At 40.7% G+C, this 72,089-nt stretch overlaps 4 protein-coding genes across 7 annotated transcripts in view; 1 reads left to right on the top strand and 3 right to left on the bottom strand.

The window, feature by feature from the left end:
• Positions 1-5,488: 5,488 nt before the first annotated feature.
• Positions 5,489-6,216, bottom strand: kcne4 (potassium voltage-gated channel, Isk-related family, member 4). The gene has a single exon (XM_062419619.1). The coding sequence runs from the start codon at positions 6,214-6,216 to the stop codon at positions 5,668-5,670; it is 549 nt and encodes a 182-aa protein (XP_062275603.1). The 3' UTR covers positions 5,489-5,667.
• A 2,440-nt stretch (positions 6,217-8,656) lies between these two features.
• acsl3a (acyl-CoA synthetase long chain family member 3a) lies at positions 8,657-44,464 on the bottom strand. 2 transcript variants are annotated; one of them, XM_062419093.1, is made up of 16 exons: positions 44,348-44,464; positions 42,277-42,391; positions 38,273-38,845; positions 35,468-35,645; positions 29,050-29,159; positions 28,395-28,533; positions 24,277-24,427; positions 22,482-22,605; positions 21,820-21,891; positions 16,117-16,256; positions 15,852-16,024; positions 13,529-13,603; positions 12,771-12,962; positions 12,239-12,353; positions 10,476-10,633; positions 8,657-10,380 (listed from the first exon to the last, which is right to left on the bottom strand). In XM_062419093.1, the coding sequence occupies exons 3-16, from the start codon at positions 38,645-38,647 to the stop codon at positions 10,223-10,225; spliced, it is 2,160 nt and encodes a 719-aa protein (XP_062275077.1). In that variant the 5' UTR covers positions 38,648-38,845; positions 42,277-42,391; positions 44,348-44,464; the 3' UTR covers positions 8,657-10,222. The 2 variants fall into 2 exon arrangements, with proteins under 2 accessions (XP_062275077.1, XP_062275076.1); XM_062419092.1 differs by lacking the exons at positions 42,277-42,391; positions 44,348-44,464 and adding an exon at positions 41,047-41,401.
• Positions 44,465-48,143: 3,679 nt separating this feature from the next.
• Positions 48,144-64,957, top strand: farsb (phenylalanyl-tRNA synthetase subunit beta). The gene is made up of 18 exons (XM_062419227.1): positions 48,144-48,242; positions 48,660-48,715; positions 49,276-49,430; positions 49,569-49,641; positions 49,768-49,883; positions 51,222-51,372; positions 51,469-51,577; positions 52,297-52,367; positions 52,450-52,511; positions 53,129-53,180; positions 53,281-53,342; positions 53,885-54,092; positions 54,189-54,269; positions 54,376-54,468; positions 55,001-55,118; positions 55,596-55,748; positions 63,472-63,619; positions 63,989-64,957. Exons 1-18 carry the CDS (start codon positions 48,185-48,187, stop codon positions 64,764-64,766), a joined length of 2,544 nt encoding a protein of 847 aa, XP_062275211.1. The 5' UTR covers positions 48,144-48,184; the 3' UTR covers positions 64,767-64,957.
• A 663-nt stretch (positions 64,958-65,620) lies between these two features.
• Positions 65,621-72,089, bottom strand: part of sgpp2 (sphingosine-1-phosphate phosphatase 2) — a 12,908-nt gene continuing 6,439 nt past the window's right edge. For all 3 annotated transcript variants that reach the window (XM_062419228.1, XM_062419230.1, XM_062419229.1), the window contains 3 exons: positions 70,433-70,612; positions 67,602-67,691; positions 65,621-66,166 (listed from right to left, as the gene is read on the bottom strand). In XM_062419228.1, coding sequence (XP_062275212.1) covers positions 65,621-66,166; positions 67,602-67,691; positions 70,433-70,612 — 816 coding nt within the window. The remainder of the gene's footprint in view (positions 66,167-67,601; positions 67,692-70,432; positions 70,613-72,089) is intronic.

Raw genomic sequence — 72,089 nt, forward strand, 5'->3', positions numbered from 1 at the left:
AAAAGTCCATAAATCTCCATTTTTTTCCCTTTGATGGAAATTGGTAGTATACAAAGAGTAAAATGGGAAACGTTAAAAGTGCTATCTCCATTTTCCCCTTTAACTCCAACATCTATCAACAACATTAACATCATTCAACAATAATATGAAGAGAAAATAATACAAAATACAAACCCGCACAATAATCATCTAAAAAAAAACATATATGCTGGATGCCTTTGTATAGTGAATGTGAATGCTTGAGAGCATTATCATATGTACCACACACTCTCAAAAACAGTGTGGAAAGCTAGGGTAAGTTGAGTGGACTCTGTCTCCAATTATTTTAAGTTCTCAAAGTAGTTAATGATAGGCTGCCATCTCTGGTAGAAATTCTTCATTGACCCTCTCAATGTAAATTTCATTTTTTCTTGTTTGAGAAAAAGCATGACATCCTCTAGCCAACGGGCAAGCCATGGGGGTGTGGTGGATTTCCACATGAGGAGAATTCTACAGCGGGCAAGAAGCGAGGTGAATGCAATAACATCAGATTGAGCTTTAGTGACTGTGTCTGTGGGAACACCAAATATTGCAATTAAGGGGTTTGGTTCAATGGTTATGTTGAGAGCCTCAGATAACGTTTTGAGCACCCCAGACCAATACGTTTCATGAGAAGGGCAGGATCAAAAAGTGTGAGTAAGATTTGCAGGGGAGAAAGAACACCTGCTACAGCTTGCATCAGCCCCTGGATGTATTACTATATTACTATAATATGCTCTATGTAGCCCTTTACACTGAATGAGTGCCAGGCGGGCACAGGATGATGATGAATTAACTCTTTCCAGTGCACAGTCCCAATATTCTCCCAATTCCATTCCTAACTCCTCCTCCCAACCAGACCGAACCCTGGCCAACACAACGTAGAATTATGTCTTTACCCTGCTAGTTTCACTTGTCACCAGCTAGTTGCTAACTTTATCTGTCTGTTGTGGTGCTGGGTGGGTAGCGCTGGAGCCCTTCTACAGACAGCCTGTTCACTTCCTATTAATGCCATTGTATCAAAATTGGCTGCAATCACCCAGATGGCTCTCACGAGGTAATGCTCAATGAACATGAGTGGTGTGGCTAAAATAATTATTTATGTGTGTAGAAGTTTTGAATGCAGTCGAATGAACATGTTAAGGACCAGAAGGATCTTTGTGTTTAACAGCCAAATGTATATCTGGCTAATGTGATAGCTGCTAACTAGTCATGGTGTCCTTAATAACTCCACACTCACACAAGTTTGAATACCGTAAAGTGGCATAAAGTGTATTTCACAAAAGAAAGTCACAAAAATCTAATGTAATGGAACTATATCTATTGTCTCTACCGCTTATATTGAAAACATCATGAAAATTGGCAGACTTTTTTTTTTTAACCACATAAAAGTGACATTTTGGGGGCCCTATTCATTCTGGACTACCTCACGAGCGCCCCCTACACTTAAACGGAAGTTGTGAGAGTAGGAGTTCTCCTCCTATTAAAAAAAATCTCTGGCATCGCAGAGCTTATTTTTGCTCAAACAGCTTCCTTCTGCTGTTGGAACCGAGTATTTAACATTACATTTGCAGGCTATAACAGCAAAACACTATGCTAAAACAGGATGCAAAGCTTCAGAGAGCTGGCTGGGATTGCAGTGTCGGGTGATCATTCTCTGTGGGTTTATCACCATGTGTGTCCCCTTTCACATTACATATAGTAAATTTGACCGATTGCTCATATAGAAAATTGACTAGTGCAGCTTTAAATTGAAATGTGATAAATCTTTATGCCAAATCATGAAACAAAAACTGCCAATATTGATACTACTGGTACTTTTACAGAATCCGATCTAAAAAAAAGTATTCCCACTGGCAACCAGTGCAGTGTACATATATAGATCAATTATGTATACTCACATTACAAAACCTCTTTTTTCCGGTAAAATCTCAACTTAATGAAAATGAGTTTAATGAGGAGACAGAAGAGAGGATGAGAAGAGGGGGGGGGGGGGGGGGTATGAATGGAAAAAGGGAGAGAGATGCTTGGGTTTCAAAGTGACTCATTTCCAGACTCATTAATGGTGTGTATGTATGAAGCCTGAGGCAGGACACAGGCCCCACCATCGACTCCCACAGGGGGACATTAATGACAAACATCCTGCTTCACGGTGCAGGAGGCGCTCCGTGCATCACATCTGCTTTTTATTCTCACCCTGCTTACTCTTACTCACTGTTTCTCCTGAGAAAAACTCCCTTGCTTTCTGTCTCATGCTTTCTCTCTCTATTTCACACACACACACACACACACACACACACACACACACACACACACACACACACACACACACACACACACACACACACACACACACACACACACACACACACACACACACACACACACACACACACACACACACACACACACAGACACACACACACACACACACACACACACACACAATCATACACACTCACAGCTGTTGTTGTACCATAAGAGAGTACACAACAGCTTGCACATATTTTTCCTGCTACAGAAGCAGCAGTGCATCACCCTCAAACTTCCTTGTTGATAATAAATGAATGGTTCACTGTGTGGTTGTGTGTGTGTTTGTTGAACATGATTTATTCAGTCGTGTTTATGTTGTGTACGAAATAACATTTCGAATGCTTCACCAAGTCTGTATCTGTGATAAGCTGTCCGGAAGATAGTAAGACGGATGGAGAGATACAGAAATCCTTCTGTTGCCCTTCTGTTGTTTTTTTTGTTTGTTTTTTTCCAGCAATTCCCATTGGTGTGATCTCTCTGCACGCACAGCAATACACTCTGACCCTATGCACTTGTATTTTTTGGTATCAGAATCAATGGGATTTAATATGGCTTTTTCCACACTGATTAAAAGTATATTTAAACATGATTTAAATGAAGTGCAAATATAAAAAACTTACAGACTTGTTTTTATAAGTATTTACCCCATTCAATATACCACTTAAATCCTCACTGGTGCAGGCAGTTGGTTTTAGAAATCACCTGATTACTTATATGGAGATCACCTGTGTGTAGCCCAGGCGTTTAAGTTGATTGTGGTATAAATACACCTGTATCTGAAAAGTCCAGCTCCTGTGGTGAGTCATTAGTGAGGCAAAACCTCAACAATGAGGACAAAAGAACACTCCGAGCAACTGTGTGAAAAGCACGAGGTCAGGGGACGATTGAAAAACATTTCCAAGTTGCTGAATATCCTTTGGATTCCACTTAAACCACTCATTATTATATTGTAAGAGAATGGTACAGACTGTGGAGAGAACAAAAGTTGGGCATTTGCTTATCCAGTCAAAATTTTATTGAAGAGCAGCAGAGAAAGAGACACAAACTAATGAAAAACTCACGTTGCATCTTAACTATAGTTTGGCAGAAGGCACATGGGAGACTGTGAAGTCAGCTGGAGGAAGATTTTACAGTCTAATTAGACCAAAACCAAGCTTTTTGGTCATTAGACTTTAGACCACAAGCTACACAGAAACATCAATCACAAACAATGTCAATGTCCAAGTGGCCAAATCATCATGAAAAGAGCCCTCTACACTGACTCAAGGTTCTTACTGCTCCCAAAGGTGCATCTACTAAACACTGACTTGCATGCATTTTGTATTTTATAGTATAAAAAAGTCAGTATAAGAAGCTCCTCTTGGAAGAAGCTGAATATCTCAAATCCAGGGATAAAGATTAAGTCCTCTAAAGCTCATCTTTTAAAATGTGAAATTCAGAGTGTGACTCACGGAGAGAAGCTTCAAGCTATGCAAAGTCACGCAAGGATAACCCATAAACACTATTTTTTAACAAACTGATTGTTTTTCGGGGCAGCTGCCGCATCTAATGATGCTCAGGGCTCATTCACACAAGATTTATTTTAAGATGCCTTTGGGCCTATCTGGGCAATTACACTGTCGATACATGTACGTCATAAATTTGTGTGTACTCCCGCTGGACTTTATTGTTGCTCGTGATGGCGTGGTGAGCTGTCAATTGTCAGGCAGGCTGTGAGTTGTGAGGGTGAAGGTCTGCAGGGATGCTGATAGCCTGTGTGTGGGTGTGTGTGTGTGATGCAGGGTTGAGTGACGCAGCGCAGAGAAAAACACAAAAGAGTGTCGCCTCAGACAAACAGAAAACCTGAAGCTGGAAGAAACTTATTGACAGAAGACAGGAAACTCTCATTCAGTGATGTCATTCAACATGTGATAATCCAGTCTGATTGGTCTTTAAATGGAGTTCAGGATCCTCCCACACCAAAAAAATATAAACTATCTTTCAGACTCCTTAGATTGCCACCAAAAGTGTTAAGTGTAAGATTTAAAAGTGTCGCTGGTAACAAAAAATGTTGGAACATTACTGGGAGAATTGGGAGATAATCTGCTGTGTCACTGTGTGAGAAATAGAGAGTTGGAGCCAGATTTAACTGTGGATATGAGCTATAAAAAAAAAGAAGAAAAGAGTTACAGTGCATTGGTGCAACTGATTTAGTGAGTATATGTCCTATTCTGCATTATTCTAATGATCTACTGCTATCTAAATATAACATGATAATAATAGTCCCTCATTTCCTCACCAAGCACTCTGTAAACCACTACAATACTGCCCTCCACTGGTGAAACATCATATCGCAACAAAAAAAGAAGAAAATACAGCTTGAATCTGAACATTTATTTCCTTTTTCTTTCTGAGACACTACAAAGATTCCATCTTAAATTAAGCCGTACAGAGTGACAAATACAAACAGTATGTACAGTGCATCGCTTTCATCAAGTAAACCTACACTGTCGCCTGCATGTCGACAGTGTCTCTCGATCATGAAGCTGCAACAAATAACTTTTGAGTTGCAGACAAACGAGCCTATCATCTTTCAAGTGGGTTCCAGGTGCATTTCAATACTCCAGACAGAGAGGCAAGAGGGAAAAAAAGTCTAGTTCAGTCCAAACAGCTTCCACTCAGGTCCCCCTGCAGGGTGAGTCATCAACCCACATCAGAGGGAGGCTCTCAGTGTGGCTCCAGCAGGGAGGGGTCACCACCAAAATGAGGCATGAATATAATACATCTAGTACATAACAGTATAAAAGTCTGTTTTATTTCTATTGGGTTTAGCCAAGTGTCATTTTTAATATAAGAGTCACTACTGATGAGTAATCCCAGGTGCTGAATGTATTTTTTTTTAAAGCACAGTTTTCATGTGTTTTCATTTTCACTATAATCTCCAGTCTACAGTATTCAACATGTTTCCATATGAGGGTCCATATCAGCAGCTATATGGAAAGGTTTGACACTTTGTGCTTAAATTTGTGTTTGTTTTCATTTCATGTGGAGCAGTGATCACACAAAAGAGCTTGAAATAAAAATGACAGTGGCCAAAGTTTCCTCTAAGCAGCTCTTTTTCACACAAATGTCTCCATCACAGCAGAAGGATGATATATGTTCATTATTTGACCCTTTTTTTATTGATGTAGTGCATTGGCTATTTAGGTTTATGTTTTTATGGCAAATAGATGTTAAGCCATTGCTGATGTTTGGGCCTCTGTGATATGAAGACGACTGAGAACCTGCTGGTCTTTTCCTCCAGGTCACGTTCCATCTCTTTTGAACGCTTTGTCACACAGTATTTCTGGGTGGAGTTCAGCCTGAATCATCTCCGCTGTTTTCGGATCCTCCCTTCAGGTTCTCCTCCGGTCCCTCCGCAGTGCCGCTGTCCGACTCCTCCTCCTCAATGGCGAAGCGCGTGTCCGCGGAGGAGCACAGGGAGCTGATGCTGCTTTGCTCCGGGCACAGCGTGCACGCCAGCGGAGAGTGCAGCACACCCTCGTAGTGGAGATGTCCATAGTGGTTGTCTTGGTGACCGCAGAAAGGCATGGGCACCTGCACCGAGCTCAGTCCCGACACAGTGGGAGGAAAGGTGAGACTGTGCTTTTTGGGAAGCGCGCCCCAAGCCCGCTGCTCCTCCTCGTGCACCAGGCGCGTGAAGATGTTGACCCTACGCTTCTCCCTCCTCTTGGAGCGGAAGTAGCCCAGCATTATACCAAAGAGGAAGATTCCGTAGAAAGACATGACTATTAATATGTACAGGTACGCGTTCCCGTCGCCTTTGTCCGCCTGGGAGTCCGCTGCGCTCTTTGTGTGCAGGAAGAGGTGTTTGGAGGATTCTGTGGAGTTTTCCAGGTGCTCCATTTCTTCAGTGTAGTCTACTTAGAAGACCTATAGGATGCGCTGAAATAAGATAAAGAAGTATATCCATAAATATGACGTTTCCTCACGATTACGCACACTTAAGCACAGGGTTCAAGTTACCAGTTAGTTGAGTATTGCTATACAAGTGTTAACAGATTATTGAAAAACTAATAAAAAATGTGTATAGTCATCATACATTTACAACCATGTCATTATAGACTAAACATGTTTGCAGCCTCTTCATGTGTAACTGATGAAGTGTCATCACGAGCGTCATTTGGAAAAGGTAAAACGTAAATGGAAAGCAATAAATCAATAAACAGGCAAATTAAAAAAAGTCACATCTATAACAATATGCCTTTTATTTGTGACAGTTTGGTGGCATCAATGAAACCTCAAGTATTTCTTACTTTGCGTGAATGCGCACACAGTTTAGAATTTATTGCAAGAATATTCAATATAAGTTTCCACCAGGTTACTTGACTTAACAACCTTTATTTATCTGACATTTACAAACACATAATCTCAACTTTTCTTTACATTTTATATCATAATTCAGTTTCATGTGTAGGAGCAAGGACTTTTTAAAAACTTTTTGTGTTAAAAAAAACACTTTCCAGTCGTTGATAAAAAGTGACTAAATATCTGCACAAAGTGGTTTAGTGCATATAAATCAATAATCTATAAACAGTAATTATTAACTGTGTCATGAATGATCAACTCACCAAACTGACGAGATAAGTCTCTTGTGAAGCTTTTATCTTCTCCTGGCTCTTCTGGAGTTTGGCAAAACTTCTAAATGGCTGAAGATATTTATATAAGGACACAGGAGCGTCATGAGTCACGTGACGGGGCCTGACCGTAAGATGAGCCCCTATGGAAGCCCTGAAGGCAAAGAAACTTTGAGCATCTTTTGACATTTATCGCAATATATTCTCATGAGTATATTGGATTCATTACATTTCCAAAGGAATAGTTTTTTTGTGTTTAGTTGTCCCAAAGGGGATGTGATGGAAAAATACTACTGTTGAAAAATGAAACTGTTGCAGACCTTCAGATTTCTACCCAAGCCTTCATCTTCCAGAGTTCTGTGGGATTCTGGTTTTGACAGACATCAAGTAAGAAACAGCCCATCTGTTATTTTGATTTTCCAATTAAAATTGTTTAAATTGAACAACATCTGGAGCTGCAGCAGTAAATTTACACCAGCTAATATTGTCATATTTTTTCTTGAGCCTGAGGTCTTCTAGTTTGCGAGATGTTTTGGAAAATCAAAATAACAGACTGGCTATTTGTAACTTAGGGCTCAGCAAAACCAGAATCCCCCAGAACTCTGGCTTGGGTAGACATCAGGAGGTCTGCAACAGTTTAATTTCTCTAGGACCAGCTCCTAAACAGTTGTATTTTTCCATCACGTCCCCTGAGGACATAGTTCTGTTGAACATGGTACAAAAACACTAATTCTTTGAAAATGGAATGAATCCAATATACTCATGAGAGTGTTAAAAGTGTCTTTGCCTTTAGGGCTTCCATACAAACAGGGCTCATCTTCCTGCAAAGATCCAGATTATTACAAGTTTCCATTGGAATTATTTCAGCCTTCCACACAAAAACAAACAAAATCTCATGATTCCTTTCAGTGAATGCATCAATTATATGCCATCAGTGTAAGATGGACACACATACACAATGAGTCCATGAAGGAAAAACTACATCCTCCTGGCAAATATTATGCTCATTTTGTTTAGTCTGTATTAAATCTAAGGGGTTTAGAAACACACCCCCCCCTCCCAAATAAATAAATAAAATACAATAAAATCCTCCAGCTGCTTAGTTCATAGAACGCTAACTTTGTGATGCCTGTTTCTCTGGGATTACAGAGAACAAAGCTAATAAAGATGTAAAAGCTCCAACAGAGCCAAAAGCTCTAACCAAGCATCTAATTCACATGCAGATGTCTTTATGTTCTTTCATTAACATTTGATTTATCTGCTCACACGTTTTCCTGCCACTCGAAAAGGGCGGCTGTTTTTCTTTTTCCAAAAATATGATCTCCGAAAGACTGATTTAATAAAATGATTGAGTCTGACTGAACTCCTCCCTTTTCCACCAGCCGAGGAGCAGTCGATCAGCACTGGGAATTCGCACCTCATCACAGATCTGTAACGAATGGTGAGCGCTGACGATTGAATGGGATTAAATTCCAGTCAGTGGTGATTATTATTGAATCAGCGAGGGATGATTTCACTCATTTCCTTTTTGCTTTAGCTGAGAAGTTCAGACATAAATAAACATCATCATCTGTCCGTCTTCTCTTTCAGTCACGTCAGTTTCACGCCCAATGAGGTACTGATATCCTGAATACAAAATAATTATGAGTAGAGGTGAATGTGCGGCAAGAATCAGAAATACAGTCTTCTAAAATCAATAATATACTCAGACCAAACATAATCTTTATTTACTTCATTTGAGTATTTTCCAAAAGCAAATTACAAATAAATAGTCGGATATACAAGGCAGGGTCTCCAGAGAACTGGTCTATGATAACAGATACAGTTAAATATCTTTAAAATAAATTCTTTTTTACATTTTGCTTCATGTGCTGATCGCAGCTCCACGTACATGTATGTACAAGTGAAAGTCAAATCAACCGGAGATTAGAAAGGCGTGACTCAGAATCACAAGAAAAGGCAGCAAGTGTCACATTGTGAGGGATGCTGGGACCGTGCCTGTGCTGCGTACGGACGTGGGTGAGTCTCACACTCGGTCACACTCGTACAAGATGACAAAGAAATATGCGAGAAAGGCATTACACTGGTGATGACGGTCCTGCAAAATTCATTTTAACCACACACACACACAGACACATAGACACACACACACACACACTTGCAAAGTCTGCCAATTCTTCAACCGGTGCACCTACGCACATTGAAAAAGCTTTATTTAAATCCTGTCTGTAATCGACTGCCTTATTTGGACAGGATTTCATATTGCACTATGATTTATCAAACATGACAATGATTACACAGTCATTTCATCAGTAATACAAGCAAGTGAATGTGCCTTTGGTGCACACTATGGTCTGTGCAGCACATATAAAAGTAGATTCTATCACTGTATGAAAATTTCAAAAGACTAAACAACAATGCATCTTTGTTTTTAAAAAAATCTTTTAAATAAGTTTGGTTGGTGTATTATCCTAAAAAAAAAAAAAAAAAAAAGGAGCAACCGTGTCAGTGTTGATAATGTAAAGATAAAAAGTTATTAGACCAGATATGACCTCAGCATTCTCACCAACCAGCTCGTCGCATTTTTGCCCTGGAATGACTTTGTGCTTTTGGAAACAAGATGTGCTGGTGCGAGAGACGTCCCACGAGCCTGGGAGTCGGAGTCCGACTGTGGGTGGGAAATAAAATAAACCGTTCACAGAACTCAAAACATGTGAAGAGAACAGAGAGAGAGAGAAAAAAAAGAAGCTAACTGTCTCCTGACCTGCAGGAAAGACGACTTAAGAGAAGATTTAAGGACGAACGTGGTTATTGTGGAGTTTTTTGCGGATGAGCACGAAGCAACAAGGCTACGAACCCGTCTGCCTGACCTGAGCTTCTGCTGCGGCGCTCAGGCGAGAGTTCAACAGACAACATCAGCTCTCTGTTTCATAACTCACATCTGGAACAATAAAGATCTCAATAAAGAGGCCACACACCTAGACAAAAAATTAAAAAGGCAGCAACAAACAGGGATCTTTTGTGTTTTTCTTCAATATTTTTCCATTTACGCTTTTTTTTTTTTTTTTTGCCTGTCTGCGGTTACAAATTCAAGTCAAAGCTGTTTCCATGGTGGAATCTGTTAATATGTGCACAATAAAGAGTGAAATTGCAACCCTGTTTTTCTGTTGATGGGGTAGAAGAAAGGGGGGGAGGGGGTATTGGGAGTGTTTCAGAGTCAACTGTTGGTCTGGTCTGTGCTTTGAGAATGAACAATGCTGTGCTGGTCTTCGTCATCATTTCCCACCGTACATTCTCTCTATGTCGCTCTGGTAATGTGTTTTCAGCTCTATGCGTTTGAGTTTGAACGCATCAGTCACTAATCCTGTCTCGGGGGTCCACGGGTCTGGACTCAGGCTGATCTTGCGAGGGATCTCAAACCGCTCCAGCTGGGCTGCAACAGAAGATCAAACATGGACTTGTAACTCTTAAAAAAATGTTCCATCACTATAATATTTGAACCCTCCACATGTCCGGAGCTCTTCCTACCTGCTAGAGCAGCCTCGGTGATGACTTTGAGGGCCAGCTCCTCCATGGCCTTACTGTTGCACAGCTCCTCAAATACGCCTCGGACACCGTACTGGTTAGCCAGGGCCAGGAAGTGCTTCTGATTGGGTACCACGAAGCCAATAACGTATGTCTCATCACTGCGGAACGAGAAGAGACAACAAAGAGAGAGGTGTGAAAGGGACATACAAACACAGCGCAGTCTTGTGTGTGCATTCTAGCCGCTGAACGTTTGGCCAAATATAGTCATCGAGCACAAACATGGGCAGTAAATTGAAGGAACAATTTAGCAGGTCTTCACAATGTGACACATTTGCACTTATAAGGATGCTGGAACAATACTGAAACTCAATGGAGCATGAAAAGATTACACTGAATACTGATAAACATGTCAGGCTGCAGCAAGACGTTCACATTTGGGGTCAGAAAGGTCAGACGTGTTTGAGATTCTTTCCACCACCTTCAAAATTAGTCATGATGTAATGTATGTACGTAGAAGTTATTATCTCCCTAAAAGTGCTTTCTTGTGTGCTGCAAGCAAAAGCAGTTAGGATATAAACCTTAGTGTTTGTCAAAGTGTGACACAATTTGGATTTAGACCTGTTACAATAATTACGTTATCGTTCATCATTTCGTTATCGGCTTATCGTACAATAACGTAATTATGGACATCATCATGCCTATATTTGGACTTATCATATGATACATGGACATGACCTTGATCATTTTGTCTACTAAATAACTCTGTCCCCAACCATAATGGCAGTCTGTGTTTTTACACAAGTGTAGCACCCACTCTCCAATCCCACCCCATGTCCCCCTTGCATTATTGTGCTATTATATTATCATTATATCAGTGGTCTAAAGTAATCTTCAAATTACAATAATATTGTTTATCATGAGTATTTCTGAGACAATATATTGTCCAACAAAAGTAGTAATCGTGACAGGTCTATTGGGGTTTACTGTATAAGGCAACTATTCAATATTAAGATCAGATAAAGTTACACTGATTGATTGCTGAAGCCACTAGGGGGCTGTTTACACATCTAGCACTCACAGAACAATGTTAGCGTTCATTTGGTGATTTGTTTCTGACCTGCTGAATGTAATATAAAATTGACGTTCCTTTTTAGCTGTGGTTTGGTCTCCACCAGCTCATGAGAAAACATGTCATAGTCTTTATATTCACAGATGATACTTGTGTTCCCACCTGCTCAGACAAGCTGGTAGCGCTCTCTCTCTCTCTCTCTCTCTCTCTCTCTCTCTCTCTCTCTCTCTCTCTCTCTCTCTCTCTCTCTCTCTCTCTCTCTCTCTCTCTCTCTCTCTCTCTCTCTCTCTCTCTCTCTCTCTCTCTCACTCTCACTCTCACTCTCACTCTGCTGCAGTGAAGTTAATTAAACTGTAAATTTGCAATAAAGCCAAAACCAATTATGTTGGAGGATTAAAAAGCTTTGTAGAGCAGCTCAGTTGGGTGATGTTTAAAAAAAAATTGGTACAAGCATCTCCTTTCAGATTATATGTATTCATTTGGTTCATTGTTAATATCATAAAAACTGATTTGAGCGCTAACAATTATGAAGCAGCACAGGAAGAAACTAATATTGATTTTCTCCCCTTTTACACCCATTTAAACTGAAAACAAGCGTTACACAGATGGCAAACGCATAATACAGGCTGTATTTAAAATACAAATGTGAAACATAATCATATAAAGCGTTTGCACCTGTTGCACTTAAACACACCTGTTGGCATAGGCGCAGATGTTGTCAATCAGCGGGCAGTTCTTCAACATGGACTCCACCTTTCCCAGGGAGACATACTCTCCCGCCTGCAGCTTCACCAAGTCTTTCTTACGATCTGGAAACACAGAGGAGACAGATGCTTGTTACTACTTGTGTGTCCATGTGCACCTCTACAATAGTAGATAGAGTGTGCACAGTTATATCTTCAAAAGAAAGGGAGGGGGGGAAGACTGAACTGTGTATATCTGAGCGGTGTGCATAAAAAGGCAAAAGTTGGGAGGTTCTGGCTGAAGTAAACAGGACTGTGGAGTCATTCTGGGAAGTGAGGTAATATCTGATTTGTTAAAAGGTTCCTGCCAGACTGATGGATAGAAGTAGAACAGAGGGGGTTTGGTCTGGGAGAAATCCAAGAATGTGGGGCACAGTTGATCATTTGTGCTTTATCCAAACTGGGATGAGATTACCCAAAGTGGAAATCTGCATCTCACCCACTCCTCCATCATCATCATCCCTCTGATCCACGCCTCCTCACCAATTATCTTGAGGCACCCGTCCTCGTGAAATACCCCGATGTCTCCCGTGCAGAACCACCGCTGGCGGTTCTCATCCACGAAGAAATCTTCTTGGTTTTTAGCCTCGTTCTTGTAGTATCCCATGGTAATATTTGGTCCACCAATGAGAATCTCTCCTCTGGGATGCGGCTTGTCTGTGCTACGGTAACCGCCTGAAAGCAAGAGTTTTAACATCACTCCATTGCAACTGAAAAAACAGCAATAAAAAACGTTTTTTAATCTCCTTCAACATTATTTTGCGGAGATAAAAAGCTGACAGCGTGTTTACTTTAAACTCTATTTCTGCTGTGCAAGCCAAGCAGGCAATAAAGTCAACTTGATAAGTATTGAAATTTAACCGAGTGTATAACAAATGATTTATGATCCCTTGCGTAAAAAGATGGAGAGTTGTACATGAGTGGAGAGAAAAGTGGTATGCTTTCCTTACAAGGTTATGGACAGGCTACAGAGATCTCTCCTTTAATGCTGACATTCTCACTAGCCTGGGAAATGTTGAAAATACTGGCGGATGGATACTTGTGTGTGTGTATATGTGTGAGTGCATGAGATCTAACAAATAAGAGCACAAAGTACTGATGGATGTCCATGATGTCACTCTATCATTTTATCATGTACTGTGTGTGTGTGTGTGTGTGTGTGTGTGTGTGTGTGTGTGTGTGTGTGTGTGTGTGTGTGTGTGTGTATGTGAGTGTGTGGCTCCTCTCCCAGTATCACTCACCCTCCACCCAGTCTTTGAGCTTGATCTCACAGCAAACCAGTGGCCCTCCTACTCTCCCAGTGCTGTAATCCCACACTGGAACAGACAAAACACACACGCATGCATGTATATCAGAAAGCACGCTAGCATCAAGGCATGAAATTTATTGCCATGGCAATACGACCCCACTTGCTCCCCTCGCCATGGAAACCCCATCCCAAAGGAATGTCCACAAACCAGTGTTTTCTTGGCTTAGAAACCGCAGCGGAGAGAGTGATGGACAGCGAGCCGCTCTGTTGGTTTAGTCTGCTTGGGAAAGGCTGGGAATATTTCCATTTTCTAACTAATGTGTTGGCAATGAGAGCCAATAGATAAGCTGTAAAGTTCAAAACCGATTACTGGCACAAGCAGTACCACCGCAGGTATGAGTGGCATTCTTTTACGTACATTATGGAGAGATTAAAGAAATGATTTCCCTTTTTATGAGAAACTGGAGGACTGTCTGCAATTTTATTTGATTTAAGAAAACGTGCACACATGTTCACATTCCCTTGTTTTGAGAGTTGAACGACGGGCCAGTAACTTGCGGCTAACCGGAGCCCTCAGAGTGCAAGGACTTGTTGCTCATGTTGATTTTTCCACACTATATCTCCCTTTTCAAATCAGAAACCCACTCCCTCCTCTGTTTACTACAACCCACTCACAATATATCTGCTAATCATTTTCCTCTCATCTATTTTCCCATCCCTGCTGCAAAATACTGGTTCCCTAATGTCCTCCCATTGCTTTTATCTCAGCCTGCAGGTTGCGGAAACTCCATCTTTTTCTGTCTGAGCTTCCCACAGTTGCATAATAATGTGCCATGTTTCCAGTTAGTGGTTCGCTAGATGAAGCCAGATACTAATTTAGTTTTGATTAAATGGCTACGGCTGAATAATTATAAACAAACAAAAAGCTATAAACTGATTTTTCCTGGTAATTGCTGCCCTCTTATGTAAAGCAGTTGCAGATAAACAAGACATTGAATAAAAGTCTACAGTCATGCTAGCAGGTCCTTAGTTTAGCATGTTTTATGCTGCATTTGAGTTTTAATCGTTCTAGTTCAAGATGTCAGTAAACCATTTCTAGTTAGCCATTGTTAGCAACACCAGTTGATAAAAATGCATTACGCTGTAAGTACGCATACAAACAGCGTAGCAACATGTCTTCAGATAGAAGTTGGACAGTGCTGTGTGAATGACTGATTTAATGTTACACAATTAAGATAGTAAGTGCTAATAATCATTGATACAACTTTCACACTATTGATGCACAGGGCAGTCATCTTTGATTTTCAGGTTGGGGCTAGTGAGGTTCTTACGACTTTCCGAGTCAGAAATCCGACTTCAGGATGCCTTCCACTGGACACTTCCAACTGGGAACTTGGACATTCTGACTTCTGAGTACAAATGGAACTCACCATTAGTTTCTAATTAGCACTAAACACAAAGTGTAGATCAGGATGTTCTATACTTTGTATCAAAATTTCATGACAGTCTATCCAGCGATTGTTTAGATATTTCAGTCTGGGCCAAAGCTGTGGACTGGCCAGCGTCATCCCTAGAACCACACCACTAGCATGGTGACAGAGTCTAACTCTTTGATTTTATCCATCAAAAAGATGAGGTTTCATTGAACTATAGTTACATAAGTAACTGTGGTTTGGAGTTGTAATTTGAAGAGGTCGAGAGTATTGCTGTGTCTCAAATATCTTACTTCTGTACTTACACTTAATATTTTGAGAGCATAAGTGTGTTCGCACTGAGTATGGAAAAATAGAGTGCACTGTAAGTATTCAGGTGGTAAAACGGTCAAAAAGTTGTGGGTGGACCTATTGACACTTTTCGCCTTCAACTGTCGCCCTCTTGGCTACACCATTATACTGTTGTCACATAAGCCATCAGTAGGTTTCTTGGGTTAATTTAGCAGTCTGTAATGATTTGGTACCGCGAACGATAATGCGAATGTTAACGCTAGCTTACGAATGCTAGCTTGCTAATGCTAGCTTGCTTACTAGCAAATCGTCATTTCCGGTAAGTGTGCAACACCGTGTTTGATTTGAGACATTAGCCTGTCAAAATTTGAGCACTACAAAAGTATGTACATAGTGTGCACAGTGTACTACACATAAGTTGTCCAACAGAAGTATGTTTTGAGACAGCAGTTGGGTCTCAGTTACGCATGAGTGAAATGCATGATACAGCCTGATGTTAGTGTTAGTGTATTTGTGATTTATTGGATATTTCTATATATCCTTTTTGCAGTTTAATTTTTATGCTGTTGTATGACTCTCACTGTTGCTTACGCTCGCTAATTGTTCCAGCACCGCAGGTTTCCGTCAGGCCGTATCCCTGACCCACTGGGCAACAGAAACAGACGTTCATGAAGCGTTGCGTGGCAGCGGACAGCGGCGCTCCACCTGATAACAAGACCCTCATCTGACCGCCGAGGAGAGACCGAACTTTCCTGAAGACAAACCTAAATTGGTAAAAGGAGGCAGATTATCAGGGGAACATTTGAGAATTACAAGCTCTACTGGTTGAAGAACTTTTAAAATCTCCTTTACATACTTGTCACATAGAGGTGTGCTGTATCCTTTGGCAAGCTGATCCAGTTTGTAGTTGTATGCCAGAATGAAGAGTGTTCGCTGGACACAGTTCATGTCCTCGACTTTTGTCATCACGTTCTTATAGATACGATCCATGATCTCCTGCAACCAGGAAGGGGGACAGGGAATGAGAAGGATATTTATAGACTGAGACCTAATGAATTAATGACAGAAAGCAGTCAAAACAGTACAGAAAAAATAAGACTGAGGTGGAAGCCAAAATGTAGCAAAAAAGCTAAAATAAAAACACAGTGAAAGAGACAGCCAGAAAGAAGATAATATGAAAAATGTCAGTCAGTAGGCCTAAGCGCAGAACAGATGCTTTGCCATAACAACTCCTAATTTGGCACCCATCCAGAGCTGTGACACCTTCAAGTAGACTGTCTGATGTTAAGTACAGAGGCAAAGCACACATACTTGACGAGATCAGAGCCAATTATATATTTAATATTTAGGGTTTGTTTGTTGTTAGTAACGTTTTATTAAAAGGGGATAGTAAAATTCAAAAGGGAATTGAAAGGAAGCTGAAATGAGGTCATGGCTATAGAGCTATTTACGATGACCCCATCTCAGTGCTCTATATAGTTGTTTTAAACACTATACATGCCTATTATTTTATGCTTATATTTAAGTAGGTCAGAGATTATAAATCACTAAACACATAAACAACCGAACAACTCTCTCTGCATTGACGTTCTCCCCAGAGGAACAAATTAGAACAGCGCGGAACATGTGTGTCTCTTTACAGTTCAGTTGCATAACAGCAAAGGCTGCCCAGCGGAACAACACAACAATTGACCTACAAAACCAGAGGAAATACAATACAGTCCACAAGGATGGATATCTGGCTGGGTTCAATGAGAAACAAAACAGAACTGTAGCTTACTTGTTCCACCTGTTACAGCAAGTGGAGCCTGTGTATGAAACTACCGCTAATTAGTCTGAACCAAAAACATGCTACAACAGTGAAGTGTGGTATGGTAAAGTGGATATGATTTGTGAATGTATCAATTAGTTTTACAATTGTACAATTCAAAAACAAAATGCAACATTTAGCAAAACTGGAAAAAGATGAACTCACATTTAGTAATACAGACAGAAAAAAACCTAAAGCTGCAATCATCAACTTTTGGCCACTAGGGGGCTGAAAACAGCTGACTGGCACATCACATATCACTAGATTATGGCTAAAATGGTAGCAAACTATTGCCTACTACATCCAAACTAACTAAGAAAAAATATCTCTTTTTTTCTAGCTCTAACTCTGGCTGCGGCCAGTGCTAGGCATAATTGGTGTATTTGCACTATTCTGTTCGAAATTGCAGTGCAAGTTGATGACTGTGGCTCAATCATACCTGAAATGTGCTGTAAAAAAAACAAAACAAGAGCTCACTGATATTAAAAAGCTGCCATTTGGCTGGCAATTCTGTGTTTTCAGCACTATGAGAGAGCTTTTCACTCCAGTCTACCCACGTTGATGAGATGAGTTTGATTATTTAGCTAAGATGATAAACAGAGCTAAATAAAATTGGTGACAGGCACAGAAGGGCACTGGGAACCGGAATGCCAGTTAAAAAAGTTGGTATTATTTTGTATCCTGATTATAACCCAGTCAAGGGGGGCAGCGGTGGTTGGGGAAACCCACTAACCAAGAACACGTCATTATTATCATCAAATTGCCTTCAAAAAGCTGGACTCATAGTGAAATGGGGGAAAGGGCACAAACAAAAAAACAATAAAAACCAGCTGGTCCCTGTGGGTGTGTACGCTCGATGTGTGTGAAGCTAAGGCAGTGAGAGAGGAAGTCGACACAGGATTCATGCAGCAGCCTGTTGTCATATCACAGCAAACAATTTGTATGTGTGTGTGTGTTTGCATGAGTGTGTTTCGTGGGGATAACCACATGGGGCTTTCTCACGTTCCGTTTACAGCTGTGAATGGTTCCAGACACTGGGGCCCTCTGCCCTTTACGCTACGACCGCTGGGAGATGGGGGTGGGTGAGGATGTGGTGGTGGTGGGGCTTTGCTCATTGTGAGAGAGCAAGAGAACATACAGCGAGAAGGGCGTATTGTCTGGAACCAGTTGGTGTACGGCAATGGAATTGTAATTTGTTGAATTAGAATTTTTCAATGTCAAATTTCTCCGTATAATTCTCTGTATAATTAATTAAAGACACACATTACTCATCTTTGGGGTTCTGAAATTTTCATAGGTTTGGACAGTAGTCCTACACCATAGAGTTCATGCTTTCATTGGACAAGAGATTTTGTTTCAATTCATTTTTGTCAAAAAAAGAGCATCAAACTGGAAATCAACCTTGTGGTGTAGTAAAATATTTAAGGTATTCTTTATTTAAAATGTGCTGACAGCCCTTTAGCTTGGATTGCACTTGGATTATCCTATTATCATATTAAATATATACATGGCAAAGGCAAGAGGGCCAATGCAGGTCTAGTGCTGTATGTCAGTGCCTCACCACCTCAAGGAACTGGAAAGGCATGACAAATGACAGAGCTGCCCAGTCTTTACATGATGTTTTCAATTCTATGACATGGAGGACAGTATTGCCACTGAATTGTAGGTGTTCCACTCTTCCTATGCGCTCACTACCAGCAATGTTCAAACTATGCTTATGTGCCTTAAAGAGTTAAAGAGCATGATGTGGACACAGTCTTCCCAAAGCTGACAAAACTCTTCAAAATTATAGCTACATTGCCAGTGACAACACATCAGTCAAGTGATCATTCTCCAAATTAAAGCTGATCAAGATCCATCTTGGGAACAGATGTGGAGAGGAAGGCTCTCAGATCTTCTGTTGTCCATTCAGAGGAATGTCTAGATTTACCATAACAAGTTTATTAACATTTAGAAAGTCATGGCCAAAAAAATTCTCCTTTTTATTTCACAGATCTTGATTCTCGCTTTCCTGACAGGACCAGTTTCATAGTTCCATGTTTTTTAACATATTATATTACAAAGATGATTAGAAAGTAAATGGCTAAAAAGTACATCCATTCAGAGCCTTTTTGAGCCTTTATGAATTGTCGTTCGTGGCTGATATGTAATACAGTTGCAAGAAAAAGTATGTGAACCCTTTGGGATTACTTGGATTTCTGCATAAATTGGGCATAAAATGTGTTTTAATCTTCATCTAAGTCAAAACAATAGACAAACACAGTCTGCTTAAACTAATACTGCACAGAAAATTGTATGTTTTAATTTTTTATTGAACACAACATGTAAATATTCACAGTGCAGGGTGGAAAAAGTATGTGAACCTTTGGATTTAATAACTGGTTGACCCTCCTTTGGCAGCAATAACCTCAACCAAACGTTTCCTGTAGTTGCAGATCAGACCTGCACAACGGTCAGGAGGAATTTTGGACCATTCCTCTTTACAAAACTGTTTCAGTTCAGCAATATTCTTGGGATGTCTGGTGTGAATTGCTCTCTTGAGGTCATGCCACAGCATCTCAATCGGGTTGAGGTAAGGACTCTGACTGGGCCACTCCAGAAGGCGGATTTTCTTCTGTTTAAGCCATTCTGTTGTTGATTTACTTTTATGCTTTGGGTCGTTGTCCTGTTGCATCACCGATCCTCTGTTTAGCTTCAGTTGGCGGACAGATGGTCTTAAGTTTTCCTGCAAAATGTTTTGATACAATTGGGAATTCATTTTTCCATCGATGACAGCAATCCGTCCAGGCCCTGAGGCAGCAAAGCAGCCTCAGGGCCTGCAAACCATGATGCCCCCTCCACCATATTTCACAGTTGGGATGAGGTTTTGATGTTGGTGTGCTGTGCCTTTTTTTCTCCACACATAGCGTTGTGTGTTCCTTCCAAACAACTCAATTTTGGATTCATCTGTCCACAGAATATTTGGCCAGTAGTTCTGTGGAACATCCAGGTGCTCTTTTGCAAACTTCAAACGTGCAGCAATGTTCTTTGACAGCAGTGGCTTCCTCCGTGGTGTCCTCCCATGAACTCCATTCTTGTTTAATGTTTTCCTTATTGTAGATTCGTCAACAAAAATGTTAGCATGTGCCAGAGATCTTTGTAAGTCTTTAGCTGACACTCTAGGATTCTTTTTCACCTCATTGAGCATTCTGCGCTGTGCTCTTGCGGTCATCTTTACAGGACGACCACGCCTAGGGAGAGTAGCAACAGTGCTGAACTTTTTCCATTTGTAGACAATCTGTCTTACCGTAGACACATGAACATCAAGGTTTTTAGAGATACTTTTGTAACCCTTTCCAGCTTCATGTAAGTCAACAATTCTTGTTCGTAGGTCTTCTGAGAGCTCTTTTGTGCGAGGCATGGTTCACATCAGGCAATGCTTCTTGAGAACAGCTAACCCAAAACTGGTGTGTGTTTTTATAGGGCAGGGCAGCTTTAACCAACACCTGCAATCTCATCACATTGATTGGACTCAAGGTTGGCTGACTCCTGGCTCCAATTACCTCTTGGAGAAGTCATTAGCGTAGGGGTTCACATACTTTTTCCACCGTGCACTGTGAATGTTTACATGTTGTGTTCAATAAAAAAATTAAAACATATAATTTTTTGTGCAGTATTAGTTTAATCAGACTGTGTTTGTCTATTGTTGTGACTTAGATGAAGATCAGAACACATTTTATGCCAAATTTATGCAGAAATCCAAGTAATCCCAAAGGGTTCACATACTTTTTCTTGCAACTGTATGATGAATGCAGCAGCTCTATATTTTTTTACTACTGCACCTCCCGAATACGCTGCAGAAGGAAAGTAATAATTCTTCATTCAAAAAGTTAAGTCAACCAGTCACCTGAAATATCGAACACAAAAGGTGGACCACTTTTCAAATGTTGTTGACTGTCAGCCCAAACAACGAGCAAGCATTACCCTCTGTAGAGCTGCAGAGTGGGGTGATCATTTTCGGTAGGTTTGTATGAACAACCCTTTTCACACACACATTGTCAGTTGATCAATTGGTAATATAAGCATATTGATTATTACAGCTTTAATCCTTGAATATTTAAGTGCAATAATCTACACTGACACTGAAGGCCGTGTGAACACTGTATCAGAGAACATTAATGGTAACACCCTGACTGCAAACTTTTACTTATCAGTTCACACTGTATGTCCTACTTTTTTCCCCCTAAACTGGAAACTCCTTCTAAAACAAATAAAAGCACTTAAGAAGGGTGGGACGCCCGCTTTTGCTCGATTGTTGGAAAGTTGCCATAGACAACATAAATACGGCCTTGCTAGGTTTTGAGTAAAACCCATCTTGGCGTCATCGCTGCTGAACTGGATTAATCACTTCAAAGATGAGCAGAAATTGTCAATTTTATAATCTACCTTTTTAGCCCCTGGGTGTCTAACCGTCCAGTCTTTTAATTCTTAAGTGATACGGCAGCATAATCCAGTGATGTTAGGCAGAGAGTATTTACGTCATGGTCTGTGCAGAGGCTCAGCCAGCAGATCAAGGCCTGCTGGACTCTGTCAGTGCTAATCCACAGCTGGAGAACAAACAAAGACAGACTGAAATCTGATCTGCTGCCAGACGAGCGCAAAGTCAAGCCAAGAGCATGTCTTGAAACATAGATTTAAGGGAGGGTGACTTAGTGTCTATGTTCAGGCAGTTTAATGCAGTGTAGTGCTGTGCTGGGTGTAATGTCGTACCGGCACAGCTGCCATCAGAGTGGGCTGCAGGAGGCTGGTGTCTCCCTTGCTTCCCTTTTTGATCTTGGTTGACTATGGATGGGAAAAAGAGACATCACAATAATGATTAGACAATTCATATTTCCAGCTTCTAATTTGCATTTACAGTAGATTAAAAATATTATTTCCAGCTCATTTTTTGCCCCTCATTGCATTATTTACAATTTAAAAAATGCATTGATTTGATTTCACAAACACAATGATACATTTACTGTTCAGTCAGATATTTAGTGAGAAGGCTAAGACTATTTGTACCACGAAATAGAATGTGATCATCTGTGCAAACTACATGTGAGCTCAATTGGAATAAAACCCCTGATGCTGACAGTAGTGTCACTTTACCTTTTAGCTAAACATACAGGGCTGGGCATTGACATTCTTTAAGAAGACAGTTTTTGTTTGAATTATTTAAGTGAGACAACATTTTAAAACCAACAGTCTAAAAATAATATTAAAGTTATGTTTTTATGCAAAGTTACTTCCATGACCTGCCATAACCTGCCCTAGCTATATAATATGAATGTATTTTATGTCACAGTCAATGTCATTTGCCAAGAAACTGCACAGTTTAGATCCAGTTATTGATGAAATACACAAAGATTCCTGTTTGAGTCTTACTGTACCTGGTCAGACAGAGTCTGAGGTGAGGAATAGCCGATTCTGCAGCCATGAGCAACACATACAAGCTCTGCGCTCAGCTCCAGTACGTGGGCCAGAGGCAGGTAACCGATGTAGGTGTCCTCCTCACTGTAGACGCAAACATATTCATTTACATACAGCTCTCATAGTAATCAGCATATACTCAGTCAAGCATCAGGTGTGATTCATTTCTACAGGCTAAATTAATGAATGTATTTATTGAATAATGAGTTGTAGCACAAAGTATCATGATCACTAGGATCATGAGTCATGTGATTGTAATGCATGTTTATGAGTGTTGACTACTGTGCAACGACAGATTAACAGCATTGATTGGGTCCATCTTTTCCCTCGCTGGGATTTCAAATCATCCCAATTCTGGGAAATCACATTTCAATGGAACGTGTTAGCATGGTCAATATACAGTATGGAGGAGGTTTTTACAAAGGAAAGTCGACTGTCTTAGTAAACCTCTGACCTCCATCTTTCTCACCCTGACCCCCATCCTCCCTGATTTTTCCCTCCATCCTCCACTCCCACCCACCCGCATTTCCTCTCATCTCCGCCTCATTCCCCAGAGAGAGGGGGGTTGATTTTTATTTTACTGTAAACACTTCTGTTGCATGATGGTACTAACTGGCTGACTCATACCTCTGCACGTGCTCAGCTGACATGGAGGCGCCGACCAGGAAGTAAGACCAAGAGATCTTTTGGCATTTGTTCTTAAACATAGTGTTATCACACAACCTTATAGCCTCCAGCTTATGGCCCCTGACAGCAGAGATTAGTCAAACAAGAGTCGGGAACAGTTGATAAGAAGAAGTTAATGTCCTCATTGTGATGTTATCAGAAACACTAAGGAGACTTTCTCATGCATGGATGGATTTATGCATATAGTACAGCACACTCCTCACTGTGGGCAAACAGTGATAGTAATGGATATGGAAAGGTAAAGATATATAAAAAATACATAAATACGTCATTCTTGCCCTAAACTGAGTCATGACAACAAGAAGCCCAGAAGCAGCTAGCCTTGCTTTGATTTTAACCAAAGCACTTTACAATGTTTTTCTGCTGCTAACTCAAACTTGTACACGGCAAAAATTGGCGGGAGCAATATAGGGTTCAGTATCTCGCTCAAAGACACTTCAACATGTGGACAGATAGAGTTGGGGATCAAACTGCCCGACCTTTTCATTATTGGACGACCTGCTCTACCTCCTGAGCCACAGCCATCCCATGACTTTAGAGTTTAGAGAGCTTTAGAGGTGCGAGTAGGCAGCTTTCATTATCTTACGACAGGTTTCCAGTCTTCATGCTAAGCTAAGCTAAATGTCTGTGGTTTCCAAATTGATTGTTTTGTTCTAGTCTAATTTAACATATTTTGACTGTTGCAAATACATTGTCTATGTGAGTAGAGGAAGGTACATAGCTACAACTGAATCTCACTGTGCAATCCTGCATTATAATGTATAATGACAATTTAAATGAACCTTGATATTTACCTCTCAGACATTAAAGTGGTATCAATCTTCTTGTCTACTGTAAATCTTAGCAAAAACCTAATAAGCACGTTTCCCAAAAAATCTAACTATTCCTTTAATGACTACTCACATGTTAACTGCTGTATGAGACAATTAGCCATAAAGAAATTAAATTTAAAATTGACTAAATTATAATTTGAATCAGGAACTGTTGGATCAAAGAATAAGTAAACTAAATTATAAATCTGACCATACATTGTTGGTAATGTGCTGCATGTATTTGTGTGGTGCCTACCACAGGTTGGGTATCCGCTCAGCCATTCCAGTAATGCCGGCGATAATGTTGCTATGGGAGATCATGACGCCCTTTGGAACACCTGTTGATCCGCTGGTGTACATGATGACTGCGATGTCTGAAGGCAGAGGCTGCTTACGCTCACGTGCTGCTGTATTATGAACAGGGACAGACACGTGATGAATACTACAGAACCACATTATAGTAACGGCCTGCAGCATTACACTGTGATTCATGTATATGTCTGTATGTAGAAACTGACCACACATACACACAAGAGAACACACACTCAATTTTAGTAGCCATATACAAAAATGCACCCATGTTTAAACACAGACACATTCTTGGAGTGAAAGTAATAGCTTCTGTCAAACTAATTATGAGTTTTCACAAATGCATGCGCGCAGGATAAAGAGAGACAAAGAAGATGTTTGGGATGTCAAACGCCAAAGAAATATTTTACATTGTCTGTAATTGAAGAGAGACTGTGTAAAAGTTCAAACACAGGGATGGAAAATTGTCAGCTGTCATATTAAAAACAATCAGAGCCCTCTTGGCATAATGGAAAGTTTGTGTCTGACTGTGCTTGCCAAAAACACCATATCCCCTCCTCTACTCATCTATCCTCTTTCGCTCCTCTTCCTCTCTCTCTTTCTCCCTTGAATTTTTTCTTTGCTCTTTTTCCCCTGTCTTTGCTCTTACAGCTATGTTTTCAACTATACTGGCTGAGAAGCAATCCTCTCCTACTGCAACTAAACTGTATAAGATAACACATCCACAGTCCTCGTCTTGTGCAAAAATGCATTCTTTAGTTGAGCCAAACTATTAAAATACTTGAGTGGTCTGACTTAGCTGAATAGTGTGTATCTTTATTCTAGTAGTCACTTGTAAATTAAGTGCTGGTGTTTTATCCCAGTACACAATGGTAAAGGGAATGTACTTGTATAGTGCTTTTCTAGTCTTTCGACCACTCAAAGCACTTTTACACTATAAGTGACATTCCCCTATTCACACATCATTGGTGCAGCCATTGGGAGCAATTTGGGGTTAAGTATTTTGACCGGCTCTGACTCCTGAGCTACAGCCACGCACTAACAAACCTCTGCCATGGCTTAGTGAGGAAACACTGAGAACCACACAGTTGTTACTTGCAAGATACCCACTTTATATGACCAACTCAGACATTTGAAGCCTCATATTAGCTTTACACAGAATAATTACTAGTATGACTGAATTGTGTCTCCTATCTCTTCTACTGTAGTAGCTTGTATTCATTTATATTGTATTAAGATAGACCTGAACCCATGTAGGTTTACATGCTTGGAATTATGGATCCAGGGTTTGTTGTCAGTTTGTCATATGAATTTTTCATATGAATAAAATGATGTTTTCCACCTCAAATATCATGGACATGCAGAAGTAGTTGGGTGACATACTCAGTCTGTGGTTTCCTTGGAGGTACACAGATTTCAAGGCCAGGGTGTACTTGAAATGTATTATTCCATACAATGTGTCCATGTCTAAGGACAAAGTGTTCATCCCTGTTCTGAATGGTCAGTTGAAGACAGGAAGACAAGTCTGCCTTTACAGACAGCAGCCAGATGGAATAATAATTGAAATGGGTATGGGGGCGTATACTTCAGACAGTCTTTCTTCAAAGGCATTCATGGTGTTGCCTTCATTTGTCACAAAAAAAAGATGATGGACATAGTTGTATGAAGAATGAAATAAGAAAGCTTGAGAAAGAAGATTACTTTCTGACATTTACACACCTGGGCAATCACTATGTGAAGTGAGTTGGCAATTACAAAAAGTTTTTGGATTATATCCTTTCTCCCAATTCTGATGTCGGAAGGTGGGAGAAGAAAGAGTTTCAGATACTGTCCTACAAGCGCCGTGGTGGATGCATTCTCTAATTTGTTTTGTCCTAGCCTCAACTCCCCTGAATCCTGTTCCTCTTGTGTAGTGCGTCATTAACTGCCATTCGGAAAGGTTCGATCAAAACCAAACAAGGTGGTGGTGCATGTTTGAAATCACTAGAAGATAGTTGAGAAGACATTGACATGTATAGAGACAGGGCTCAGAGTGATGAGACTCCTGCCTTGTGATCCCTCTCTCGGACCCCCACCGTCTTTAAACAAGAAACAAAACCAGTCGGTGGTTTGGCTATCTTTACTCTTCATGTGAAAAATGAGTCAGGTCTTTTTTCCCCCCTCTCTGTTCAGCATCGCGTGGAACACAGACATAATTAGGACATCTGAACACAGCGGGCAGGACAGAGGGAGCCATGAAGGGACAGAAAGGAGAGTAAAGTACATGACAGTCATGAAGGGAGGGCCTCTCGTCTTCCTTTTACTCGGATACAAGTCATGTAGGAGTGTGTGCTCTGAGAGTTGATGTCATGTGAAGTTAACAGCGCTGTGTGTAAACATGACCCCTTCCCTATATCCTTGTGCTCTATCCTCCCTTTCTGAACTTCCTTTCCTCTTTATCGGCGCAGGACGGTACCAGCTTCTCTTGTTTTGGGTCAGTCGGTTCAAGGGGCCACAAAAAGGATTTTTCCTTATCCATCCGATCTACTAACTGAATAAGCATCATATCGACCTTAATCTGACACAGATGTGAGCACTTCCTCATTCACATGACCTAATGGGACTGATACCAATCCTCCCCCACACCCTACCGCAAGGAAAACCCTACCATTTACAGAGGGGCTATATCTGTGTTAAGATCAATCTTCATCTGCCTAACAGTCAGTCTTCATTTAACTTAGTTTGCTCGGAAACTCCATAGTGGAGTTTCCAGTAAAGTATTGATGAGATGGAGCTAGCGTGGAGTTGTTCAGCACCTGAAACTCCCTCCCTGGACACCTTTCCAACAATCTGACATTCACACCAGTGATTGGCTAGGTGTGCCGAGGTGTGATATACCTTATATTCTCTCTACAGCTCTCTTGTTTCATTTTTCACACAACTACTTCCATCACTTTTTCTTTTTGAGTGCAACACCATGAAAGCCTTTAATGAGACATTGTGCTCCGTTATCTATATTTGAGCAATAATTGCTTCCTGCCCATCTTTATGACGACAAACCTTTTGACCTGTCTTTCAGTGTGGTAATTCCAGTTCAAGTTCTCACGTTTATTTGTTTTATATAGCACTTTAAAAAGCAGGGGAAAAACTGATCTTGCATCAAAGGGCTTCACAAAGGCTGGCATATATAAGCATAAAAGGAGCAAAATTAAAACAGAACAAAGTTTAAGCAAAAATGTAAAACCCAAAGAAATCAGATAACACATAAAACAGATTAAACACAGTTAAAAGCCAGAGAATAAAAGTGAGTCTTAAAAGTATCAACAGACTCAGCCTGTCTAATGGCCTCTGGCAGGCTGTTCCAGAGCTGAGGGGCCACTACAGAAAAGGCCCTGTCCCAAGCTCTTTGTTTTCATGAACTGAGCACTGCCAACAATTTTAAGGTGTTGTAATGGGTGAGAAGTTCCAAGATATATGTAGGGGCAAGACCATGGAGGGATTTGTTAACAATAAGGAGAATTTTGAATGTTATCCTGTAATGAACGGGGAGATGGTGTAAGTATGCAAGGATGGAAGGATTGGGGTGATGTGGTCTCGTCTCCTGGACCTTGTTTATAACCGGGCATCACTGTTCTGGATCAGTTGTAGATAGGAAATGGTAGCTTGAGAGATTCCTAGCGACGTACAGTAGTCCAGTCTGGATGATATTAGTGAATGGATGACTCTTTCTAGGTCAGAGGTTGAGAGAAAATTCCCGATTTTGGAGATGGTTCTGAGTTGGAATTCAGAACAGATATAAACTTGCTTTTGTTTTAAATACCTGTTTTGTTGAATTATATTGCCTAATAATGAAACACTGTGGTTATTGAGGGTTAGGGTTAGAGTTAGAGGGTTAGGGTTAGTTCTTGTGTGACACATTTAGTGTGAAACTTCTTGAGGGGAATATATTATATTATATTTACAGTATACATAAATACACATACCCATAATAAGGAAGTTTACAAACTCAAGTGAACGAATAAAATGCTACAACTTCTTTTTCTTTTAACCAGATGGATTAAGACACAAACATACACACAGGCATACCATTCTCTGGCTTGACTCCCAGCTTCTGGACAGCAGCCATGTTGTGCACACTGATGCCACGTGGGTATCCGGGCCACGAGGTTGGTGTGCTGTCCACGACTATGATATGCTGCAGCCTCGGAACTTCAATTAGGATAGGCTGACACACACACACACACACACACACACACACACACACACACACACACACACACACACACACACACACACACACACACACACACACACACACACAGTAAGTAAGAGCACAGTTGGGCACAAAGGTGTACACATGTCAGCACATGATGGAAACCAGGTTTCTTTGAAAACTAACTACAAATCTTATGCACACCATCCCTCATTAATATCTAGGCTACGGGAGGATTAAGAGGGGATGCGTGACAATGAGCAGAGGGGCTGTGTTTATACCGCCTTGATAAAAGCGGACACAGAATACCAGAGCACCATTTTTCTTTGGGCCTTTAACATCTGCATGTGCACTTCTTATTCTTATGTCTCTATGGTGACAAACCGCTCTTCTCCTCCTCAATCGCACTGCTTCCAATGAGTCGCAATATCAGATTCCCCATGATGACTGACTGCAGACATTTATTAATCATCCAATTTCCAGTGTGTGTGCATGTGTGTGTGGGAGAGAAAGTGAACATTTTCTAACCTTGAGTTTGGTTTCCAGGAGCTCTCTGCTGGTGATGATGTGGGTAACCTGAGCCTCATTCAGACCATGAACAATGGCTGGACCCCCCAGTGTGGAGTAGAGGGTGACCACTGCAACACACAAACATAAAAGAAACCCTGTCATTATCAAAAATGAATCCTAAATATTCTAAGATAAATAAAACTGATTAGCTGGACATTTTATTTTTCCTTCACTGTATTTACACACTCCTATGTGTATGTGCTACAGAGCTTTGGTCCGTTTGTTGATGGATGTTAAAATGATATTTATTTAAAAGTATAAATAATTTTTAAGATTTTCATAAGAAAACCTCCATCTTTTATACTATATAAGGTCAGCATTTTGTAATTATCTCTCTATGCAGTAGTTTTCATTGTTAATGGTGGAGTCCACCATTCCCACGCTGGTTTCAAATTGCCTTCACACGCAAGAGATTCACAGGAAACCATGCAGCATATAATCCATTTGTAATTACATATCTATTAATATCTACTTTATTGTTTACTTGCCTAAATGTATCAGAGCTGTATTGAATTATTGCTCATGCAAACCGAACATTGCCTACTGCTGCTGCTTCACATTAAAAAGCAGCCGCAGGGAACACAACGTATTGGTCACAGAGGATAGCGCTCACCAAAAAGAGGCCTACACAACACGATTACAGTCATTTTCAATGTTTTCTTCACAGCAGGTTGGTTTTAACAATTGCAGAGTGTAATAGAACAAGACGTCCAAGCAACAGGCTGCACGCCACCAACTCCCCGCAAGGTAATCAGCTTTACACTGCTGCCCTGCTGTTGTGTTGAAAACTAAGCGTGCCGCATTAAATCGTAATGCGGTTCCGATCACTGTCTGACTGAATCCTTTATGTCGGTTTGGCTACACTGTAAATGGATACACCAGTTCTTCTGTTGGGCTTCTGAAAAAATAGCTGCACAGTGAATGTTTGCTGTGGTTTTAAACTGCACTTACTGTTCTCACCACAAACCACAAGCATCTCCAAATCACCCAACATTCAAACATTAAGGATTATGAGTTTAAAGGCTACTCTTTCTTGGTGAGTTCAGACTTGCTTATGAAGAATAAAGAGTTAGACTAAATTAGACTACTCTGATATTGCTGTTTTTTCTTATGCCGTTGTACATTTTCTTGGCTGCAACCACCATTTCAAAAAGAGATATACTGTAAATCACTGGGAACGGGTGAAATATGGACCAAATGAGGAATCGGGCTTCATGGGAAAACACTGGTCACTGGTTATAAATGATATTTTTTGGAATTTAGTACCATATTCCTCCTCTGTGATCTGGCTCACTGTCCAGAATATCAGCCAGTAGTGTCAGCCAATGTCAAGAGGAGTCACTAACTAAGTAAGGCTAAACTATGCCTTATGGTAATATCATCATTACCGTACAAGTGGCTATTCCAGTATGAAAGAAGTTATTTTCTAATGTAATATAGGCTCTTGACTTGAAGGCTCTTGAACTTGCTGTCAGTAAATTAACTGGCTGAGAGTAAATAGATAGGAAAAAAAGGAACATCTGCTCACATGTATCTATGTAATAAATGTGCATAACCTCATATAAAATGTTTATTTCCTTTTTTAAATGCTCAGTAAAGTCTGTTTATGTGTCGACTGTATTTATGATACGTTTTAAAGCTGCACTTTGTGGTGTTGTCTGTGTATGTGTGAGTGTGAGTGTATACATTCATCATATAGATAGTGAAGCACGTGTGAAGAGGGACAATGTACGTGCACTGTCTACAAGCACAGCGGTTGTGCTTTGGCCCCTCCCATACTGGTGACATCAGGCACCTCCAGAGGCCTCGGCAGAGCCTCCCGGCCAATGGGGCGCAAGCTCTCACTGCTTGATAAGCACTCTTTTGGGGATATAAACAGTATTGGTATGTGAGGGGGTGTGTGTGTGTTATGACTAAGTGCATGTATCTGACGGAGCGTTGGTATGTGTGCTTGCATACATGCGTCCACTTGGGAGCGTCAGCAGTTAGAGCTGTTAAGAGTTAATGTTTGAATCCTTTTTTTTGTCATCCCCATCTGATGTGATGAATATGATACAGTTTGATAAGATGACATCATGATCATAATAAAATAATTACACATTATGCCAAACTGTGTTTTCTTTGGGAACGTCTTTACAATACTGGCCAAAAGGAGATGGACTCCACATACTTTTCTGTGTAGTTTTAGTACTGGGCTGTTTTTCATGGTTTGGCCTAGGTCAATTAATACAAATATAGGGAGGCCTTAGTGTTAGTATACAATAGTGGGCTTCCATTGTTTTGGAAGCAGCTTGGGGAAGACCCTTTCCTGTCCGCTTATAACATGACGTCAACTTATTTTGAGCTGTTATTTCTGGATGTATTGTGGTTAATCGGGTGGTGATGATGATGATGATGATGATGATGACGATGATGATGATGAGCTGTGACAGAAGAAAGGGGTGGGACTGTGTCTGGGTATTCTCCAGCAAACATGTAGACCTCATGTTAGACTTAGAGGGTTTTTTTTTTTTGTTTTATTTGTTAAAAGTGAGAAAAATCTGCCAAATTAAGACAAAAGAATGGCAGCTGTAATCTTGATTTGGATTGTCTAACATGACAGTGTAGAAGAAGAAAAATAGTTTAAATCAACACAAACACGACAATGACAGTGGTTTTCTTGGTGTGGAAGAACTTAACAGGCCCTCCCTGATGCTTTTGAGGTCTATTCGGAGCAACTCCCAGTAGCCAGGTTCCAAAGTCTTATACTTTGGCCATGTAGTGTACATGCATGGAAAGATTCAGTATGACGCTGTAGTTCAGATGATACAGTACTGCATGTACAGCTTATCTGTACTGTGTGTGTGTGTGTGTGTGTGTGTGTGTGTGTGTGTGTGTGTGTGTGTGTGTGTGTGTGTGTGTGTGTGTGTGTGTGTGTGCGTACATTGTAGTTGTGCAGAGATCAACAGTAGCAAACAGCTTTCAGGTCAACACCCCTATTCCCCAGCTGCACATAACATGGACAGAGGAAGAGAAAAGGAATTAGAAGGAAGAGAAGGAGTGAAAGGTGAGACAAGGAAACAACAATGAGTGAGAGAGGGGTGGTGGGCTAATACATAGTAACCCTGTACTGAGTGTCCCTACACTGACACAGACACAAGGGTTTATGGGACAGGGCTTAGTGACATCACATGCTTGCGTCATGGAGGTCCAATACTTCCTGCTCTGCAACAGTGTGTGTGGATGAGGGCCATGACACCTCCAGCCGTGAGATCTAAACATGAGATCGGGCCCCAGAGTGACATGCACAAACCCACTGTACTCTCTACAACTCTTTTTAATACAGAAAATCTAGAAGTAGCATATGTAGACAAATTCACATTCCTAAAATTGGACTTTTTAAGATATTCCGCTTCAATAAAAGATTTCTTCAAAAGGGCCCAGAGAGTCAAATTTTCCTCAGCCACACAGAGTACCGTTAAATCTTACACCTGACATTATGGCATAAAAAACAGTCAAAACTGGAGTTAAGAGGTTTTCATGTGTCCAGAGCATTATTTTGAGAATGAATGTAATTGCTGCTCATTGTATCCCATTTTAATTGATGTACTATATTGTTACAAATGCAGAGAATTCAGAAATGATGAGCATGTTTGCCTTCTGAATATACAATGCACACACACACACACACACACACACACACACACACACACACACACACACACACACACACACACACACACACACACACACACACACACACACACACACACACACACACACACACACACACACACACACACACACACACACACACACACAGTGTTTGAGTTCACTGGGGGCCTTTGGCTGACTCCTTGATGCCTCTGTCAACATCAGATGCTCACGTAGACTCTCTCACCCCTCCTCTGACGCCATCAGCCCTCACTTCTCTCTCTTTCTCTCTTTCCTCCCCTCTGTCTCTTCCTCCGTCTCTCTTTCCAACCTTTAACTCCTCTCTACCCCCCGCATTATGTTTTATCCGCGGCCCCCGGGCTTTCCACTGTCCCACTGTTTGTGTTCGCAAGAGAGAAAGATGCATTATAAAGATGCTTTATTGGCTTGTACTCTGAGCATATTTCCAAAGCATGACAGTTTAATGGAGCACAAACTAAAGCACACGGATAAAATGAAGGGTCCTTTAAGGACAATCAAAAAGATTTAATGAGCTTAAAGTGCTGTGGTGAATGCTCATAATAGAGGCAGCGCTCTTTGGTACAGAACATACTGAAGAGTAAATCAGTATTTAATCTCTCAAGGCAGAAATATGCTGCTGCATCGCTTACTATAGGTTGAAAGTGCAATAAATATGAGAATTTTAAACCTACTCTATTGTTTTCATTGTTGGCTTTAACACAAACACATGTTATTTCATAGAGGTGTCATGTAGACTAATGATCACAATACTTACAGTGTTCTCTGTAACACTGTGACCAGCTAAAGCAGTGTTATTATAATATGCTATTGATACATAATTAATCTGAATTTATTCAGCTTAGCAATTAAACCATTTTTTATTCTGACAAGTACAGCAGCTTACGTTTCTCATCAGTTTCTACATCAGGAAAAACAATGGCTACTGTTATAGAAGCTGAAAAGACGCTTTTTGTATAATCAATTAATAAGTACATAAAAATGTAGAACATAAAAAAGTACTATTATTATATATTTATATTGTTATTGTATTGTTATTCCAGTCTGTTTCCATCATAAGAAAGTGAAACGGATAGAGAGGAGAGAAAAATGGAACGCTTATGTAACAGCAAAGCAGAAGGGACAAATTGACCTTCTCAGCTGGGCTCTGTGTTTTACAAGTTGTCCACTGCAACCACTAAACATGTGTGCACACACACAAACAGAAAAGGCTATAAATCAGCCTAATACTGACACATTTGGAAGATGCTCAGTGGGAACGGGCCAACTGAAGAGAACACACATAGCCGCCTTTAAAGTGCCAGTACAAAACAATCTAAACTGGAGTACAGTATAGTGTAAAGTTGTAGTTGTTGTCATTAATGTAGATTAAGGGTTTGATTTTAGGACTAAATGTCAACAGTTATCCCTGTGGATCTGTGAGGTTGTACTTGAGCATATCATTGCTTCAAGCTAAATGCTAATGTCAGCATGCTAGCATACAGTGACAATGCTAACATGCTGATGTTTAGCAGATGTAATATTTACCATGCTCTAAGTTTAGCCTGTTAGCATGCCAAAATTGGCTAATTAGCACTACACACAAAGGGAATGCCATTAGTTTTATAGATACTTAACTGTAAACCAAAGTTCTGGATCAAGTGAAAATGTTCAACTTAGGATGGCACTTGAATGATGAAAAGTTAAGGGTTCACCAAAGTGATTAGAAATCATTCAGTGGGGTACATGAATATCTGTACCATGGTAATGTGTCCAATGGTGAAAAATGGAATCTGGGGATTTTTTTATCAGTATCAGCGGTGATCCAGAATGAAAATCTACAGAATTCTGTTGGTTTTTTTGCTTGTAATGTGATAGACAATATTAATTTAAGATAAAAAAGATTGATTTCCAGTGAATTAGAGCTCAGCCACTGGAAATAAAAACAGTTTTTGCCCACTGACATCAATACACACACATCTCTTCCTATCTCTCTCCACAGTGCTCTGTTAGCTACTATGACTCACAGATAGTGAGGTGTGGTTTTATGTAATTTGATTAGGTGAACTTTTTTAAATGCCTCTGAGTACATCATGAGTAAACATTGAAATTATTTTACAGGAAGAGAACATTTTACATAATGATATAAAAATGCTGATTTCATGACATATTTGGTAAATATTGGTGATAAATAAGTAATTAACACAGGGATAGAGGATTAAAATGGGTTAAAAGTAATTTTCATTTCACTAGATCTTGTGCATTTTGAGATTTACAAGCAGCATCTTTATTGGTGGAAAATCTGCTGAAAATCTGCAGAATTGTCATCGGAATTCTGCGGGCACAGATTCCGTGTGGGCCCCATTAGGATCGGCCTCTGCGGACCATGAACAATGGTCTGTACAAAATGTAATGGAAAATGATCAAATAGTTGTTGAGATATTTCAGGTCGTACCAAAGTGGTAGACTGACTGAAAACTAACCAACTGCCATCCCTTGGCAAAAAAACTAAAATGAACAGAGCTGAAACAGTAACAGTAACACGTCACATGCACTTGCAAAGTATGAAAGGGTTCACACTGATTTGCAACTTTATATAACCCGCTTTCAATCCTGTGTTTGTAATAGAAATTAAGATACTTCCCATTTTCGGTCTTTCCCAAAGAGTGTTATCATTAATTCATCTACCTCTATCCTGTTGTTGAGATGCTTACACACAACTTACGTGGGAAGTTGTACATGAAGCAGGCCTGGGCAGCGATGATCCACTCAGCTCGCGTCTCACAGAAGATGGCGATGTTGTTCTTCGGTCTCTGCCCCAGTGATGCCAGACCGCTGCCCAGCTGGGACGCTGCAGAGAGGGTCTCCTCGTAAGCGAGCCATTGGTACTCGCCCAAAACCACCTGTAGAGTTGGAAGAAGATGAGATAGAAGTTAGAAGAAGTATTGTATTTTCTACTAGTGTTACCCTAACAGAACAAAGAACAGTTGAGGATAACTCAGTTTATTGTGTGCTGGAGGGAACTTTTTTTTTTTAACCAAAGGAGCACTACACTTTGAGTCACATGTTTGGCCTGCTTCGTATTAAAAAGTCACACAGACGGTAGCAACACCGCTATTTCCTCATCTGCTGTCATTCTCATGCTACTGCATCTCATGTTCATCGTCAGCATGAGAAGATAAACACGGACTTCTGGATATACTCTGCAACACTCATACACTGATGACATACAAAATCACAGACACACACACACACACACACACACACACACACACACACACACACACACACACACACACACACACACACACACACACACACACACACACACACACACACACACACACACACACACACACACACACACACACACACACACTCATAGTGGCTTCCTGGACATGCATCTGTGAGGTTATAGTGGCTTCTAATGGTTAGTAAGTGGTAGTGCACACAGGAAGGCATACGAAGGCATACAGTAATGATGACTGTACAATATGGTGTTCCAGTAGTTGGAAACAATGGTTAAGAGCCAAACAGTTAGGACATGTTTTCTTGCAGTAATACCTGTTTCAACAGTGGGGTTTAAATGGATTAGAAGGATCAGGCTTTTGGGATTAGTGTGGTATCAAAGTTGGTTCATTCCAGACTGTGCATACCCCAAACATACCTATAGGATTGCCTCAAAGTGTTCTGCTTGGGTAAATTATGAAATATGTTTATTGGGAGAATCTGTGGATGTAGTTTGTATAAATAAGAATATTTTCTAAAAGCAAATCCCCAAGCTAGTGGTTTATATGTGAGCACCAAAACTGCCTTGAAACTGTCCTCCTCTCTCTCAGCCACATTTGTATTTCCTTTTCCACACTCCCACCCCTGACTGCTGTCTCTTTTCATTCCATATTCCCACTTCTGCCTCCTCTCTGGACATTTGTAAGGTCAAAAGAATTCAGGGTGTCTAGAAGACTAACAAAAAAAAAAAAGATTGTCACTTTAAATAGACTACAAGTGGTTTGTCTAGACGGCTGGTTGAAAAAAACATTTGGAGGTTAGTTAAAATAAGAAATGCTGACATTTGAAACAATCCTTATTTTCTTTTTCCGCACGATGTGACGAACGCAGGAAAACAATTCAATATCTGTCAAAAGCAGCTTTCACTTCTCTACACCTCACACTCTCAGTCTGTACTCATTAGTATCTTTTCTCAGCTTTCAAGCTTTGACACCTTTTCTCCTTTTCTCCTTCACACTCTATTCCCTCAACTCCTTCTTTTTCTATCCTTTATGAAGCTTCTTTAAATTGATCGACTCCACTGTCAAACCTGGATATGCAATCTCTTATTCTGTCACTTTTCCATTAATCCTGCCTCATACCTTGCAGACACAAGTTAAAGGATAAATCTGGTAATATCCTTTGTTTCTTATGATTAGCAAATCTAATAAAAAAAGGCCAAAAAGTTCAAAGTGAAAGTGTGTGCAGCCAAAGCCTGAGCTCCATTATTGTCCAAAAACACATCAGTGAGGCATAGTCTGTGCTGGATGACATGTTCCTTCATTTCCCTGAACATAAGCAGTCCAGTATATTTTGAGTTGATCTTACATATACCACCCTGCTGCTTTTAGTCCCATTTGAGTAAATTTAGCTAAAAACTACAGTATCTGGCTATTTTAGGAAACTATTTAGCCTTCAAAAACAATGAAAAAAATATTTGTGACTTGTTTTTAAAGATTTAGGTCTTCTTTAGGAAAGAATGAAGCTGAGTGTCACAGACAGACTGGGATGTGAGAAATCTTATTCCTAACTACTGAGAGACAGACTAGCATAAGGTTGGCTTTGTTATTTTCATGCTATTTACTGACAATAAAAAAAGTATAGAATCACCAACTTTCAAGGTCCCAATGACTCCCCTTTTATCCCATGGAGCCATACTGAAGGATTTGTATTGGTGGTAATTTAGTGATATCTATACTGTATGTGCTGTATGTGGGAGCATTAGTAGCATTAGTGAAAATGAAACCTCTTTAATTAGAATAATCATTTGTATACTATGCATTGTAATTAGTACACTTACTAATTACTGAATTAAAAAATGATGAAATTACAGTATTCTTTACTTGCTGGGGGAAACAATCCACCAATACTAAAACATGCTTCCTTTTTTTTTCATTCCTTCCTCCGTCATACCACTTTTAACTTCATCCCTTCATACTGTATGGTCAGTCACACTATCTCATTTCTACTTTTTGAACATGTCTGAACAACTGCTTATACAAAAGTTAATTCATTTATATATTTCTACTGAGCATGTTGTTATTTTTTTTCTATGTCTTTATATTGTACAGTCATTTTATTCATGTTTTGTGTTAAAGCATGGCTGCTGTTATTTTGTAATTACTATTCAAATATTATAGATATTGCATTTTTTAAAGTACCTCTTATGTTATGTTTAATGCTCTTTATTAATTCTATATTCATTTTTATGTGATTTTTTCACTTGCTGTAATCTTCCACTTCCATACTGCTTCCTCTTTACCTTCTTGAACACCTTCCCGTTGCTCTGTTGCTCATCCTCCTCGCTGATCACCTCCCTCGTTCCAAGACAGTCTCTGTGTGGGAACCTCTTAGCTGCGTACTCAAACATCTTATCCAGGGTGTCCACTCCCGGGTGCAGAGATGTCACCAGCTTCTTGGTGGCGCTCACGGCCCTGTAGGGTCCCTTGGGACATCCATGCAAAGAGCGGGCCTTCGCTCTCTTGGCCCGCTCCTCCTCGGAGCCGTAGTGGACCCCGTAAGGTGGGGAAACCCAACAGACGATGTAGGAGGGCAGGAAGGTGATGAAGGTGTAGATCCACACCATGAGGTGGAAGAGGAGCAGCAGCATGACGTTAAGGTCCTCCTTCAGCTTCATCTTGGTAAAGCTGTGAAGTAGATGAAGAGTTGTGAGGAGAGAGTGTGGAGGAAGACAAGTTGTGAGGTTGAAGTCGGTCCCTCTTTTCTTCAGTCCCCCACTCCTTTTGCTCTTAGAGGTCTTGACTCCACACTTGTCTTTGCTTGGACTCCCTGGTAATAAAATGGCCTCAGGTCCTACGCCTGTGTCAGACTGCGCCTGGAAAATGAAAAGAAAGAAGTGACATCAATCCTTTATATTGTTAAAATAGCTTCCAAATTAGACCATGCTCATATTAATAACTATCCTGCAGCCTTCCAGTACAAGAAAATCAACTCATTCAGAAACTGAAACAAAACTATAAGTCACGTGTTTTTGAAGCATTCAAAAAAGCAGAAGAGAAATTTTGCTTTTGGAAAACTATGATGTGACAAACACAGGGGCTCTGTATTTCTTTTTAATGTTCCATCCACTCCCTGCAACTTTATCCAGCACTTTCCACAAAGAACACAGCACAACCAAAAAAAAGGAAAAGAAAGAAAGCAGGGAGGGAATAGGGAAAGAGTGACAAAGAAGAAAGATTTGAGATGTGAGGAAAAGTAAAACAAGAAAGTGAAAAAAAATGAAATGGAAAAAGACTGTCGCTAACAGACGTGAGTGTGTGTGACAGGATACAAGGCACTAGACAGAAGGAGATGGCCAAGAAAGGAGCAGATAAGTAGCAGCTCCAGTGTGTGTACTGCCAGGTAGCAGATCCACGTGCCACGCTGTGCCCATTAAACTCTATGACATAAGATGTAAAGTGTGTATTTGGCTTTACTCTGCTGGACTGTCTGTCACACATCTCCTCTGGGAGAAAGGTGTGTGAATTTTTCAAACTCATCTCCTGTTACCTGTCACTTTCAATTATAACAATGTATTTGGTCACATGGAAACTGGCTCAGACGTTATAGGGTGTTGATGGAGGCTGGAACATAGTGTATGTACTGTGGCTGCTGGAGAAGTTTGGGAACTGTCCAGAGTTCTGAAAAGAGATCAGTGTTTAAGTTATCTCATCACCATGGCTAAAAGGCTTCTTGTCATCACCAGCTCTCTATAGTCTAATATATGTATGCAAACCCTAATCTTAGTCTTCAAGATGAATTAAGCAACATTATAACTTACTTCTGGTCACATACCAAAACAGGGTTTTTTTTGTTTAAAACCTTAATGTACATGTAGAAGTATAAACATGCATTTCTATAAAATCTTTTCTTTTGTTAACATAAGTAGCCATGCAATCATTTTAGTTGAGTGTGAATGTTTGGTTTGAAACAAAAAAGCTAGATGGTGGACTCTTTTTTTAACATCAGGAAATGCAAGATAATCAACTGAGTAAACTCCATCTGCCCCATGAAGAACATGAAATGCAATATAAAAGCTTCAGAAAAAGATAAGTAAGTGAACCTAAAATAGTGTGAGATATATGCAAAATTCTGACTTCAGACAGCTGACAATTCATAGACAGTTTTCAATGGTAGAGCTGGTATGATATAGAAATAGTTTCAGTTAGTTCACTGGTGAAAAATGGTAGAAAACACACACACAGTCAAATACATTAGTGCATATTTCTCTTGCTAGCTCACTTCTGATTTCTTGTGTCTGATTAGTGCAATATGGACATGTGGTAATATGTTATTATTATTGTTAAAGCAAGGAGCTGAAACAATTAGTGGATTGATTGGTTAGCAGCAGCAATTGTCAACTATTCTGATAATTGCCTTATTGGTTCTGTCATTTTTAAAGCAAACATTTGTAGCCGAAAAAGTATCATTTCCCAGTTCCGCCCAGTCATTTGTGAGAATTTGCTTCTTTTCTTGGTCTTTTGTGATAGTAAATTGAATACTGATTAATGGAAAAAACGATCAGCAGATGAATTGATAATAAATAATTTGCAGCTCTATATAGATTCCACACAATCTAACAGAATGTAACAGAGTTTTTACACAGTCATCTGAGGCCACCAGTGTGAACAAGAAACAACCTGATGTGTACTGACATTTCTGTTCAGTCCCTCATCAACTGTTGTGTTGTTATCGTGCAGCAAAAAAAACAAACAAACAAAACCTATGCACAGTCTGAAGGCTCCCATCAGTCTATTTTAACAGCATCGATTCATTATTCATATGAGGGAGAGGCTCATCTTGCTCCACTGAAGCACCACATCCTTCCCCTACGCCTCCAAAAACTGACCACACACACACACACACACACACACACACACACACACACACACACACACACACACACACACACACACACACACACACACACACACACACACACACACACACACACACACACACACACACACACACACACACACACACACACACACACACACTTTTGAGACTCATCAATAAATCAAAGATTGTACCAACAGCGCTCTCCCAGACTACCATCTGCTCCCTGTGGGATGTTGGCTTCTTTCTCTACAGCGCTGTTGTTGTGCTGGTGTCTCGTTACTCAGCCAGGACGCCTCTCACATTCGTCACACGCCGCTTATACAGCTTATCAAAACGGATGTTTTACCCCGAAGCCTGCTGTCCTCCACTGTTTAGCTTACTGCTTTGACTTTTTCTTGTCTTTTTCTTCTTTTTATGCGACGGGAAGTCAAGGTCGATGACACGAAGGCCACAGCGGAGTACTGAGATAAACAAACTATGAGACTGGAGAGAAAAAGAATCAACAGAGCAGGATGCTGGCAGGCTTCAACTTCTTCTACTGAGATTTGAACAGCGGTTTTAGAGCATGAAAGCTTTAAATGCACCACATTTTCAATATCCAGTAGAGGTTATAATGTGAAAATAAGCCCAGCGACTGGGTTTCTCAACTATGAATTTTCTTATGTGAACTGTTATGGCATAGAGTTAGGGTTAGGGTTCAGTTTTGTGTCACCAGACTCTGTATATTTACAAGTAGAACTGCTAAAATTGATTTTTCCACCACTGTATCCCAATTCCCCCCACAAAGACCACTTATGATGTCATTCATCTTTGTGTTATTGTGTCCTGTTCTAACCAAAATGTTAAGTTACAAGATCTTGACTTGAAAAAAGTAGGACATTCAGCAAATAAAATGCCTAGTAGCAGGGTTTGGAATGCCTCAGACCACACCTAAGTTCACTAATGGGTGTGGTCTGTAACCACATCTGTCAATTGCTTTATGAAGAATTGAGTCATTGTTTAAATAGTGAATCATGATGATCACAATTCCCATGGCCCCAAAACACACAAAAGTTTACAATGATCTCAAACTGAGAGAAAATATGAAAAACTTCACATTTTACATGCTGGAACTATTAAATGGCTTTTTCCCTTAATGAACGTCTTAAACAAATAATCCGTTTATCAGTCTTGATTACGTTAGAGAGTGCTATTGTGTGCAGAGCCGGGTACGATAAGTATGATTACTACAGAGCAGAGAGATAAGGTAAAGCAGTCACAGATCAGAGAGGACATTTACATTTTGACCTACATTTACATGAAAAGCATTTGTATATTAATGGGGGCACTGGGCCTCCTGTAACCAAACTGTGTTGCAATACGTGCAGCCGCATGCATTTGTGTGAGTAGATCATAAGTCACCTGCAAAATCTTCCATCCACTTACCGACGAGAAGAAACAAGTCCAGCCCCCTGGTGGTTTCCCGACTAACAGGCTGGGTCTGGATATTCCTGAAATATCAGTACGAAACCTGGTTTACGAGTCCAACTCCTCTCTGCCTCTGAAAAAAGATTGAGATCTTCATTTCCAACACTGCAACACACAGGAAAGCTTGACTAATCTACCTGTGAGAAATAGTTAGCTGCAATATGTAGTGGTTGCTCAATTGGCAGCTTTATAGGAGAAGAAGGCGCTTTGCAGGCAGCCTCCACTTACTGGATTAATTGAGCAATATTGTGACATGGTCTACGTAGTGGTGGGGTGAGCAGAGATGTGTGTGCGTGTGTGTTTGTCTTTGTGTGTGTGTGTGAGCGAATCATTGCTTCCTCAAGAGATTGTGTGAATGGGGCCTTTTGTGTGCCGACGTCACCATGCCTTGGCCCACTCAGCTAAGCAGGCAGGCTGAAGTCTTGCAGAAAACTTCAACGTGGCCATTGTGGCGAAACGATGCACAAGCACACGACACGGTCCCAAGGGTCAAACTATGCATGTGTGTGTGTGTGTGTGTGTGTGTGTGTGTGTGTGTGTGAGAAGAGAAACAGGAGATGTATATGGCGTGTTTGTGTGTGTGGGTGCAAGTGCCCATTTGAATTGATGACATAATCAAAAGCTTGCAAAAGAAGTAAGAAGTTTTAAGTGTGATTTCACTGAGAGAGTGAAAGCAGAAAACAATTGGTTGGATTATGTGGATCAGACTGCAGCTTTTCTCTGCTACCATGTGCAGATGGTGACATAAAGTGCTAGCAAACATGCCAGTCACCAACATATCCCTTTCTCTACTGTAAGCTCTCCTAATTCTCCTGAATTGGGAGCTTGGTTATTTATAAATGAATGGCATCTGATAAAAAAAAAAAAACACACACTGTGTATGCACAGACACAGAGTTCATGAATATATTTGGTTAAAATATTGTTTTATAACAGGATAATAATGTACACTAGTGTCCTCCTCGCTTGCATTTCTAAGAACATGTGTTTCCATGAAGGAGGAGCGTGTGTATTTGTGTTTTCCTGTTGCATCGGACCATCCCTGCGAGACAATAGCATCTCTGTCTGTAGGTACAGGAGCACTCTAATGGACTTGCATGATTTGATAAGCACTGCCACAGGCCTGTTCACTTCAGCTGAACAAACAGATTCTAAAAGTAGAAAGCAGCTTGAGGTTGTAAAAGTTAAAAGAGTGAAGAGTTAAAGACTTTCAGTACTGGGCACAGGATGTTATAAAAATGTTCCCTGCTTGTCATTGCATACATGTGTCTTATAAGAAATGTATAAATGCGTGCTCGTGTTTGTAATAGATCACTCCATCTAGACTATAAATAATGACTTTGTCCCACATAATGCTGCTAATGAGGATGATGAAAACATGACAGTTAATGTTAATTTTGTATTATTAAGTGGGCACAAATTACATAAAAATCATATTGTAGAATTGAGATATCATCATAAATATAGTGGTCTGAGCAGTGAGCCACACATGGTCAAGACGCAACATCCAAACAGAGTTACCGGTGTCAAGCGCAACATTATGTCTAAGCAACTTCCGGCTAACATCTTTCAAATAAAACACCGCGAAATGTGCATTTAAATGAATGGAAAAGACAATATAAGAAACAGAAGGTATATATCCTAATATATCCTACCTACAATAATACATGACTACCATTGAAGTTACGTTGCAATTCGAGCAGCAAACATTCATAACCTCAGTTCTTAGCTTAGGTTAGAAGTTGTGATTAGTCTCATTTTTGCAAGCTACTCTTTTTTATATGGTTTAATGAATAGCATTGGCTAGCAGAAGACGTCATTCAGAAGAACCGTAGCGAGATACGGTTGCGACGCAACATGAAACCAACGACTCAATGGAAGCAAGAAACTCCTGTTTTATTTTTTAAACGGATAAACTTCCATAAATGGTTCTTGTCTTGTTTTGGGGAGCTTGTTGCAACTGTAGCATCCCGCACATCTGGGTATAAACGGACAGCGCGAAACGGCACCTAAACAGCGATGAGACGTACCTGTGAAAAGGTCAGGTTATCCAGGTTATACACACTTCCAGCCTCGCAGCGTTCCCGCTCTGCAGGTGAGCTCATCTATCCTCTCATATTGTGCTTTACTATATGAGCCCGGAAGTGTCACGCGCGTCGTGTTGTGTGTTGGGAGAGGAGGAGGAGAGGGGGAGATCCCAGCGTTATGATTGGACTCGTGGAGGTGGCGCGTGCTGGGGGCCGGGCAGTGACTGCACGGGTTACTGACGGTCAGAAGAAGCCAGAGGCCACGCGCACGGCGCTCCCATAGGCTACTCTACACCAGTGGTGACCGTTATAAGGGTCGGGACCCGCAGAAGGGCTCGTTGTAATGTTTAAAGTGGCTGTGAGATGACAGGACAGAAGAGGATGAAAAAATAGGGCACACCTTTTTTCTTTTTTTTTTTGGTCAAACTTTCTTCTAATCGTTGCTTTATTATATTTTACGCTTTATTCTAGTCTGGTTTTTATTTTATTTTTCTCTCTTTCTATTTTTATGTACTTTGTTTTTATTTTATTATTATTGGGTTTTATTGTTTTTAATTGTATGTTTTAGTGTTTCCAATTTTTACTATTATTGGGTTTTATTTTTATTTTTTAAATTGTATGTTTTTATGTTTTTTGTTTCCAATTCTTATTGTTAAATGATTGTTTTTATGTAAAGTACATTGAGATGCCCCTGGGTATGAAAAGCGCTGTATAAATAAAGCTGCCTTGCCTTGCCTATTATTTGATTTCTTGTGGCTTTATGTATTTGACCCCCTCAAGCCTCTAAAATGTATTCAAACACAGGGGTGGATCTAGGAGCTGACAAGAGCCAGGGTGAAGCCCAGATCTCCCAGACCCAGGGATAATTATTTTATCAATGTGTTGGATGGTTCACATGTGCAGAATGTAATTTTACTGCACCCACTGTATGACTACTGCAAACAGTATTACCAGTAGTGATTTATTTCAGTCGTAATTACCAATTTCCCCAAAATAATGCATATAGAAATAAATAAATAACAATATGGAATTAGATCAAAAGGAAAATGAAAAAAAATCCATTTATTTTCAATTACATTTCAATCAGAAACACTGTCTCAACTGAAATGTCTTCAGAAGTTTCACTTGTAATTGCAATTCTCATGAAATCCCTCAGATTCAGAGAGCAGCTTGTTGAAGTCATTGTTCAGAAAAGGTGACTTTAACCAGAATTTTTAATTGAAACAATTTTTTTTGTAAATACATTCAGGGGTTTTGGGAAAACATTTGGGGATGCAGCCCCAGAGACCTCCACCTAGCTCCACACCTGCCTCTAGAGCGGCAAGGTTGGTCAATTAATCAATTGACAGAAGATTAATCAGTAACCGTTTTGATCATTAAAGAATAGTTTTAATAACTTTTTTAACCAAAATATTTTTTTTAAATCAGCTGATATGAGAGGTTTCTCGCATACGATGTGCAAATATGACATTGTGGGGTATTATGTTTAATGTCCATGGTGGAGGGGTGGAGTCAGTATCAATGAGGCTGGCTGTGGACAAGAAGAAACTGTTCTTCTAGTGTGACGTTTTGGTCTTAACAGACCTCAACTTCTTGCCAGAGGGGAGCGTTTCAAAAAGTTTTTTATTTGAGGTGAGAGGGGTCAGCAATGATCTGTCCTGCTTTCCTCAGGGTCCTGGAGGCGTTTAGGTCCTGGTGGGACTGCAAGTTGCTGCCATTGAAGGATACAATACAGTCTGTCCTTGTCCTTGGCAGCTGCAGCAGTGAACTAGACTCTGATTCTGATAAACAAATTATCTGAGGTAAAATTTCTGTAATTTATGCAATATAATGTGTAGTACATATAACAGATGTGTGTGTGTGTGTGTGTGTGTGTGTGTGTGCGCGTGCGTGTGTGCGTGTGTATGTGTGCCACTGGCTGTGTGATGACTCAGTCTTGCAGTGTCATGCAGTGGCAGCAGTGTGATATATTACAGAAAGACGAGCTGCTGGCAGATTCACAGACAGACTCATTACTGGAAAAATGAAACAGTGAAATGAGGCTTGCTGCATCATTTCATTGTCGGCTCTTTTCTTGTACGGGTCATGATAATACTGTAATCCTTCTCTCCCACCACTCCATTGTCTGATAACTAATGGGAGAATATGGTTAATCCATCATGTCATGACTGGAATGTATTTGTCATCAGTTTTAACAATTAAACACCCAGTCAAACGACTCAAGCATTTTTTCAATTGTATAATCTGAACACCATCTGCTGTCTTTAGCAGTCCTGCAGAAAGACTTAATTTTCTCAGAGTGACTGAAAATAACAATCATACAATACAAATATTAAATGGAACATTGTTCTTCTAGCAATTTCTAAATTAAATCCTGCTAGTGCTATTTCTTTTATGATGTCATCTATACTATTCATCTATGCTACTGAGACAGGTTTATTGATGTGAATAACTCTCTTGATACTGTGTGCGTCATTATCTAAAGCATATTCAGCATCTGATCTTTTACTTTTACAGAAATCTATGTCCATCTCTAACTCTGTCTAAAATCCTTGAAATGTGGTCTCTAGGCAACTATTAGATGTGCTAGATAATGGCAGTACATTTCATAAATTACAGTATGGCCTTCACCAGAAACACTGCACTGAGACTGATCTCCTCAGGCCCACAAAGTGGAACATTTTAGTTCTTTTTGAAATGCATGGTGCCCCTGGGGTGTCCTCACAGTACACAATCATGACTTTGAGTGTAGAGTGTCACGTAATTACATATGAGCTGTACAATAGATGGTTGTATTTAACAGGCTCCATCATGACATCATGACAATAACATACCTGTATGTGTAATATGAAACAGTTTGGGGTTTTTTGGTTGGGTAAAGAAAAGTTGTTTTGATTAAGGTTGTTGTGCACTTAATTTGAATGATATCAAGAAATATGTATGTTCTCCTTGAGAATAGGCTGCTTTTTCTGTGCCCTGCAGTTGTCATTTTCTGCTGCATTAAGTTATTTTTTTTAAATGTGTCACATCACTGGAAAGCAATTGATAAATGATTGTTTTAAAAGATGATAATTAGTTACATTAATGTACATGGTGCACATTAGAATAATTAATTAATAATGACAAATTTAAATTTTAGTTTCTAATTTTCAAGTTTATTTCAGTCATACACATGTATAAATATAGTAATTAATCATATGCCCTTGTTCTTAGTCCCTTATCTCCTTTAGAAAAAGTGACAAACCAAAACGGAAAAATAATAAAAGTAAAAATAAATAAACAAATGACCAAAAATGTGTAGGCTGAAGCATTTGCTCATAACACAGACCCTTTTTTTCGATTCAATACATCCCAATGTACATACAAACCCAAACCATCTATAATACATGGCTATATAATGCACATGTAATAATACAGTGAAACTATAAACATATATACTCATATTTCCTTATATATGCATGGTTATACATCCGCAAAAGCACCAAGGTTCTAATACATAACGTAATCCATTACAAAATTCATACAAACAGTAATATATATGGGCTCATCATCATTTACACAGCAATATAGAAATACATACTATAAACCATGAACAATGAGAGAGTCTTATCACTTATCTGTGGCGAAGACAAGAACTATCATTTTGGATGTGATGAGTTACATTTGTCTCAAATTATTTTCAATATATCCTCAAACGATTAGAAGTGGATACAATTTTTGTAATGAAAAAATACTGGAGATGAAAAATCTGGTTTTTAGTCAGGCACCGCCTTGGACAGCCTACAGCCGAGTGATAGGGGTCCTTTTCCACGGGGCTGAGGAAGAGGATTAGCAGCAAACATGCCGACAGTCGGTGTAAAAAGGGATCTTCTCTTCACAGCTTTGGGAAAAACATACAGTGAGTCATATCTACTACATATTTAAGTGACGGACGAACTGTCTGTGTCTTCATAAAACAACATTTTGACTCTAAAAGGCAGCAGCTGCTCACCAGTGGCTAACATGACTTAGCTTGCTAGCTGACGTCGCTCTATGTGTCTTGAATGAGAAATTGAAATGTTTGATGATATTTCAGGCAGGAGTCATAACTTAAAGTTCAGCGTTTTCATGCTATGTGTGGTGATAACATAATAACAGTGTAAATGAGTGCACATGTGTGTGACATCTCGGTTTTTGTATGTCAACGTGATTGCATCATACTCCCCTCTGCTGGCGTTTCATTAAAAACAGTGAATGAGAGTTTGAGCTGATGGAGAAAGAACTTAACACTACATATAAACTTGTTTTAACAGTATCTGTGTTTCTCTTGTTTCAGCTGATGAGGAGTTTGACGAGCTGTGCTTTGAATTCGGACTGGAGTTAGATGAAATTGTAAGTTTAATCAAATGAATGAGTGTCATTTTTCATCATTCAGAGAGGTTTCATACTGACTATTAAAAGATCTTCAAATGTGATATCAATGTAAAGTGATGGAGTACAAAATTCAGTCATTGAAAAGTAGATGTGAAGCTTCTATTCAGCTTCAGCAGTCTGAGTTAGTCATATCAAGTGATATCTGACACATTTACAGTCTTTTTAACATCAAATTCCCTCTTTGTGTTTGCCCGCTGAGCTGTGGTGGAAGTATAGTAACAAAAAAAGAGACTTTGGCTCTAAAAACACTGTAACGTTGAAACAGAAGACTTGATTTGATTCATTTGGATGGCAGAAGCTTCATATTAGCTTCAGATCAACTTTTCAATATATTTTTGCACAGGAGGAGGACCGTGGATTTTGTCCTTCATCACTTACATTGTAAGTGCATTATGAAGGGATCTTCTAAAGGAGGAATGATTATGACATGTTCCAATGTTCTTTGAGCACCTGCCTTTTTTTTTAAAGACAAATTGTGAACCTGTCTTTTAAGTGCTGAACTCTTTTTTCCCCCCCAGACCTCAGAGAAGGAGATCATCAGCAGGGAGCAGGGGGACTCCAAAGCCACAGGAGCTTCTGATGTCATCCTGTACAAGATCGATGTACCAGCTAACCGCTATGACCTGCTGTGTCTGGAGGGGCTGGTCCGTGGACTGCAGGTCTTCAAGAATAAGTGAGTGCTGACCCTGTTACACACCATGTAAAACATCATCCAGATCACTTTCCCATGATGGTTAACATTCATCCATCATGAGTGTGGTGCATGCAGACTTGCTTTACTATTGCTACAGAGATTGTATTAATGTTTTAGGATTGAGGCCCCTCGCTACAGACGTGTCAGACCAGCCAGCGGGGAGCTTCAGAAGCTGATTATCACTAAAGAGGTGGGTGCTAACATTCACAGTTTTTAATGGCATCAAACAGCTTGTGGCCTGAAGGTGTCATCAAGTAAATGTGTTTATTACATTAGTAATCAGGTAGTTTGTTACCATTATGTTTATTCTGCACAGACGGCAGCAGTGCGACCCCACGCTGTGGCGGCAGTGTTGAGGAACATCACCTTCACACAGGAGCGCTATGACAGCTTCATCGAGCTGCAGGAGAAACTGCATCAGAACATCTGCAGGTGAGAGGAAGAGCTGTCACAATGACATCATACCTGGAATACTTACTGTCACCTTCTCTGTGTAGAAGTGTGGCAGATGTACCTGCTGTATGTAACCTGAATCTGTCTCCAAGCACCATACAGATGTTACCACACTTTGTTTTAGCCACATGTTCACGTTTTGTTTCAAGTTCCTTTAATGGCACTTTACTGACTGAGGTATTTCACTGAAAATTAACAGAGATGTTGCACAGATGATGCTGCTACATTTTAATTGATGGGCATGAAGATTTGAGGATGTAATGTGAGCAATTAACAGCAGGGTTTCCTGTACATTCATTTATTTGTGGCAACCTGCCATACTGAAACTTTGTCCGCCACAAATTGATTTTCTATCCTACTCTCATGCTCCTTCCTCTGATATATTCCCAAAAAAGACACGGAGACATCTGCAGTGACTCCTCCTGCCCCCACTACACACAAACACCCTGCTCTGAGCTTTTACCCTGCAGTCACATCATGCCAAGTAGACTTGCGTGATCACCACTTAAACACGTAAACACTTACAGATTAATTGTTTTTCTACATCTCTTTGTAAAGCTGACCATAGACAATTAAAAATGAATGACTTCATGGTGCATTCAAGTGCACCTCGTAAACTCAGAAATTGTACTTACTTAAAAAAATAAAAAAAATAATTACTGCAGCATTTTTGATAATAATGGATACTTAAATCATTGCAACAATATTCCATTCATTTTTACATAGGGAATTCTATAAAATCACCACCCCACCACCTCGTCAGCTACCACCACGAATAGAATCTGATTCTGCAGGAAACATACTTAGTGTCTGCTTGCATAACAGAAACAATGTAGAACAAAAACGTGATCCTGACATATTAGAGTAGAATGAAGTAATTTGTTACTGTTTTAAAGGTCTTTTAAAGGTCTTTTTTTCTGTCTAGACATAAACATATCAGGTTTCCAACTAATTACTACATTAATCATTTTGTCTATAAAATGACAGAAGATAGTAAAAAAAAAAAAATTCAGTTTATTACTATATATGACACAGACAAGTTGTCATATTTGACAAGTTACACCTACAAATATTTGCATTTTTGCTTTAAAAATGACTAAATAGTTGATTAATTTTCCACCATTCAGTTAATCAGCTAATAATTGCAGTAATGTAGATTGTTCCCTCTTCTACAAATGGAGAATGTGACACCATATAATCAGTTTCCTCCTACACCATTGCAAAAACACACCACACACCATCACCGTATCAAAGAAGCTGTTGATAAAAATCACCATCATTTCAATAATATGAATCTGTTAACTGTTGTCTGTGCAGGAAGAGGAGCCTGGTTGCGATTGGGACCCACGACCTGGATACCATCTCAGGTCCTTTCACATACACCGCCAAAGCTCCCGCAGATATCAGCTTCAAACCTCTCAACCAGACCAAAGAGTACACAGCTACCCAGCTCATGAGCCTCTACAAGGTGAGTAGCTCATTGGCTGGATGCTGGTTAGAAGAGGAAGTTTGTTTCTCTGAGCTTTTTTTTAACCCATTGTTGTTGTTCTCTCGGCTCCTACAGACAGACAGCCACCTGAGGCACTACCTTCACATTATTGAAGACAAGCCTGCGTACCCCGTCATCTACGACAGCAACGGCATTGTCCTGTCCATGCCTCCCATCATCAATGGTGAGCACTTAGTCTGTTTTCTCCTATGGCTTCATTTCCTGTATTTTTTCTGAAATTGGGAGCTTGGAAACATTTGACCTCTTGATTCCACTGGGCACGGAGCAAGCTGCACAGGAAGTCAGACACAGAAACAGCATAGAGCATCTGGTCATTTTTCAAATTAAAATAAACCATGCATCGTATTTCAGCAATAAACACGAATAAAACAGACAAATAAAGACACCATTTAACTGCGTAGCCTATTGACCCACAGTAGAAGCACAAAAATCGAGGACAGTGACCAAATCAACTAAATTTGAGCAAGTTAACAAAATCGGGCTGCTTAGTTGTGCTGCTATTGCAGTAATTACGGTGGTCTAAAGGCACTTTTTCAGATTTATTGGGTTGCTGTAATTACTGTGTTAACAGTAAAACCTAATTTAAAAGGCATATTGCTTGCCCAGAGTACACTACACTGCACTTCTAATACGCTCCCGGTGGGGTAGTATGCTGTGCAGAGGGTGGGGCAAAACCATGGTGCATTCACACCCAGTGGAAACCCAGATTAAACACACAAATATCAAAGATCTCTCACACCAGCATGAAAACATGAAAGTTCCAGTTTCTACAAAACCGTCAAAAAGCTTAACCTAAAGTTTCTAAGAAAATAGTAAAAATATGCTTTTAATGGATACAATGTCTTCTGTTTTAAAATGGCAATTCTTTATTTATTTTTCCAGGGGACCACTCAAAAATCTCTCTAAAGACAAAGAACGTCTTCATCGAGTGCACGGCTACAGACGTAACCAAGGTACAACTGAGAGGAAAATCACATAAGAAGTTCTATCAGCGTTGACATGAAACTTTAACTAATCTTGACCATGTTTCTCCAGGCAAAGATCGTGTTGGACATGATGGTCACCATGTTCAGCGAATACTGTGCGCAGCCTTTCACGTAAGTCACATGTTGGTCTCGTCAGGACAGAAAAGGGTTTTGATCATTAAAAAAAAAAAGAAGCAATGTGAATGTGTTTAATTACTCTGGTTGGTTGGTTTGGTGGCTCACTACTGGCTACGCCCTAACAGCTGATGTCACAGCAGCTGCTCTCCATCAGCTGTCAGCTGGACCTGGTTTAAAAGCCTTTTTTTTTTTTTTTTCTTCCTCCAGTCGAATACACACTCTTCAGATTTGCAGATCACCCCCATTTTCCAATACGCTATAATTAATTTATCAACTTCCTGTTGGCCTCGTCTAAGCTGAACATGACCCACGCTTTGACATCAGCTGTTAGGGTGTGGCCACCACCATCTCCCAGTGATAAATAAAGTGCCAAGCACATTTATTCATCTTCAAGCAGCATGAAGTCTGGTCAGCATTAGCCAATACTTAACAATAATCACATGTTAAACACTAATCCACTCTTTCATTTCTCTTTCTCTTCTCTTTGTTATAGATATTGATTTATTCTCTCTAAATGTCTCTAAAAATATCTTTAGTTCTATTATATAAGTTCAATAACTGGCTGGAGGACAATAGTGAGGTTGATGTTTTCTTCTCTCTTGCTCTTACAGGGTGGAGGAGGCTGAAGTGGTTTATCCAGATGGCAAGACCTGCATCTACCCAGTACTGTATTCACTACAATCATCTTGTCCTTTTGTCGTTTTTATTTTTTTTAAATTTCCTCTTTAACTCCCTCCTTTCATTTCATGGTTTGTACTTTTAGGAGCTGGCCTACAGGAAGGAGAAGCTGTCCAGCGAGTTTGTCAACCGCAAAGTCGGCATCAAGTAAGTTTATTTAGTCGGTCAAATGACCAACTGGGAGCAAAAACGTAAAAGTTCCTGCTGGGTGAACATGATGCATTTATGATTTTGCAAATTTTACACCAACATGTCAAATTAGTAGAATTACCAGATTTATTAGGCAAATCTGTGCAGTCTTACACAATTGAGTGCAACTAATCCTACACTAAACTAAAGCCTTTTTTTAGAGCACACTTGCTAAAAAATAAAGCACACACACACAGGCAACATAGATGTGATCAAATAAAGTGTGTAGCATTTTAACCATTCACTATCTGTCATTCATTCTCATCTTTCATTTAAGATTTTCCTGCTGTATGCTCTATTTCTTGTTACACACAGTTGCTCTAATGATCCATAATTATTGTGACAGGCCTACTTGTTATTTCTTGTGATCTGATAACATTCTCTATTCTCATCCACTGCTTCAAATTGTATTCTATGAAGCACCACCTGCTCCACAGCATCTCCAGAAAAATAAATCACACTGCATGACAAACAGTGTTTGTTTTCTTTTCTTCTGTCAGCGAATCGACCGAGAAAATCGCCCAGCTGCTCACCAGGATGTGTCTGAACTCCCAGCCGACCGGTAACGGCGACGAGATCGAGGTAGAGATCCCGCCCATACGCTCTGACATCATCCACGCCTGCGACATCATGGAGGACGCCGCCATGGCCTACGGCTTCAACAACATTGTCCGCACCGCGCCGCGCACGTACACCGTAGCCAACCAGGTTAGCTTCTGCGTGCACATGTTGGCCGTGCGTCTAACAAAACAGCATCGTATCTCATCAAATGTGATGTTTGAATCTGTGTGTGTTTGTTCATAGTTTCCACTGAATAAACTGACAGAGCTTCTGAGGCAAGACCTGGCAGCTGCTGGATTCACTGAGGCTCTTAACTTTGCCCTGGTAAGAAAGAGATTCTCATTCTCTCTCTCACACACACACACACAAATAAAACATTTCTTTCCATGAAAATTCTCAAAGTATATTTCCTTTTCCTTTTTTTCTGTAGTGTTCTCAAGAAGATATAGCAGACAAGCTTGGGAAGAAGATCTCAGAAACGAGGGCTGTTCACATCTCCAACCCCAAGACGGCAGAGTTCCAGGTAATAATCATGATGATAATAATAATAATACATTTATTTTTATAGCACCTTTCATCCAAGAAATGCAGCTCCAAGTGCTTTACAACTAAATACATGACATACACCAAGTACTTCACATTAAAAGGGCTTAAAAGGAGCATAGAGTAATGTTAAAAAAAAGAACCTGAAAGAAAAAGAAAAATGAATGTAATATAAGATAGAAAATAAAAATAGCAGCAATTCTAAAATTGTAAAAATAGTACATAGGGAAAAGTAGCAAAAAAAAAAGTGAATAGATGAGTTTTTGCCTTTCCAATAGACCAGCAGTAGATGATAGAGGTGAAGACAGTGTGTAACCTAGGTAACACAGAGTGTCCCATAAGTAAAACAACTTTAAACAACAAAAAAAACAACAGACACACATTGAAAAGTCAAACACTAGATGTTTCACACTCTCTTCAGTCATATCGTTATTTCTCCACAAGAGTGTGCCGTCTTCCCCTCAACAGGCTTCGACCATGTTTCTAATCAAACCGCTGTCTCTCTCCACCAGGTGGCGCGCACCACCTTGCTGCCAGGCCTGCTGAAGACGATAGCTGCCAACAGGAAGATGCCCCTTCCCCTCAAACTGTTTGAGATATCTGACGTGGTGCTGAAGGATGAGAGCAAAGGTAGGCGTCTGCATGTGTGAGAAGTGATGGAGAAAGAGAGTTTTTTCTTCCGTAACACATACATAAGACACTTAAAACTGGGTATGAAATCCAGTTTCCATACTTATGTTTTTTTAACAGAACCAGATAATAGTTTTTTGAAATTCCAGCGTAATATATCAAGTTTCAAATGTGTTGTTTTGGTTCATAAAACAAATAATCATGTTTGTTTTATGTAAAGCACATTGAGTTGCCGATGTGTATGAAATGCGCTATATAAATAAATCTGCCTTGCCTTCCCTTGCCTTGAATAAATGAGGAATCTGACCACATTATGATCCATTTGGTCTACCATAGACAACCAGCTGGTTACTTTGACATAAATATGACCAATAAAATTAAGGAAAAAACAATTTGGCATAGTCAGTATCACTAAGCCATTGGTAGTGCCTCCTTGGCTTCTCCCTAACGCTCTGTCCTCCTCATCCCACCAACCAGATGTCGGGGCGAGGAACAGTCGGCGTCTCTGCGCCGTTTACTACAACAAGAGTCCGGGCTTCGAGGTGATCCACGGCCTGCTGGACCGGACCATGCAGCTGCTGGAGGTGAAGTCAGCCCGCGAAGACGGCTACCACATCCAGGCCGCAGACGGTAAAGCCCAGGGAGAAAGGGATGGAGGGGGGTGGAAACCAACAACTAGCTCAATAGGAATGTACTTGTACTAAAGGTGGTAAATATCTTCAGACTGGATTAATGCAGTGACAGATTTTTAGCTCTTGTGATCTAAAACAGTTGATTTACACGGCAGCATGGTGCACAGATGAATCGTGGTCATGTGATATTAATAGGAGGCTTTTTATTGAGATTATGTAAATCCAGTCTATGACTAGCAGCATCTGTTGCATTGTTGTGCTAGTTACCAAGGCATCATGCTCCCAATTTTTATTTTGGGGGAGGTGGGGGGGGTGCACAGTTTCCATGGCAGTGACATGCGCAATTTCTTTCAACTCGAAATATACTTGCAACATAGGTGGTTAGTTTAGATCTATGGAGAGGCACACAGGAGAAAACATGTAATATTGATCTCTGGTGGAGACAAAAGCAGAGAAGCCCAAATACACGCTTTCATTTGTACAATGACAGTTAACATTAATGGCATCTTTATAAAATTAGATTGTTGGGTATTTGTCTTTGAAAAGTCATTGTTAACAAATCATTGTTTAACGTTTAAGGTAAAGATATGGTTTGATACATCTAGTTAACATGTCTGGATATTTCACTCTCTAACTCATATCATTTGACCTGGATAAACCTTTAAACAGCATTATAAACGCTCCAGATAAATACAGTCATAATTCCCATCTGCAGTGCATCTTTATGACAGAATGATTCGAGTGAAAAATGTTCTCTTTCTTCCCCTCTTGACCTCCTCCATCTGTTGTCATCTGTTGCTTTCAGCTAATGTCTCTCCAAAATCCAGACAAATATGGGCAGTGGACACATGGCTTAAAGTGAGAATTACTGGTGCTAACAGCACTAATGGTGATACTAATGTCGCTTTAGCATGGGAAAGTTATTTCTGTTGCTTTAAATGACACGAGAATTTATAATATTTTTCATAGTGTGACAAGACATTGTTCATTCATCTTCTAGTTAATTTTTGTAACTTGTTAAAAGAAGTACTTAAAGATTCCCTACAGAGTTTTTGACCACTAGTTTGGCCTGTCACATTATCAACTTATCGACATCATCATGTCTATATATGGACTTATCGTATGATGTATGATACATGGACATGACCTCGATCACTTTCCTTCCTCAATATTGCCACACTTCACATTAGCAGCTAAGAGGCTATTCATGTCACACTGGCTAAGCAAGTAGTGTCCTCCATTCCTCACTGTGACGTCCTGAGTGGAGACTGTAGAAGAATTAAAGGTAAATAACTCTGTCCCCAAACATAATGGCAGTCTGTGTTTTTACAGAAGTGTAGCGCCCACTCTCCAATCCCTATACCCCCGCCCCCCTTGCTTTATTATGCTATTATATTATCATTATATCAGTGATACAAAATGATCTTCAAATGACAATAATATAGTTTATCGTCATTATTTCTGAGACAATGTATCGTCCAACAAAAGCAGTTATCGTGACAGGCCTAATAACAAGTAGTATAAAAAAGGGCCAAACGCTGCTAAATATTACATTTAAATTACAACAAAGAGCAGAAACGGCTCCATCTTGCTGCCCTCAAAACTAGAAACTGGCTGGAAGACAACAAAAGTTGAATAGAGTGACTTTGTTTAACAAGAAGACGAACACAGCAGCAAAATCTTAAATGAAGGATGAGAATAATGAATGACAGACAGTGAATGAATAAATGCAACACACTTTATTTGATAACATCTGTATTGCCTGTTGTGACAGGCCTAACTGTGAAGCAGTGATTTTAAGAGTGGGTCACTGTTTTGTGTCATATCATGCACACATGCTAGTGTCACAATACACATTAATGCAGTTTTGCTTTATTTCACGAAACTAATTCAAAGTAGCATAGCATTGTATCAACAAACGCAGATAAGCAGACAACCAATAGGTGAGTTAACAACAGTTAAACAAAGCTGTATTAAAAAGATGACAAAGAGCAGCTTTGTAAATGGAAAGTGAGAAACTGAATATAAACATAACTGTGTTTAGTGTAGAGTCTACAGGGCACCTTTAATGAGTAAATGCCATCAGATGTTAATGCACACCTTCAAGTTGAATGTGCACAAAAGCATTGTAACTAACATAATAAGTAGATTTTTAATGAACTGTTTAACGCATGTTTCCAACTGGTCCTAACAGCTGTTGAACACTGAGTCTTAAAAGGTTTTATAGTCCAGACAGGAGACGACAGGGAATTAAACAAATAGGTAACTTTTTTTTTAGTAGAATGTGTTGTACAACTTATTGCTCGCAGTGATTGATCATTTTAAGCCCATTTAAAATGTAAACCACTTTAAAAAAACTAAGTAATACAGACTAAAGAGAAACAGGTGTTTTTTTCCTTTTTACAAATTCTCTGAAAGCAATTTAACATCTGTGTTAAAACTGGCGTGTTACTCCTTCTGAGCCACAGTTCACTCTGCTCTATTTAATTTGTCTTCTGTTGTACCTCCAACATCAGCAATGCCCCCCCCCCCCCCCCCCAATGAATCAGGGCAACGCTGTTGTATCTCCTTTTTAGAAGACGAGGGGGAAACCGAATAGCGTTGACGTGCAATGTTCCTGTCGTCATTCCGCTCAATAAAAATCAATTGTGTCATATCAGCACTTGAGATGTAAAGGTTGCGGGCCAAGAACTGATTTCAGACAACTTCACGGTGTCTCTAATAATGTAACGCATCTGAGCTCGAGCGCACACTTCCAAAAAACGTTGAAAGGTTTTCTCTCTTAAGTCATCGCGAACGAGATGGCCGCGTGAGTCACGTTGCATCAGCGCTCTCCTGAGAGATTTTGACGAGATTTCCTCTGAAAGGCCGTTTTACACACCGCACAAGTTCATTTTCTTTCTCACAGTCCGGTTATATTAACCAGCGCTGACACGCCACTGGCACAATAACCGCTCATGATGGAGATGCATTTAAATGCAACTCCAATGTGATGGCTGTCACATCCTGTTGTCCGGCAGGCAGATATTTGACGGTGTGACTCAGTGAGGTTTCATCTTCCCCAACGAGGCTGATGTGTTCCTGTGAGATGAGTAATCGAGGGAGGGGGAGGGGAGGTTCTGCCAGAGGATCTAAGGCACCGCTGGGGGGGGTGGGGGGCGATCTGTGCGTGGATTTTGATTCCAGTTTTTTTCCCCCAGAGAGACTCTCATACATCATTTTGAGTTTTGGATTCCTTTTCTTAATGCTTCCTCCCCTCCTGCCTCTCTCTTTCTCTCTACCCCCCCTCTCCACTTGGCTCGTATACTCCAAGGTCACACTGCAGGATATCCACTCTGGGTCCGCTGGCCCATTCAGACTGCAAATCAATGGGCTCAAGTATCAAGTGAATGAGAGCAGCGAGGAAAGGGGGACGGCAGACAGGGAAGCGGAAGAAGACATGATATGAGACCAGAGAGTGCAGAAAAATAGAAGGGTGGGGTGGGGGCGCGGGTGGTGGTAATGACAGGAGAGCGACAGAGCGACGGCTGGAGGCGTAAGCAAGAAAAAGGGGTATGAGAGCCTATGAAGTCTGCAGTGTGGGAGAGTGCACGTCACCCCACTGCAGTGCCGAGCAACCGGACAAACAGGGACATGCTGTGTGACACCCACCCATGGGTGCTTAGACCGTCCATCTGACAGGCGCACATGCTTAAAAGGACACGCTCTCTCGGTAATGCACAACACACTGGACACACACTCATCCACTCAAGTCCTCTTTGCCCTTTTTTTTTTTTTCCACACTTGAGGAACCATTAGCCTAATCCCTCCACCGCATAAGTCAGCATGTCCTTGACCCCATTACGAGGTCTCGACCCACTCTAAGAGCTCACCTGATACAGATACACACCCCTCAGGATGCGTCCACGTCCATCACCGTCACTCCCAGCACAGCGAGGGCGAAGTGGCTCACGTGCCCGCAAAGGGAATACATGTCAGCTGAGTTTTCGTCCAGTCAGCATTGGAGAAAAAGATGAAGTAATGAGCGAGGGGATCACAAGTGGAGGAAGAGACCACTTAAGAGACAGATGCCTGTGTTTCACTTAACAACTGTGTCCAATGCACGGTCTTGGCCCGTACACTCTTTGTCAGGAGAGTTCCTGTGTTCCTGTGCTCTTCTTTCTTCAGTAATAGACTGAAGAGTGTTCAGCCTCTATGTATTTCTGAAGGCTCCGGCTGCTATTTAAGTTTGTTTAAAGTATAATTCTGGTTATTTACAACTGAAGTCTTGAGTTTAAGTATGATATAATGAAATTGTAAAAACAAAGTGAGATCTGGTCGGTGACATTGCTAGAAAGAAGTCAGCTGTCAGACAATAAGTCAGGTGTTAAACAACCCGCCTGATTAGCTGAATTTACTTGGACATGAATATAAAAGAGAGCAGTAATATTACCAAAGAATGTATTCATTGGTCATCCTACTGAACTTGGCGTAGTTGTGCTCACGCAGTTTTCCTGTACAACGAGAGAGTATTACCACATTCCAGAAGCACTTAATCTCAGGTTTCCCCCCTAAACAAAGTTTAAAGCTAAACTGTCATTTTAAGCATAAAACCGGTGATATTCTACATTCATTTTATTCATAAAATGACCAAAATGAACTGAACCTTCTAGCGAGTTTTGTCTGTGTAGCTAAAATCTGCTGCTGGAAATGCTCACCTAAGCACCAAATGTGTATTAACCAGCAGCTGAAAATAGTCCCCTGCAAATGCATTATTAAATTCAGTTTGAGTATTGTTTGCTAGAAGTTATTTTGCACAGCTAGTCTTTCTAAACATTAAAGTATGAATTCTGGACCTGTCACAATGTATTGAAAGACAAAGTAACACATTGTTGGTTTTGGTCTTTCCATGAGATTTGTTGACTTTATTTTAGAGATGTCATTCAGCAATTACTTTAGTGAACACAATGTTATGAAAACTTGTAGAGTTGGACAAAACTGCAGAAGCAGGACCTGGAATTAAACTGGATAGCCTTTAATTGAAATGATTTTTCAACACAGTTCAGTATATTATTTCCCAGAAATATATTCTGTGCATGAAAAGCCTTGACAATGGCAAACAAAACCCTAAAGCTCAACATTGAAATCCCTTGAAAGTCTCCAATACTAATCATTTAACATAATTTAACTTGTATTAAATGATCAACAGAGTTAGCTACTTAAATAATTTTTTTTAGTCTTTCTTTGTTGTAAAAATCATCATCCAGTACCAGCTTCTCAAATGTGACTAATTCCAGCCTTTTTCTGTTGTTTATCATTGTAAACTGAATATCTTTGGGTATTTTTGACATTCGTCGACACTCAAAACTGAAAAATTGAATATCAATTTTGGCTCATGGAAACACACAGCATTCAAAGTTGGCCTCTCCTCCTCAGTTGAGCGAGCGAGATTAGCAGCAACGGTCAGGCGAGCTAAAAAGTAAATGAAGAGAACAAGCATCGCTGGCGAGAACAAAGCCAAATAATTAAAACTTTATTTTCTGATTGATTAACAGTGACTGTTCTAAAGCATAAATAAACTCTCTCCCTGACATGCAGGAGCCAGTTGGCAGAGCCCCTAAAGTCCCACCCCGCCCCAGTACACAGCAGAGTAACTCACTGATTGCTGGTTTATTCACTTTATTAATATTGAATATTTTGTAAGTCCAAATTGCGCCAAATTTGACACTGCACTGTTGTGGGTCCCCAGCCATACACCCTCTAAGTGTGGAGTCGATCGGATGAACAGATCTTGTGATACGTGAAGGACATACGTACAGACAGAGATACAGGTGTTCTTTCCTGTACTAGATAGATTACACAGAGACAGAGAGCAGATGAGATGGAAGATGGAGACAGTGATTTAACCTGCTCTTTATACACTTCCAAGTTCCGACCTTACACCCTGCAGGCTGTTATTGGCTGGGGACTACACACCTGGTTAATGCCTAGAAACCCAAACAAAATAATACAGGCAGGGTTCAAGGTCTCAGCAGATAAATACACTGGCACAGACTTAGTGGGTCATAAGTGGTGATTTGGTGACTTTCATGTGTCTTTTTAAGAAAATCCTGCATATTGTACCTTTAATCCTGGATGAGGTACTTGTTTCACTGCAAATTTAGCTGGCTCTGCTAAGAACCCGTGTGATTACTCTGTTCAATTGACTAAATGATGATGAAACCTATAATAGCAATACCCTCAGTTCAAGTGGTTATCTGATGCATCAGTCTAACTCTCCATCCTGCTTGAAAGCTTTGTTGAAAGTTGGAGGAGAGTGGGCGGAAAGTGGCCTGGCTCAAGTGTAGGATTTTCATTGACTGATTGGTTATTTAAGATGTACCAGAGCTATTTATATAGTTGCCATGGCATCCCGCTCATGGTACAAGTACGGTGACGCGTGAACGGACGCAAGCACATTCCACCGATTTTAATGCACCTACCAGACAGCGCAGGCAAGTGAAAGAAAATGGTTGAATTGCCTTTTCTTTTAGTTGCTCCTCACACTTGCATGCACGTGCACACACAAAACACAAACACACACACACAGTTTTGAAAGTACAGTCCATGTGTTTTGTAAGCCTTCATCCATAGTGATGAGTAAACATCTAAGCAGTGGGATCTGGAACCCATTAGCAAGGCAGCGTGGGAAGGAGCGTTGCACTATGGGAGAAAGCAGTTTCTCTGCTGTGTGGGGCTGTTGTCATAGCAACCTCATGTATCTTGTTTAAGCTCTTGACAAGCTCGTCTTTCTGTCTGTTTGCACGTCAGTATTTTTTGAACAAAGTGAGCAAACGCCTCTCACATCAACATGTGAATGATTTCATCTCACTACTGATGGATTTTTTTTATTCCATCCAGACTGAATCATTTGTCTCAGGGACCTTTACTCATGATTGTGGCACGTACTGGACCATTAGATTTTAATCAGAAGTTCTGTGAATGTAACAGAGACAGAACATCCAATTATGGTCAAATAGCCTCTGGAGGGTGGCTGCTTTAGAGTAACGACCTGTGACATTTTCACATAAACAGTGTTCATTGTATTGCTTCGTCAATGATTAAAACTAAACTATAGACATTCAGCTTAATACTCAGTCCAGGAATGTCTGGAAGGGCTAATCTGGTGCACAGGAAGCCTTTTTAGACCTCTGATTTGTTTGAAATACATAGATGGGGGTGAACGAATGACTATCAGGAGAAAATCAAGGAAGCACCAACAAGGAGGGTGACACAGTACCTCCCACACTGTGATCGACTCATTTTCTTTGTAAAGACACCAAGGTTGTCATCAGTGGTTAAAGAAAGAAAATCCTTCAAGATATCCTTTAAAAAAAAAAAAAAAAAAAAAAAAAAACCTTCGGCAATGAATTGCAAATAAACCTCCAAGTATTCACAGAAGCTCTATGTGAAGAGGCAGAAAAATGATCCAAGAACCTCCCCGATCAAACAGACGGCATGTTGGATAGTAACACGCCGGTCAAAAATAGTTTGTTTGGATGTTAATCGATTGGAAACAAGCTATTGGAGGTTCTAATCATTGCTTTGAAAGGATGTTACTATCACAAGAGGATGTGATCGGGTTTAAGCAAGAGAAATCAAAGCCAGGTGTAGGTTTAGACCTCTAAATCACATGAACCGAGCCCAAAATCCACTCTCTGAAACCATCTTCTCACCAGTTCATTCATTCACTTTTCTTTCAGATTGCACTTTCTTCCCCGGCCGCTGCGCAGAGATCTTTGTCCACGGAAAGAGCGTCGGTCGTCTCGGGGTCCTCCACCCAGACGTCATCAACCGCTTCGAGCTGACCATGCCCTGCTCCGCCCTGGAGATTGACATCGAGCCCTTCCTGTGATTTCCCCTTCTTAAATTTAAACCCATACTCACAAACAAAGCAATAAGCAAAAACAAAAGATATTGGGTGTTTTGTGACGTGGTTGAAGTGTGCTGCAGATGATTTTATTGGCTGCTGCATGAGAGAATTAAACGGACCTTTCCAGACTGTGTTTTATATATCAGGAATGAGGCTGTTTTTTAACTAAAGTCAGAAGAATTAAAATTTAATAAGACTCCATTGTGTTCTTGAATGGTGTGCATCTGTGTGTGGGCTTGTACATGCATGCCTGGTCTTAATTTAGGTTACTTGTGCCTTGGGGCTAGTGCATGGTAATTAAGCTCTATGACTCATTACCTATTGCTTTGTTGCCTTGGTTCTTCCAGTGGCCACACTGCTGAAATCCCCCTCACACACGACGTCCCCATGCAGGAAGTCGCCAAGCACAAGTTCCCCGTGCAAGACGAGTCCCTACAGGCTCCGGTGTCCCGCCCAACCAACACCAAAACCGTGTTTGGTGACATGAGAACACCAACAGGTCTCAAAGCCCTCAATGACTTCCTGGCAGACAAAAGCTACATCGAGGGCTTTTCGGCATCCCAGGCGGACACGGCAGTGTTCGACACCATACCTTCTGCTCCCTCGCACACCTTCTCCCACCTCCTGCGCTGGTACAACCACATTAAGACCTTCCAGAGGGAAAGAGCCAGCCTCCCGTTAGCTAAGAGTCAGTTTGCCCTGCCAGCGTCACCCCCCGCCTCCACAAACAACACCAGCGATGACGACATCGACCTATTTGGCTCTGACGACGAGGCCGAGAGCGCGGAGGCGGCTCGAATCAAGGAGCAGCGCCTCGCCCAGTACGCCGCCAAGAAGTCCAAGAAGCCAGCTCTCGTCGCCAAGTCCTCCATCCTGCTCGACGTGAAGCCCTGGGACGACGAGACGGACATGGCCAAGATGGAGGAGCTCGTCCGCAGCGTCACCATGGACGGGCTACTGTGGGGGCAGTCCAAGCTGGTGCCAGTGGGCTACGGCATCAAGAAGCTCCAGATAGGATGCGTGGTGGAGGACGATAAAGTGGGCACAGATCTGCTGGAGGAAGCCATCACCGCCTTCGAGGAATATGTTCAGTCTGTGGACGTGGCCGCCTTCAATAAGATCTGAATCACAGACACGCTGCTATAAATTCACTGAATGGCACCATCTGATGTTTCTGGTGTTGGCTCAAGTTAGACACAATGTTCAACCATTGTTCAAACGTCCATTTTAAACAATAACCAAATCTCAGGTCCTTCATTTGAAAGACTACAAAATATTCTTGCTTTCAAACGTCCAATAAAGCCATTCTAACTTTTGACGCAGTGCTTTTAATCTTTTTTTATCAGGCAACAATCACACAGACTTCCACATATATACTGTATCTGTTAATGCTGTGAGATCTTTTGCTCTATTGCTTATTCAGAGGGAGTTTCTTGCAGCCAATAGCGTCACATATGAAAGGGAGCCAGGCAGATAAGGCGTCTCGTAAATGAAGTCTGACAGGCGTTCCGGCATTCCTTCAAACGCTACAGTAGCAAAGTGACATTAACCCTTTCATTCTCGCACTGATAGTCCTCAGTGTAACCAGAGTATGATGCAATAGATGACCTGTTGAAACTCGCCTATTGATATAGGGGATCGGTTAAACTGGTTTTTATCTGATAGTCATGACTGGTTACAAGCTTGTCTGGGTTCTCCCATTTCAAGAAGTGACAGGGAAAGAAAAAAAAGTGCTTCAAAATTATTTAAAAAAAATGATCCAACTGAGAATTAAGTGGTAAAAACTTTATTGTAACGTGAACAAAACATAGTTTGCTTTCAGCTCAAGTTACAGGTCAGTCACAAGCACACCTGTGAATCATTCCTAGTAGGAGCTGCTTTTATGAGAACATTGTGTATAAAATATTTTAAATAAATATGAGGTACAGTTTCGTCATTGAAAATTCAGATTTCTATACACTAGTCTTGTGTTAACATGGTCATAGTAGCCCCAGTAGAATGAAGGCCCTATTGACCAGTATAGAATTAACAAGTCCAACAGCTGTATATGTGGTAAACTTGTATGGCACTTCAATCTCTTTCCTCCTCCTGGCACTCTGGTCATTTTTCGGCACTTTGTACCACGAGTACAACACCTGCAGGCTCACTGTTTTCACCACTTGCCGAGTTCCCACTAATGCTACGACTCCCAAAAGGAAGCGGACGGCGCCTAATGCCAGTGCATTCATTGTTAGTGTGGGCAGGGGTACAGGTAACACCCCTTGGGGCTCAAAAGTCTGCCCCAGCTGCTCGTTCACCCAGTATCCAACAGAGCACCCGGCCCCTACGCCTAAGATAGTGGTGGTGTCCCCTCGGGTGGTGCTGTAATGGTCCAGCTCTGGGTATGTGTAGCTGAGGAAGAGGGGCAGTACCAATGCTACGATGGGGGAGATGCAGCTGGTGAGCTGGAAATGGTCGAAGGTTTCCCAATAGGGGTATGTGAGGAACAAGATGACAGCTGAGATCAGAGCGCCACAGATCACATCCTGAAAGCAGAATAACAGTATTTCATTGTTTTTATTGTCTTAAATTCTAAATGACTACCCTGGCTCTAACACATTATAGTTGGTTTCCAATGTAAAATTAAAATGTATAAACTACAGATGGTTCTTTAACAGATTATGTGCTGGAATATTTCTTCACCAGGCGTAGTGATTTGTTGAAGTCTTGTCACCATGCGGGGGAAGTCACTACCCTACAGTCAGTATCTCAGTGCAAGACACCTATGATACCCAGGGGTCCCTTTAATGTTTATGCAAAGCATTTATATGGACTGTTTCAGGACAGATTACAACATCAATGTTATTGATTTAACCTTTTAAACAGTAACACAGCAGTTTTATCTCCACATATAAGGCCTTCATTCTAGAGTAACTCTATTGTAAACACTTACAGCTCCATCTCTGGTGATATTTTAAAATGTGCGAAAAACCAAAAACAAACATTGGCACATTCTATCCAGTAATCCCCAGGTGAGTCATGTATATTGTATTTTGTAGTAAGAGATTATTTAGTTTAATCCTATTTGTCTGGAAAGAAATCTCCTAGTTTTGTAACTGCCCCAAGCCAATCTGATTAAAAGGAACATATTAGCACATTTATATTCTAAAGGTGTCCATGCAATTTCATTTCTGTTGGTAGGGCACTACCAACTACACAACAATTTGTTATCATAGATTAAATTTCCAGTCACTTAGCATTTTAATGAGATCAGATTTATAGGCATAGAGGTGGTTAATATGCCAGAACATGGAGGGAATAGAGACACTGTAGCTCCAGAGGGAAGCTCTTTGGATTGATTCCTACACATAATGATTGAAATTAAGTTTTAATTGTAAATACTCACAAGGAAATATTGTATTTTTTTTATTTCATTGTGTTATTCTACAGATTTTTAAGGGCTAGTCCTGTTACTATTGATGTCATACACCAGACTTAATTAATAACCAATTAATGTCTCTAACAATAATCATGCTGAGGAAGGGTTTGTGCCGTGCATTATATAATATTCCCTGCATAAATCGTGGTCAGTTCGTCTCATGAAGCAGTGTTTAACGGTGAGGCCGCCCTGATTAATGTGTGCTTGAACTAAATTAATAAGGAGTAACTGTCACTATTGTGGTGTCAGGATTTTCCAACGAAAGAAAGAGCAGCATAAAGTGCCTCCTGAATCAAGAAGCCTGGGTCAAGCCTCCGCCAGACAGTTTAACCAGACATAGGTATGAATAATGAATCCTGCTTTAAGCTTGAATGTTTAATGCTGGTGTGTGTGTGTGTGTGTGTGTGTGTGTGTGTGTGTGTGTGTGTGTGTGTGTGTGTGTGTGTGTGTGTGTGTGTGTGTGTGTGTGTGTGTGTGTGTGTGTGTGTGTGTGTGTGTGTGTGTGTGTGTGTGTGTGTATGTGTGTGTAGGGACTAGCTCACCAAAACTGAATGCATGCCAGTGTAGAGGCGGCTCAGACACACCAAGGAGGACAGCGTCACAGCCAGCAGCAGACCCACCTCAAACTGGAACTGAGACACAAAAACATGTGACCGATATGTAGGTACCTCACACACACACACAGAGACAAACACCCCTCCCTGATTAAGCGGGTACAAAAGATGAAATCTGTGAAAGTGGAATGTCGTGTGTCACATGTGCCTCAAATTCCCAACATTCCTTCATGCAGGCACAACAAGCATCTCCACTTTTTTTTTAAATGTTCTTTCGCCCCCATCCTCCTCTTTTTCCTGTTAGTTTGAAATCATCCATTGGTCAGTCCTCTTAAAAAGGTGACGTGTAAGTCCTTTCTCTGCCAGTCGTCTATTCTGGCAGTTTGACGTACTGCCCGTCATCAAGTCACCGCTCCTTTATTCCTCTACTGTCTCTCCATCCTCTCTTTCCCTCCCTCCTTTACCTACGGCCGCAGGTTTTGTTCCCCCCTCCATTTCAATAACAGTGAGAAGAGAGGCCTTCTGTATTCATTCACCTCCTCCACCCTCCCCTCCTGTTCCCCCTCCTCCACCTCCTCCTCCTCCTCCTCCTCCTCCTCTCTGCCTTTTTTCCTGTGTCTTTTCCTGTCTTTTGCAGCTGGAAGCCTATTCACTGGTAGTTCATGAAGAGAGGTTTTTTCTAATGGTCACAAAGGATGCCGGGGACAGGAGGGGGTCACTCTGTGATTGACTGTCGTGACCTCTGACCTGCTCCGGGAACCGGGCGAGTTAGCCCCAAGGCCTTGTGGCTATTCAGGGGTCCACTGCAACAGCACAGCTACTCATCTGTAGCTATGTGTGCTCTTTTCTTTTCAGGGTGGAATTTTAGGGCCGCATTTAAGTGCTCTACTGTACACGGGTGTCTCGGATTGTTGAGATGATTCCTCTGACCTTGAGGAGAACACTGTAATGTAACCGCAAATAGTCGAAATGATCCCACCGCAAATCAGCCTGACAGCCTCAAAGCCCGGAAACTACTGACCGCTTTCGCTCAATTCTTCATTAAAACACAGAACTTGATTAAGTGAGCCTGTGATTGAGTGTTTTATTGACTTGGCGGTAAGAGTGGGAGACATGAAGAGGGGAAGAGGAGGGAGGTGGAGATGTGGACTGACAGTCATTGACTCACTTGAGTCCATCAGAAGACCAAACAGCAGCTCAACGGGTCTAGCTGATGGTGACTGATGGTGACTGCTGGCCCCGCCCCTCCCTGACCATTGTCCAACGGCTCAGTCAGGGCTCGGTGATGGACAGCGGGGCCACTCCCTTCTTCCCACTCAAGCTGCCATCAACAGGCTCCCCAAGTCCTACTTTGATTTGAGAGAGACGCCGCTCAATTGGCTTGACCGAGATAACACGGATTGGTGCCCCGCTAATCTAAAAAGGGATCAATATAATCCAATGGCAGTTTAATAGCACGGCTAATGAGATGCCCGGGTCAGAATTACAGTTCAACATCCACTTAGCCTCACAGGGCAGAAGCTCTAATGAGGTGGAGGTACACCATTTGCATCAGCGATGGCAGTAATATCGTTTTCATCGTAATGAGCAGTGTAACCAATTATTATTACAATTTCAGCAATAACATTATTCATCAAGACAAGCTGGACTGCAGCCACTTGATCTAATTTTCCTGACAGGTATGAGCTTAATTTGACTGCTCCGGCTTAAAGTGGGGTGTTTTTACTCATCAGGTTTCTGTGTGTGCAAGTATTCCACCAACCTATTACCCATTAGTATTATTATTATTATTATTGAGCAAAACCATGACAACAAGAGTAATTGTCTACATGCTAACAGCTCTGTGAGGCACAGATTTGCTCTTATTTAAATGCATTATGCTAATATGCTCACAATGACAATGTTACTGTACCAATGTTAGCACCTTACTTTAGCTGAGGCTGATGGGAAGGTCACCAGTTTTGCAGATAAGTAAAATTTTGACCTGATATGATGGCGCTAGATAAAAGTTGGGGCATCGCTACACTGATTACAATTCATCCTGAAGAGGACATAGATGCCTTGGCTTTACCAAATTTCATGGCAATTCAGCTACTAGTCAAGACATTTCAAATCAAAACAACCAACCAAAAGTCAACCACATGGAGTTGTTATCAGATCACCAAAGTGATCACCAAAGTCATTAGGATACAGTGAATTCTTGGTGAGCATGATTGTCTGTCATTGTCATTTTTGACTAGAATGAACACTTTGACCTGCTGGTGAACCATGCAAGATTTCATGGCAATCCATCCCATAGTTGTTGAGGCATTTGTCATGTCAAAACTCTGCTGGACTGCATAAAGGTTAGAATATTTAAACTTCAAAAGGTTCCACTCACTTTCTTTTCTAATTTTCAAATGTATTTTACTGTTGAGCTATTTCAGGTAGGACAGTCACGATAACTCATTTTATTGGACGATATATTGTCTCAGAAATAATCACGATAAACGATATTATTGTCATTTGAAGATTTTATATCACTGATATAATGATAATATTATAGCATAATAATGCAAGGGGGGCGGGGGTGGGATTGGACATTGGGCGCTAGACTAGACTCTAAAAACACAAACTGCCATTATGGGCCGGGTCCATGTATCATATGATAAGTCAATATACAGACATGATGATTACGTTATTATACGATAAATCAATAACGTAATTATTGTGACAGGCCTGGGTTCAGGTGGCATCAGGAGACCTATATGGGACCTTGGTCACCTGATCACGGGCTCCCAACAGCCAAGAGTTTAATCACAGCTATCGATGATGCTCACCTGTATCCTGGAGGGGGCGCTCAGTAAAAATGTGAAGGAGATGGCGATGGCGGCCATGGCGTGGGTGGAGGGCAGCCCGTATTCAGCGTCGACTCGTGTCTCCAGCTTGACCACAGGGGGCGAGCAAGGGCGAGGCAGCTTTAGCACATCCTTCATTACCTGGCCGATGTACATCACCATCTGGGGAAAGGAAAATGATAGATACCGAGGATTTAAATCTATGGCTAGCAACTAGATCTGTCTGACCTAGCACTTGTAAGATAAAGAATCTGATTGACAGATTCCGACTAAGTAAGTAATTTAACCATCCCAGTGTGGTATTTTTCTTTCCCAATATAGTTGTCTTCATGCAGTATTCATTTATCAGCTATACTACTATAAAAATCAGTCTGCGGCATCATTACATTTATATAACAAAATGGGAAACAGAAGCGCACTGCAGTGTGCGGCAAAAAGCAGAAATTAGAGATGGAAGGAGTTGATAATAAAATAATGAGTAGAGGAAGCAACATCCGGGTTAAGCTATGCTCTAAAACTAACCACATGCTCTTATAAATAAGTAATCACCTTTCCCGCTCAATAGAAAAAATAAGGGAAAAAATGCACAAGAGTGGAGACCCACCCTGGTGTAGAGTGCGGATGCTGCAGTCATACGGTAACAAAATCTATTGTAAGAAACTGAAAATTGAAGAAGGCAGGGTTTGCTGACACAGCGTCTTCAGCCAGACAAAGGGCTCTTGACACAATGACACAGTCAGTGCAAGGTGTTCGTATGGGTTGGTGTATAGGTACAGGGAGGTGTGTGTGTGTGTCTGTGTGTGTGTGTGTGCCCTGCCAAATGTGCTGCCTATTCTCTTTCATGAGATCCCCAGCGACCCTCGGAAGGGGCAGCCTGCTCCAGCTCCAGGTTTATTTAAAGCTCTGCCTTGTATATTTAATGAATGGCTGTCTTAGCGAGGAGCAAGGAGGCAGCTCAGAGAGAGAGGGAGCAGGACACTAATGTGTGTGTTTAAGGGAGAGAATAAAGAGGTTGTTATTACCATCTCTACTGACACTGCAATCAGGAAATACTTGTTTCCATGGCAAATGAGATATAAAAGTAGGTCCACTGACCCGCTGTTAGTGCAGCAACTTGTAGATATAGAGAGACAAAGAGGCTCAGAGATAGAGAAAGAGAAGACGGAGAATGTGACAGAGGCAGAGATTGAAATTCAATAACACTACAAGGCCAAAAGTATGGACACACCTGAATGTTGGACATGTAAATCCAAAATCATGGACTCCACTCCTCTGATGTCAGACTTTCCACAAGAATTTGGAACATGGCTGCTGAGATTTGCTAGGTCTTGGTGAGGTTGTGGGAAACAAGGCCTGCCTCCCAAAGGTGTTGTATGACAGGATTGAGGCTAGGGTTGTGTGTTCTGTCTAAAATATCATCACCATCTGTTATAGCATTAAGATTTTTCCTTATAGGAGTAGTTTGACATTTTCAGACATTCACTTACTAAGCTGCTTACGCTCTTGCCAAGAGTTATTAAAGAAGTGTTAGGCCTACCACTGATGTGTCAGTGCATGCAGAGCTAGAGCAAAAACAACTAGCCTAGTACGACAGAAACAGACATGACAGCAGCTGTGAAGTTCATGAATACGTTGCATG

The sequence above is a fragment of the Scomber scombrus genome, chromosome 5, assembly GCF_963691925.1.
Source record: "Scomber scombrus chromosome 5, fScoSco1.1, whole genome shotgun sequence".
Lineage (NCBI taxonomy): Eukaryota > Metazoa > Chordata > Actinopteri > Scombriformes > Scombridae > Scomber > Scomber scombrus.

Coding starts and splice junctions, on each gene's coding strand:
- kcne4 (XM_062419619.1), bottom strand. CDS start 6,216: ATGGAGCACCTGGAAAACTCCACAGAATCCTCCAAACACCTCTTCCTG.
- acsl3a (XM_062419092.1), bottom strand. CDS start 41,067: ATGGTAGTCTGGGAGAGCGCT. Junction 12,963..13,528: donor GCTCAAAGACTGGGTGGAGG/GTGAGTGATACT, acceptor TCTTGCTTTCAG/GCGGTTACCGTAGCACAGAC. Junction 10,634..12,238: donor ATCTGCGCCTATGCCAACAG/GTGTGTTTAAGT, acceptor CTCGTTCCGCAG/TGATGAGACATACGTTATTG.
- farsb (XM_062419227.1), top strand. CDS start 48,185: ATGCCGACAGTCGGTGTAAAAAGGGATCTTCTCTTCACAGCTTTGGGA. Junction 48,716..49,275: donor GACTGGAGTTAGATGAAATT/GTAAGTTTAATC, acceptor TTTCCCCCCCAG/ACCTCAGAGAAGGAGATCAT. Junction 55,119..55,595: donor GCTGAAGGATGAGAGCAAAG/GTAGGCGTCTGC, acceptor CCCACCAACCAG/ATGTCGGGGCGAGGAACAGT.